Genomic DNA, 51,487 nt, shown 5'->3' with positions numbered 1-51,487 from the left:
ACAGTCTGTCATATGGCTTTTCCGCCACTGGGAGTGGTGGTATGGAAATTGAAATATAAATAAATAAATGTCCTCAAGCCATAGAAACACATTCCCCTGTTCTTCCTCTTGGCTCATGGTAGGAAAAGAAGCACCCATCGGCAAATTGCACCAGAAGGGCTATCGCATAAGAGGTGGTGCAGGCCACAGGCTGCATACATTATCTCAGCAGGGCAACACATGCCAAAGGCCTGCTTCAAAGTTATTCTGCAGAAAGAAACAGACTCACCCACCCAGCTGCACTGTTTTCAGGAATTATATACTTTTAAGGCTCATAGTGAAGAACTTTAAATTGTTCAAGAGTTTCCATTCCTTGGCTCAGCCACCAACCAAAAGGGACAGGGCACCCAAGAAATGAGAAAAGGATTGAGACTGGGAAGGCAGCCATGAAGGAACTAAAAAAGATCCTGAAGTGGCACTGGCAAGTAAAATCAAGTTACTTCATGCCATAACATTCTCCACTCTACTGTGTATGGGTGTGAAAGTTGGACAGTAAAGCAGGCTGACAGGAAGAAAGTGGATTCCTTTGAAATGTGGTGGGAGGAGAGTTTTACGGACACTGGGGACCGCCAAAAAGACAAATAGGTTCTAGACCAGGGGTAGTCAAACTGCGGCCCTCCAGATGTCCATGGACTACAATTCCCATGAGCCCCCAGTGGCAGGAGCTCATGGGAATTGTAGTCCATGGACATCTGGAGGGCCGCAGTTTGACTACCCCTGTCCTAGACCGAATCATGCCTGAACTCTCCCTAGAAGCTAAAATGACAACCCGAGATAATAATATTTTGGCCACATTAGGAGAAGGGAAAGAGTCACTGGAAACGACAGATTCAAGCGGGCAGCCGTGTTGGTCTGAGGCAGCAAAACAAAAACTGAGTCCAGCAGCGCCTTTAAGACCAGCCAAGATGAGCCGTCGAAAAGACGACAATGCCAGGGACAGAGGAAGGCCCAACGCGAAAGGGACGGGCTCCGCCAAGGATGCCAAGGCCTCAGCAAGCCAGCGCACGACAGGTGATTAATGCGTCTGGTCGCCGTAGTGCTGCAAGCGAGCTGTCCGCCCTTAGCGCCGCACTGCCAGGCGCTTCTGTAAGGGGGCGGCCACGCGTGTGACCCGTGGGGAGGAAGAGGAAGGTCTCGCGCCCTTTCCTCGGGCTCCGCTCGCGCTGCCTTACGGGTTCCGTTTAGAACGCGCCAGGCGCCGCTGACGTCACGGGCGGGAGGGGCGGGCCGGGGACACACCCCGCTCGATCCCGAGTGGGTCACGTGACACGCCCTCGCGGCTGCGTCAGCTGATCCCTGCTGAGCTGCGGCGGCGATGGAGTTTCTCTTGGGCAACCCTTTCACCTCTCCCGTGGGCCAGCGGATCGGTAAGGCCGCCAGACTTGCTCGTCCTCCCCGCTTCCCGCTTTTCCTCCCCCCCCCCGCGCTTCCGCAACTTGAGCGTCTATCTCGGGCGAAGGGGGGACTCGGTTGGGCGGGGCTGCTATTCCTTCGGGGCGGGGGTAAGGATGGCTGGAGCCAACCAGGACGCCGAACTATTTTGACTGACTGGTCGCGGTAGCCAATGGGAAGTAGGAAGGAGGCGGGCTGTTGGGGGCTGCCCTCCTAAGCCAATCCTGGTGTGGGAAGGGGTCTTAAAGCGAGGAGAAAGTTTGCTTATTTAAAGGGGCCGCTCCCCCCTTGAACTACTGCCACGCCCCCCAGGAATGGGAGTGGCAAATGCTATTCCGTGAGGTCCTGATTCAGTAGAGAATTTGTGCACGGGTGACTGTCTAAGCACCACTGTTCCCTCGGTTCTTCCAGGGATGCCAATCCCCTGGTGGGACCTGGGGATCTCCAGGATTTACAGTTGATCTCCAGGTGACAGATATCAGTTCCCCTGGAGAAAATGGCTGCTTTGGAGGGTGGACTCCATAGCATTATACTCCACTGAGGTCCCTCCTTGCCCCAAATCCCACCTTCTCCCAGCTGCACCCCCAAAGACTCCAGGTATTCTCAAACTCAAAGCGGGCAACCCTAACTGCATGTAGTAGTGGCGTGGAGGAAGTAAATACGTGTTGCACCGGAATTTGTTCATAGGCCAGTTTCGGTGGCTGCTTCACCATTCCTTGACCACCTTCTCAGAGCAGTTTTCCAGGAAAATTAATTGACGATCAGAATCATATAAAAGTAACACAGCTAATCCTTAAAAGACTGCTGTAATATTTGATATAGAAAAATAGATTTCTGGTAATAATTAGTGGCCCACCAAATCTATACTTGTAATGGGAAAGGTTAGTTGATTCCAGATGCAACCTGTGGGTTTCTTCTGACCAGAGCCAGTACTGCTTGGTGCTTTTTAAACATGAAGGCACAATGAATGTTGTTGTTTTCTGATCTTGGATTTTTAATCTCAAGAATTATATGGGTAGAAAGGAGGCCGTATGTTCACTTGGGAGCCACTCATGGCTTCCAAAGAGAATGCTGAGTTCTCTTACAATACAATACAAGCGTGCTTGTATTGGTGGCTTAATAGACAAAAGCAGGCCCTGAGTGACTCACTCATTGCTTCAGTAGATCAACTCCTTCCTCGTTTCATCATGCCCTGGCTCAAACAAGACCTTGCCATATGATATTAAAACATGTTGAGTAGAGTCACTGGAAATTCCTGGCAATCCACAACTAGCTCATTTAACAACTGGGCAGTAATGGAATAATGCTGTCATTCACTTCCCTCCTTTGGCAATCAGGGATTAATTCATAGTACTTTGTCCCATTATATACAAGACAAGAATGGTAGTCTGCTAATTACTATGTGAATCTGGTAATAATGCAGCCAAGAAGAGTGGTGTGTGTGTGTGTGGGGGGGGGGGGTTACTACTTTTACCTTCCCAAAGGAGTCTCGAAGCAGCTTACTATTGCCTTCCCTTCTTCTCCCTACAACGACACCATGTAAAGTAGGTAGGTCTCAAAAAGAACTCTGACTAGCTCAAGGTCACCCAGCTAGCTGCATGTGGAAGAGTGGAGAATCAACCTGGTTCTCCAGATTAGAAGCTGCCATTCTTAACCACTATACCACACTGGCTCTTGAATCAGTGTCACTGAATGGATTAATGATCTTGTATTGTTGAAAACATCCTATGGGTGCTGATTCGTTAAAAGACTGCACTCTCTATTCACCATATATTTTATTTAAACAGTGAGCAGCCATTGGATAGTGATGGATCAAGAAAAGACAGTTCAGGGCTTGGAAGCTGGAGCAAGGGAGGGAATGTGTCATGTCATTTCTCTTCTACCTATAGTGGACCTTATGATTTGGGTTGCCTGGGTCACATTCAGGCCTATGCAGGAAGTGCAGCTCTCTGCATGTTCATTCACAGGTGGCCCACTTTGTTTATCAAGATCTACTTCTAAACACCTGTTCATAGGATTGCAGTCTGGAAAAGATCTCTAATCCCCATACTGCAAAACTGGCAAGAGATGAACCCTTGTTCCTTTCCAAATCAGTGTAGTTTTGCTGAAGTCATTACCCAGTTGTATTTGATGATTAATCGACTGAATGAAACATTGTTGTCTTTTTCTATAAGATGGGGTTCTGAGACCAACCTCTGTACATAAACCAGTTGCTGTGGTTTGCAAAGCCAGTATAAAAGTACTGCATAATTCAGGGGAGGCGCATAAATTGCTTGTATCTACATCCTTCAGTTTAGCACTTGATATGCAGTCCTTACCTTGAAATGCTATTAGTGGCACTGAAAATCTGCACTGACTCCTTCCATGTCACTTTCCTTTTGAAAGCCTAGCATAAACACTTCCATTTCAGACTGTACCAGAACCTCTTGAAATAACCTGTATAATGTAATGCTTTAATATTATGTTACCAATTGCTGGTCTCATCATCACACACTGGAGCCAGTCCTGCCTCACCAACCTTTTGGAGTTCTTTGAGAAAGTGAACAAGCATCGAGACAACAGTGACCTGATAAACATTATATACCTGGACTTTCAAATGGCTTTTGAAAAGATACCTCACCAAAGACTCCTGAGTACAATTAGCAGTTATGGGGTAAGAGGACAGGTTCTCTTATGGTTTTAAGAATAGTTAAATGACAAGAAACAAAGCGTAGGAATCAATGGACAGTACTCACAATGGAGAGAAACAGGCAATGGAGAGAAATAGGGGTCCCACAATGATCGGTATTGGGACTGGTACTATTTGATTTATTCATAAATTATCTGGAACTATGGATGAACAGAGTAGCGTACAAGCTTGCAGATGACACTGAGTTATTTAGGATGGTGAAACCCAGGGCAGACTGTGAAAAACTCCAAGAGGACCTCCATAAACTGCGTGAACAATGTGGCAAATGAAGTTCAGTGTTGGTAAGTATAAGGTGATGCACACTGGGACAAACAATCCCAACTTCAAGTATAAGCTAATGGGATCTGAACTTGCTGAGGCTGAGAAGGGAAAAGATCTTGGGGGTAATAGTGAATCACTCTGTGAAAAAAAACAGCCAGTGTGCTGCAGAAGTGAAAAGGGCAAACACTCTTTTAGGGATCATTAGAGATTTAGAATAAAACAGCCGATATTGTAATGCCCCTGTACAGAGAAGTGGTGCAGCCTCATTTGGAATACTGTGTCCTACTTTGGAATACTATGTTACTGTATTGCAAAAAGGATGTTGCAGAACTGGAATGTTGAAGAGCATGTCCCATGTTCAGAGTCACTAATCCTTTGAATCCCAGAGCCAAAAGAAAACATCAGGGGGAGGCTTTGGTCTCTGTGCCCTGTTGTTGTCCATCCAGAGGAACTGGTTGGATACTGTTTGAGACACGATGCTGAACTAGATGGATTATTGGTCTGATTGAGCAAGACTCACGTTCTTTGAGGTTTGCCAGAGATGCTCACACATGTTGTCAGCTTGGAATTTTCAGGTCGCCGACTTGGTTAGCCCTTACTATTTGGAATGTTTGTTGTCCAGTAAGAGTCACACTTCTGTGCCCGCTGTTGAAGTCAGCCTTCTATGCAGAAGTCATGTGGAGCTGGCTTAGATTTCTGGAGGTGTGGATGGTTCTAATGGCCGCTTCCATCGTTGAGCTCAGCATCTAGATCTTTCATGTGACCAATGAATAGCCTTTGTGTTCCTGAAAAGCTTAAAGGAGTAAAGTCCAGGATCCCACCCCACCCACTTTTTAATGAAACGTATTAAAACAGCACTAACTCAAAATCCATTCCATGGGTTTATAAAAGTAAGGAGCATTTTTTAGGTAGTCGAGAGGTTATCAAAGTCTAGCCCCTTGAAGTAACAGTCTACACGTATGGGGGGAGGGTTAGTCACAGTTCACTAGAGGCCTGTAGAACAAACTAGAGTGACACCTGTGGCTTTCACAGTGTGGTACACTTTCTAAAGTGGTGATGCAAGGAATTGCTGAGTCAAACAACCTCTCTCCTTGACCTCCCTCTCCCACTATTCTGCAGTGCTGGGGACTGGGAAGCAGAATGGTCCCCTCAGAGCCCTCTCCATAGCTATGTGGCCTGTATTATTTATGGGTAGTGAGGAGGGAGTTCATGAATTTCCTTTAGGGCTTCTGCAAGTAATCCCAGGTAGCAGTGCTTTCCTACTGACCCACCAATTCCTTTTGGGGGGCTTCATCAGTTTGTTATCCATCAAGAACAGGAACAAGGGCTGTGAAATGACCAAACTGTAGTTGAGTTTAATGTTGCAGGGTTTTCAGTTTATTTATCCAGGTGGGCTCTATTTTCAAGCCCTGAAAAACCTTGATCTAGTCTCATACCACATTATCAAGCTGTGTGTCATGTGATCCACACATGCACGTCTTCCACAGCCGCATCCACTTAAGCTTGGAAGGTCTTTTGGGAGGTGTGCCAATATTTTGCCTATCAATTGACAGTTTTCAAAGGAAGGTGGAAAGTGAAATTAGAAAGCATGATAAGATGCCATCTGCTTGGATCTGGAAGAGTGGTTATATAGTTATACAGTTTTTTAACAAAAACTTCATCATTATTGCAAAATTATGTACCTTAAATTTGATGTAGAGCCAGTTTGGTGTAGTGGTTAGGAGTGCGGACTTCTAATCTGGCATGCCAGGTTTGATTCTGCGCTCCCCCACATGCAACCAGCTGGGTGACCTTGGGCTCGCCACGGCACTGATAAAGCTGTTCTGACCAAGCAGTGATATCAGAGCTCTCTCAGCCTCACCCACCCCACAGGGTGTCTGTTGTGGGGAGAGGAATGGGAAGGCGACTGTAAGCCGCTTTGAGCCATCTAGTCCAACCCCCTGCTCAACGCTGGATCAGACCAAATAAGAACCTACTCTTCTTCTTCTAGCTTAAATTTTGTTTTATGAATTAGTTTAAGTTAAATCATTTATGGGGAATGACAGACCTATATAATTGTCCCTTAGGCCAGTGGTCCCCAGCCTTTTTATCACCAGGGACCAGTCAATGCTTGACAATTTTACTGAGGCCCGGGGGGGGGTAGTCTTTTGTCGAGGGACGTTGCCGCCGCCTCTGAGCCCCTGCTCCACTCCGACTGATCTACGGACCAGTACCGGTCTCCGGACCGGGGGTTGGGGACCATTGCCTTAGGAAATGTGTTTCTCCTTACCTACTGAAGAGGAGACAAATAGTTACTCAGCTCCTAGAAATCTGATAGAGGCCTTCACAGACTGGCCAATGAGCTCAGTTCCAGGTTGTACTGACTTCTCTGCACTTTTGGCGGCACAGATTCCATCCAGATAACCTAGTTTCTTCTAGCTCATTCTAATCCATACACTTTGACTCCAAGTGTTGCTCTTGTTTCTGTACTGCCTCCTCTTCATTACACAAATGCACACAATTTATTCTGAAGGCAGAATTTAGGTTTTACTTTGGGTGGGTGTAGATCACATGTCAGCCCCCGCTTATACTCTTTTCCTTCCTTTGGCATTCTTTCTTATTTCTTTGGCGTTCTTAATCGCACTCATGGCTCACTATGTTCTCTCTTCCCTTGCTCTCCGTTGTGGCTTGTGTGTCCACTTACCATGCAGCAAAGTACTAGGAACCTTTCATTGTTGATAGTCAAAGTGAAATTGGATTCCACTCCAGTGGCTTAAGAGTCTCTGCCTAGAATTATAGCCATTTGGCTGAGGCTGCGTTGGGATTTTCCCTTATATGTGAGTTTCTTTCTCAGCCAGCCAGATGAGTATATGTGTCTGGTTTGCATTCCTGTCTGCAAAGTAAATATTCTGGAGAATCCCTTTGCATTGGGGAAAGGCTTAGCAAAAATGCTATAAAACCTGGACTCTTGGAGGTGCCACTGGGCTCAAACTTCAGTCCCCACATCTGTTTGTTAACTCTTATATTTGTATGCCCAATTATTGCCTTTCTCAGATCTTATTAACTGCCTTAATCCAATCCAATCCAATCCGAGCTATAATTACGCAGTTACTTATGTATCTTGACTCTAATGAGTTCTTCCTGGCAACCCCCTCCCTTGACCATAGATCATGGTGAAGGAAATTCTGTTTCACTGTATCTGAAGAAATGTGCTTGCACACCAAAGCTTATCTCTTGAATAAAATTTAAGCCAGTCTTAGAGGTGCCACTGGACTCTAACTTTGTTCCCAAGCTATGGAATTCTGTCGGTCCTAAAAGTCTTGCTTCGCACGATTCAGCTAAGAGTCATCTATTCCAAAGGGATTTTATGAGTTTGAGCACTGATATTTCTGTTTTTTCGTGTTGCCAATTGGTTATTGTTCTTGCTGCTTCAAGGGGTGTTTGCTCTGTTGATTGGGACGTTTGAAAACATTCTTCACATGGTCTATGTCCCATCTCTTAACTCCTGTAAACATGTGTTTTGGCTGCTTTTACTTGATTCAAGATTCTTGATTGTCATAGCTAGTGCTGTTGTAGGCCAGACAAGGATAGTCATGCTGGGCTTCTTCAGGATTCAGAGACCAGGTTTGGGGGCTGAAATAACAGCATAGAATCATAGAGTTGGAAGGTACCTCCAGGATCATCTAGTCCAACCCCCTGCACAATGCATGTGGCACAGAATTGTGATACTCCTACGTAGATTCCAGTCTAACATTTCTTTTCATACAAAAATGGTGTCTATCTCTTACTGGTAATGGGGGGGTGGGGGAGTCAAAGATGGAATAGATCTTTGAGGACTGTAAGTCAATGACTAGTTGGTCATTGTGTGAGACAGGATGCAGGACTGCATGGACTGGCAGAACTCTTCTTACATACTTAAGACCAGGGGTAATCAACCTGTGGTCCTTCAGATTCCATGGACTACAATTCCCATAAGCCCCTGCCAGCATTCGCTGGCAGGGGCTCATGGGAATTGTAGTCCATGGATATCTGGAGGACCACAGGTTGACTACCCCTGCTTAAGACTGAAGAGGTTTCAAAGATGTTGTTTTCATGAAGAAAAGCAAGCATTTGGGAGTCTTCCTGTAGTTCAAGGTGTGTCTGCTTGGAGTTTCATAACTCGGAATGTTTTGTTTATGTAGAATAGTATTTCCATAATCTCCGTTGAATGCAGTATGCAGTGAGGGCAGAATTCACTTTGGCTCTAAGATTGCCGGCTTCTGACCCACAGAGAGTTCCAGCGACTTTGATAGCTGTGGCATTTTACCAGCTGGATATTTTCTCTTGCTAGACATTTAAAGGGCAAGGGCCACCCATCTGGGCCCATTGCTACTAAACTCTTTGGTACTGAGTAAATCCATAACTTGAGTTAGCCTCCTTGGCTGTTCTTTCAAGGTGGGTGAAGAAAGAGGAGCTGAAGAAATCCCTCTCCCCAACTCTTGTACCGACCGCAGGAATTAGAGGAAGTTTTTCATGCCATCCACATGTGGTGATAGGAAAAAGCAGGAAGTCTCCCATTTTGGCTTGTGCAGCTATGAAAAGTATAGGAGCATTGCCAAGTAAAATAGTTAGCAACCCTATCCTGTACTTCCAGATTAAATCTTTGGCAATCACCCCCTCTCTCTTAGCTGCTGCAAGTCTTGCAAATGCTGCCATGAACCATGGATTGAGTTGCTCACCCACCCATTTCTCTTTCTTTCATTTGTTATTTCATTTGCTCCCTGCTGGCTTGCTGTCCACTTTTCCTTTGAAGGTTGACTGTCATCCTGCCTGGACTGACTCGGCCCAGTTGCCAATGGGCCTTGAGGCTGAGCTGATTGCTGGGTGGGGACATTGGTAAAGCTAGAAATAACAGCATGTTGCTCACTGCTTTTGCCATGAGTAACAGTCCTGGCTAGCGCAAGAGCTGCTAACGGAATTGGGGGGGGGGGGAGGCATTTACAGATAAGGGCTGAATTGGCCCTTGCATGATTCTGCTACCCTTTCCGTAAATGAAAATGTCACTTCTGCCAGTCTCTCTGAAGAACCTTCTAAAAATGAAATGGCTACTGTTCCCTGAGTCAAAACATGCAGCTCCCCCACCCCCAGCTTGCCCAATAACAATCCAAGCCACTGACAGTCTGTTGTATTTTAATAGTATCCCAAAATACGGCTCTGTATTGGGCTGTCCCATTTTGTATCCTGGCAGGGCAGTCACAGGGCAGGAGTTATTCTAATAACAAAGGGGTGACTCATTTCTGTGCTTTCTTATGCATGCATCTACTTTTGCTCCGAGTTTGGTTTAACGGACAGGACTGCTATGGAAGTGATCGTAAAAACATAAAGAAGGGTTGGCTAGTTTAGCATGCTGTCAGCATCTGGGAATTTATTTGTTTGTTTGTATTTATCTCACTTATGCCCTATCTCTCTTGCCAGTGGGGACCCAAGCAGCTTGCCTCCTTCTCTTCTTATACATTTTCAGCCTCACGGTGGCCCTTCGAGGTAAATTAGGCTGTGTGTGTGTGACTGGCCCAAGGTCACCCCAGAAATTCAGAAGCATGGTGTCGAGAGAGATGAGCCAACGTGGTATAGTGTCAGGTCTGGACTCAGGTACAAATTCCACTCAACCACGAAGTTCAGTTGGCGCTCTTGGGTTAGTCATTCTTTCAGCCTCATTTACCTCAGGCAGTTGTTGTGAGGGAAGAGGGATGTATACAGCCCTGATCTCCTTGGAAGAGAGGTTCAATACAAGTGCATTAAACTTTAAACAAAATATCGGGGATGACTATCCTTAGCGTCTGCTTTCTCTTTTTTTTTGTAGGTTACGCTCCTAGTCATCCTGGCAAAGTGGCTCATGGATACAATATAGAGAGGAATTACAAAATCTTCCGTGTTCCTCAGAGGCATGGAAAGAGAGCTGGCGTGGGGTGGACCGGCCGGCAGGAACACCTGCCAGAGTCAGCAGCTGCTACAGGCAGCCACACTGTTTTGACCACATAGTGCTGCTTTCTTGGGCCGACTGTGTGAACTAGTCCTAAGATTCTTAGGGAGCGGGTTTATATTTATACATTTCCTTCATTCAGTGTTGTAAGCAAACATCTTAACAGCAGGGAAAGGCACCTCACTCTGTTTCAAAGGGACATCCAGGGCTAGTTAGCTGTTTCATTTTTAATTATTTTCTTTTTTTTTCCCAGAGAAAGCTACTGATGGCTCCCTGCAAAATGAAGACTGGGCCCTCAACATGGAGATCTGCGACATCATTAATGAGACAGAGGAAGGGTAAGGGAGCTGATACTGCTAGGACAGGTGAAGTTACCTGTGTGCTTGGACATGTACCCTGACACACTTTTGAGCCCAACTTATTACGTATTGCCTATGCTAATGACTGGAAAATCCTCTGACTGTATCCGATTCCGGCTGGGTTTCTGTTCTTCGGAACATTAAGAATACAGTCAAATTACAAAGCTGAACCTGGAAAGAAAGTGACATTTCCCCTGATCTTCTGTGCCCCCATGCCACGTATGCCAGGCAGCACAGCGCTGACATTTCAAGAAACCTGGGGAATGCCAACCCCATTGATGCTGAATCCTATAAATAATTTGCAGTGGGCTCACTGGTGACCTCAGCAAAGAAAAGAACAGCATGTGCTGGAAATGGTGCTCCGTGGAATGCAAAGCTGTGATTACATGGCTGCAACTGCTCTGCCACAGAGGAAAATAAGGAAGGCCTTTAAGTTCATTTCATTCATGCAAAATCCAAAGCCGGGTTACCTGTTTCTTGAAAAAAAATACATCACCTTCACTTTGCAGCCCTCCTGCTTCTGTTCCAGCCCCACGTGTGCTCAATTTGGCTCCTTAGCACAGGGGTAGTCAACCTGTGGTCCTCCAGATGTCCATGGACTACAATTCCCATGAGCCCCTGCCATCATTTGCTGGCAGGGGCTCATGGGAATTGTAGTCCATGGACATCTGGAGGACCACAGGTTGACTACCCCTGCCCTAGCATATTTCTCTCCCCACCACCACCACCAATTTCTTGGCTGCATCTGATTCCATTCTTACACATCTGGTTCATTGCTCATGTATTTTACTTGGATCCAAGAGAAAGTGGATTCCCGTCCTAAATTAGCCCTCGATTCCGTGACTCCCCTAAGGCCACTTGGAATCTTCTAAGCCTAAATTTATTGTGCGATGGATGAGAGGAGTGTCGGGAAACACTTTGAAGCTTGCAAGGGCCATGGATGTTCTTGTGCCTGGCAGTCATAATTCACATCTGCCCTTCATCTTGCTGTTTGCTGAGCCAAGACTGGAAAAAACTGACATGCTAAATAAAGTAGAGCAAAATCTGCATGTACACAACACACACATTCTCTTTTCCAAGCCTCATAGAGTGAGTGAAAGCTGTTCAAGAACCTTGTTCTGCACTGTTTCTCTTCACTTGTGAGCTTTTCCTAATTGGATCCTGTCCCATGGGTCGCATCTGCCCCCTCTCCAGTGTCCTTAGTGGCACCTGAGGTCTCCTCTGTCTTTGTTGTTACAACTTTGGTCCCCATTTCCATCACCATATTAAAAGTAATACAGAGTTGTTAACTTCCTACCTGTAATTTCACAGAATCACAGAATCATAGAGTTGGAAGGGGCCATACAGGCCATCTACAGGCCTAGTCCAGGCCCCTGCTCAACACAGGATCAGCCCAAAGTATCCTAAAATTTCTTGACAAGGCCTCAAGCACTGAGAGCATTCCAAAAGGGCCAAGAAATTGTTATGGTTGTTACATTCTAGTTCCATTTTCTGTAGCAGACAATAGATAGCGCATGTCCGATTCTACCTGCAAATATAACAGTGGGGCATATCTCAGTATTATAGAACCTTTGAAAAGGGCCATTCTTCTGTGGATAAGCTGTTTTACATTCTGCTCTCTCCTTGCCCAAACAACATGCTCCTTGTCCCTTTCTGGCATGCGGTGGATGTTAATCTTTCCTTGCACCAACCAGCATGATAAGACTTTGCCCTGTTAGGTTACATTCAACAATAATGCTTTTTTTTTTTGCCTGTAGAACAATGTTTGAGTCCAGTGACACCATTAACACCAACTAAGTTTTATTCAAGTTATAAACCTTTGTGTGAATGCACACTGTCAGTCATCTGGCAAAGTACGCATGCATGTGGAAGCTTGTACGTTGAATAAAACTTGGTTGGTCTTAAAGATACCTCTGGGCTCAAACTTTGTTCTGCTGCTTCAGTCCAAGACAGCTAATCATATGAGTCTGTTTTCTTCCCTGTGTCCTCTGCTTCTGTCTCTCTTCCGTTTCCTTACTGGTTACATTCAAATGGGTAGCCGTGTTGGTCTGAAGTAGCACACTAAAACCAGAGTCCAGTAGCACCTTTGAGACCAACAAAGATTTATTCAGGGTGTGAGCTTTTGAGTGCTGAATAAATCTTTGTTGGTCTTAAAGGTCTTACTGGTTACAGTCATGGATACTGTGGGATGTGTGCACTCATGTCCCTAGTTAAAGAAAATTAACTTTGTGGATGTGGAAACATTTCTTTTTGGCTTTGAGGGAGAAGGCAATCTTAGCTTGTTTGGTTAGTTGTAAGATTCCAAAGGTTAGTGACTGAGGATTTCAAGTTGACTACCCATAGTTAAATTGCTGTGCTATGTTTTGCCTCTGGGCTAATACTGATGCTTTTGTAATCTGCCCACAGGCCTAAAGATGCCTTTCGGGCGATAAAGAAAAGGATCGTAGGAAATAAGAACTTCCACGAGGTGATGCTGGCTTTGACAGTAAGTCATGTGGGCCCTTTCTTGGCGACAGAGAGCCCTAGGAACATCACTTTTCCCAGTCTTCTTTGTTTCTTACCAGGTGGTCGATGGGAGTGGGCTTCATTAGAACCCTGCTTGCTTGAGTTCTGTAGCTGGGCATAGAATCATAGAATCATAGAGTTGGAAGGGGCCATACAGGCCATCTAGTCCAACCCGCTGCTCAACGCAGGATCAGCCCTAAGCATCCTAAAGCATCCAAGAAAAGTGTGTATCCAACCTTTGCTTGAAGACTGCCATTGCTGTGATGTACCCCTGGATTGGACGGTGTAAAAAGAAAAGACATTCTAGAACTTAGTTAGAACTTCCTGGACAGAAGGGTGCAGTCTTCAAGATTTATTTATCTAATTATACTTATATACCACCCTCCCCGAAGGCTCAGGGCAGTACACAGAAAACGGAAACTATACAGATAACTTAGTTTAACAATAATACAGTGATAACAACAAGCAACATAGAACAATAGAAAAATAAGGAGAACATTAAATGAACGCATACTGATAGCCCAGTGGGTTGGGTGGATTGTAGTTGGTGCCATAGGAGGAGCTCCCTTTTGCAGGCCCTGCGGAAGTGTTCAAGCTCCGCCAGGGCCCTGATTTCCTCAGGGAGCTCATTCCACCAGGTGGGGGCCAGGATGGTGAAAGCTCTGGCCCTGGTTGAGGCCAAGCGAGCTTCCCTGGGGCCAGGGATCACCAGAAAGTCAGAAGTGCTGGAGCATAAGGCTCTTTGGGGGGTGAAAGCAGAGAGGCGATCCCTCAGGTACACTAGGCCCAGACCACGTATGGCCTTAAAGGTGATAACCAGAAACTTAAGTCTGATCTGGAATTCAACCGGAAGATGGAATGCTAATCTTGGATTAACTAGTGGGAAAGCACCAAAGTTTGTAAGAAATATGTAATGTGCGGAAAGGAAGCAGGAATATAGCAGATGGCAAAGGCCCAAGTTTGATGGGCTCTAAACTTGCCTGCATTAACAACCTTACGTAAGAACATAGATCACTAGTCCATCTTTCTCAGCACTCTGTTCAGAATGGCAGCATCTTGCCATTGTCTGAGGCACAGAAAGTTCTCTCCCACCATCTACTGCCCGATTCGCTGTAACCGGGATTTTGAGATTTTCTGGGTGCTCACAGCCTCTGCCCCTCTCCTCTGTCATCTCGTTTGCCTCCACAGGTCCTTGAAACATGCGTCAAGAACTGTGGCCACCGTTTCCACGTGCTGGTCTCTAGCCAGGACTTTGTAGAAGGTGTGCTGGTCCGAACCATCCTCCCGAAAAACAATCCACCTGCCATTGTGCATGACAAAGTGCTGACGCTCATACAGGTGAGTGAACTTAAAACTTCCAGCAACTAGTTCTCCTTTTACTGGCAAATAATCAAATTCAGCTATTCCAAAGATATGGCTTTGTGCCTCTCACATTATGTGCCTTATTAATCTTGGAGGGCCAGTGATGAAGCTCTGACCCTCACTATTAACTGTTTTGATCCTGAATCTGTGCTGTGATGTACCCCTGGATTAGACAGTGTACTCCTTGCTAAAAATAATGTAATATTCTGTCTCCAGAAGCACTGGATTTTGTGACTAGTGTATATATTATGCATGTTTGCATGGTTTGCATAATATATATCCTGTTTTGCATACCATGTCCTGCAGTTTTTTTTCCATTTTGCATAATTCATTCTAGGGTTGCTTGTCCTGGGGAAAAGCAAGAAAGGAAATCTTTTTTTGCCCCTGTGGGTTTTAAGATTTCCGTTGGCACTGTTCATACGTTTAAGTATATTTCATCATTTAGAAAGACTTGAACCTTGCTTTTAAAATATATATATATATATATATATAGAATTATATATATATAGAATTATATATATATAGAATTATATATATATATATATATATATATATATATATATATATATAGAATTATATATATATTATATATATGGGATAATAGAATTGAATAGTGGATTGTGATATTACACAAATAATGTAGAACATAATGTAATTTAGAATGCGAGATTGAAATTTAATTTGTGGGTCTGAAGACAGAACTCTGCCGGGCCGGTCACTTGTGAGGATGCCTCCGTATTTGCATGGAGACGAACAAAGCATAGTGACAGGCTCTCTCTTCATTTCTCTTAGGTTTGGAATGAATTTTTGGAATGAATCTTGACATTTCTATTTCCTTAATATGTTTTCCCCCTGGCATTGAACCCCAATGAATTGATGACCTTATAAACTTAGCTTGTTATTTCTGTAGCCTTGTATCTTCATTATGCTATGTACTAACCCTTGACCCACTCTCTTGTAGCTCTCGTTTCATTGTCTGGTGAAGTGTGCTGTGTACACAAATGCTTACACCTTGAATAGGTCTTAGTTGGTCTTAAAGGTGCCATTGGACTCAAACAGTGTATACTCCACCAGGCATTTGCTTGAGGCCGACCGACTCGGAACATCTGCTGGTCCCCGTCCTCACCCCCTCCCCGACACCCTGCCATGATTGAACAATTTGATCTCCCTTGCGTTGTTGTTATTCATGTTGTGTTAGATTCAAATGAGTAGCCGTGTTGGTCTGAAGTAGCACAATAAAATCAGAGTCCTGTAGCACCTTTATGACCAACAAAGATTTATTCAATAAATACATTTATTGAATAAATCTTTGTTGGTCTTAAAGGTGCTACTGGACTCTGATTTTATCATGTTGTGTTGTAATTGTTACTGATAGATTGTGATGTTCTATTGAAAATTGTATGTTATAGATTGTTATAATGTCCCATGTAAATTTATGCAGTGCTCCATGTAAACCGCCCAGAGCCGTAAAGAATGGGTGGTATAAAAATCCAAGTAAACAAACAAACAAATAAATACTGTAACACTTGGAGGTGACACCTTTTCCTGTTTCCCTCAGTCCTGGGCAGACGCATTCCGCAGCTCACCCGACCTGACAGGAGTAGTAGCTGTGTATGAGGACCTGAGGAGGAAAGGTCTAGAGTTTCCCATGACTGACCTCGATATGCTGTCCCCCATCCATACACCACAGAGGGTAAGGTTAATGTCTCCTCTGCAGGGGGACCTGTTAAGGCGTGCGGCTTTTAGACAGATGTAATGACAACGAATAGGGGACAGAATTAGTTAGCTGCACACTCAGGAAATCAGATGGGACTCCAGGTTCTACGTTACCAAACAAATTATTCTTGCTTCCAACGTGCTGAACAGTGATGCATCCAATGTTCTTGATTTCAAAGGTAATGTTCAGTTTTTTTTTCCTGCGCTAACTCATAAAATGTGGCAGGATTAGGACTCATGGGAAAACGTAAACGTTTTCTTGGATGAAATGTTTAGAGCTTTGTTAAAATTAAAATATGACCTAGTTCTTTATTTCTGTTCAGTTCCAAACAGATATTTATTTCCTATAAGTTCTAAACACTACGAGGGAAAGTTTATTAGACGTAATGCATAAAGGGAAAGCGGCTTGCGTAAGGAGATCAGCGTTAAAGCGCCTTTTCAAAGAGGATGGATTAAAATCTAATGCTGTCTGTTAACAAAGACTCTGCAGGTCAGGATTCTTGCCTCCTACCCACCATAAGCTGCAATTAAGGCTCCTTCTTTATTGAGCTGGGATGATATCAGTTCTTTTTCTCCACAAGGACTAGCAGCATGCTGCTTACTTTTCAAACTGAAATGGGGATTCTCTTCTTGCCAGTTTCCTTGCAGCCCATGGAGAGAGGCATGGGCTAGGTGTGTCTATCACTAATGTTTGGGACATATAGCTGTGAGTGCAGCTTCCTTTAGAAATCACAGAAAAGCATAGAGATCATGAGAGTTTACAGGCCAGGGAAGCAACAAATGGGCATATAAAAGCCATGACGGCTAAGAGGAAGAAATTTTACCAAAGTCACTCCTAGATGGATGCTCTGAGTAGGAATGAGTGAAGATTCTCTGTGCCTTTTTCACCCATTGCTAAGCCATTTCCTTCCCTTCTGTGAACTCCCCTTTAGACTGTATATACCTCAGATTCCGTACCAGGGCAGAACTCACCAGCAGTGGATGCCCCTCAGACAATAGAATCTATCCTGCACCCCGTGTCCCTGCCAGGAGCTCCAGGACCTTCAGCCGAGGCTCCCATCACTCCTACTCCAGAGCAGGTAAGAGAAACACAGAACCATGGAGTTGGAAGGGACCTCCAAGGTCATCTAGTCCCTATCCCCTGCAGAATGCAGGAAATTCACAACTACATGCCAAACCACAGTGACTCCAGTTCCATGCCCAGATGATGCCGCCGCCCAAAACCCAGAATCCCTGGAAGAAATTAACCTCCTGCCCCCAGAGTGGCAATCAGCATTTCCCTGGGCATGCAAGGAAAGGCCACATCTTGTCTAACAATATTCTTGCAATAGAGTCTACCTGATCCATTCAGCTCTGCACATGTGAAAGATCCTTTCCCAGTTCTTTCCTGGTTTATTGGGCTTGGGCCTTGAACTAACTGGGCAAGCCTCTGGTGGGCTGCTGATCTGGAGAGTCGCGGCTGGCCAGGAGCAAGCCAGGCTCCAGTGTGCTGCCAGCGGACTCAGCCAGCAGTGGCAGCAACGAAAGGCATCCTGTGCCCACCGAAAGATACAATTTCCTTGCAGAAGTTCACCAGTTCAATCCCTACCATGGTTGGGAAAGGATCTCATTTTTCAGGCAAGAAAGAGGGACTTCTCTTTGAGTGCCCTGTAGATCCGCCCACAGACCAAGCAGGCAACAATGGGCAAGCTGTAGCACTAGTCGAACAGCCCAAGGCCGTGTTATGCGTTCTTGCATCCCAGCCTTTGGTGTCCACCGATCGTCTTTTGTAGCCGAGAGAAAGCCCAGCAGGGTTTAACACACGCTTGTTTGGGCTTTCAGATCGGGAAGCTACGCAGCGAGCTAGAAGTAGTGAACGGGAACGTGAAGGTGATGTCCGAGATGCTGACGGAGCTGGTGCCGGGACAGACCGAAACCTCCGACCTTGAACTGCTCCAGGTAGGAAACAATTGGAGCCTCGGTCTGCTAGCCATCTCTCTTGGTCTTGTCCCTTGATTTGGGTCACCTCTGTGAGGGGTGAGGACCAGCTGGGCTGAAGCCAGCAAGCTTCATTGCACCGTGCCCTTAGCCAGTGCGATAGGGATGGACGTTGAGCCCTGGGTGGCTACTCACTGCCATTTCTGAATTTAATTTCCTTGGCTCAGTGTTCATGATTGACATTCTCTTGCCGCGGGCAGGAACTCAACCGGACGTGTAAAGCGATGCAGCAGCGTGTGCTGGAGCTGATCCCCTGTATCCTCAATGAACAGCTAACAGAGGAGCTGCTCATTGTCAATGACAACCTCAACAACGTTTTCCTGCGCCATGAACGGTACTCCAGAGCCCTCTCCCTCCCCGCTGCCCCTACTCTTTCCCCACCCCCCACCCCCCACACACAAGCAGAGCAGCCCACCTTCTTCCACTCAAGCTCCTTCTCTTTTTCTTGTGTTTGTAGGTTCGAACGGCTCCGATCTGGACACCCGGCTAAGGTGATTCAGCGCTCCTTCCCACCGAAACGGGCTAATTGCATCTTGTCACTCATGTACTTTCAGATGAGATAGATTACCGCAGTGCTGTTATGGCATTTTAAAGTCCTAGAGGAGAGTTCTTAATGGGTTGGTTTCAAGTGTTTTCACGTCCTGCGCACTCACAGAGAGAGAATTTGCTCCTGTTACTCCGAAATAGCTAAAGAGGTTTAAGAATTTAATGTTGATCTGGTCAAATTACCTCCTGGTTGGGCACCTTGCAGCCGTGCTCTCCTGGTGTCTGGCTGCAGTTGTGCTTTGGATTCTGTCAGATGTTGAGCATATTGAAGCTTTTGTTCCCATCCTGTTGCCTTTAATGGAAAGGGGAAAAGCTACAGGGACCTTGCTTGTTCCAGAAATGCCTGGTCCATGAGTTTTCTTTACACCAGTAGCCACGTTGGACCGTCTTTCCTTAACCTCTGCCATGTTTCCACGACATTCCACTGTAGTGTGATGTGGCATAAGTTTCACAGTGTTCCAAAGAGCTGAAGGCAGCAGGTACTTCATGGAGCGACCCCAGGGAGAGACTCCTCCTTGTTCGAGGTCACCGGGTCCCGTGTGGGGACTCCTTTGTTGCTTATCCCACCACCTCTCTTGCAGAATAAAAAGAAATTATAAGGCACAATCCGGAGGAAATGGCTTCTGGGTTGTATTTCACTGAACCCATGTGAGTTAAAGCATTTACTGCCCAGTGACCTCAGGCCAGGAAAAGCAGGCCTTCCTTTCTTGGGAATGTGCTCACACTGCTTATGGCCCTCTAATTAATATCGAGCGCTGGAAGAACACCCTTCAGGACAAATGGCACTCGGCCTATGTGAGGTCAGGTTTACTGGCTGCCTCTTGGACAGGCTTCAGGGACATGCTTCTCAGAAGCTGTGGGGTAGCAGGAGGTATTTGTAGGTTCCCTGTTTGTATGACATATCAGACCCCCCCAAACACAATAGAACCTGACCAGAAATAATGTGGGAATGGCAAGTAATTTTTTTCTGTCTTCCAAAGCAACACAACAATACAGAAGACGTGAACAACTTGACTGATGCGGAGCCTGGGGCTGCGTCAGCAGGGAATGAGTCCGAAGCCCCCAATCTCTCTTCTCAACTGGCAGGAATGAGTGAGTAACCTGACTGAGTCCCACCTGCCGTATAGCTTTCCATCTTTTCCCACCAGCAGCACAGCTTTCTTTTCTGGCCCCCAGCCCCTTGTGTGCGGTCTCTGCATTTTCTCCTTCCTTCTGTTAAAATCCCAAACACTTTGCATTTGGGCTACTAGAGATGAAGAAGCAGACAATTTGATTTCCCTTGTTGATTATCTACATTTGGATTGGGGATGGCTTTTGAGGCAGAGACAGCCATCCGTGAAGATCTTCTTGGCTAAGAGTAGGCAAAACAAAATCTGATCCCTGTGTTTGGCCTGTCGGCCACAAGCCATTTAACCTGTCTGTTTTGCTCCCCATCATTTGCAAGAGGGGCAAAGTGAAACAGATCAGAGAAATGTCTCATAGCCATTTCAGCCTAACAGCTAACAGGTTATGGCGAAATGGCTGCCAGCATTTTAGCCTAACAGCTTGGCAGGTTGACCCATCAGCTGTCAGCTAAGAGCCATTTCACCCCTGTGGGTGATTCCCCTTCCCCTTTCTCACATCTAGGAGAAAGGGAGGGGCAATTTGCCCAGTTCAGGGAAATTCCAGTTTGGTTCAGGGTTCGATTCAGCTGGGCAGGTTGACCCATCAGCTGTTAGTGAGCCATTTCACACTTCCGGGTTGTTCCCCTTCCTCTGTCTCTCATCTAGGAAATCTGGCCAGTTCAGGGAAATTCTGGTTTGTTTCAGGGTTTAATTCGGGGGCTGCCCCAAACATCAAACCAGAATTTTTAGTTTCATGCCCATTGTACCTCCAAGCCAATATCTTGGTCTGTCTCCATTGCGATTTGTTTAGCTTGTTCCTCCTCTGTTTGATTCCCCTGCAGATCTGGGTTCCGGCAGCGTCAGTGCAGGGCTGCAATCCCTTGAGCACTCTGGCAAACTGGAAGAAGAGTTTGACATGTTTGCACTGACCCGTGGGAGCTCCTTGGCTGAGCAACGCAAAGAGTGAGTGGCAGAGCCTGCTCTGATCCCTCAAGCAAAATGGACAATGTTGCAAAATAACCTAAGTGTGGCTGGGCACTGAAACCTGGCCGTGTTCGAGAGAGAGTTGTGGCTCTCGGTCTCCTGGTGTGTTTTCCAGGTGGCTGGGCAAAATTCTAGCCTACCACAAGCATAGAAAAGGAAAAGACAAAAAAAAATGAAACAGTGGGCTCCTTGAAGAGCAGAGAATAAGGGTACAGTCCTGAGCCTGAGCAGGGACACTCAGAAGTCTGATTGTATTTAGTGGGGCCAATTCCAGGAAACCGAAACAGAAGGAGGGAAACCCAACCCAAAGGAACAACCAAGTTGGATACCTGAAGGTTGGGTCAGAGAAAAATATAAGAAAAGTGTGTGTGTGTGTGTGTGTGTGTTCCAAAATGCACTAAAACTCTGCTTCTAAAACTTAAGCACATTTCATCTTCGAGGCAGCAGATATTTGGACTGAAAAGTCCTGAATCTGTGTAACAGGATTCAAGGAAGTACCTCTAGGTTGACAACCTTGAACCTCATTAAAACAGGACCGACGGCATTGGTCGGGTTTTTGCATACATGCAAACTAGGACGTATAAACATGTGCTAATGCCAAGGCAGGTGGATTATAAGGCCTGAAAATGAATAAAGAATATAATTATGCAGTAATTTTAAGATGGAAAAGATATACAAATTGTTTTAAATTATTACTCACGTCCCAAATATGCCGTACAACGAAAGAATTTTCTTGTAGGAAAAGCTTTCTTAGACAGCACACATGCTCAGGTAATAGAGATTTAATAACTCATTCTTTAAGAAATGTATGAGACAAGGCTATTTTAATGGGGATAAAATAAGTTATTTTAACTAAGGATACAACAGATTGCAATAAAATGATATAAACTTGCATGCTGACCATGGCTATCAAAACTCTCAAGAGTTCTGTGCTGGCCTTTAACAGACAGTAACTTCCTTCTGATTTTCTCTCACCCATCCTTTGGGTCACTTACTTCTAGACAAACCCCCTTGGGATTGGCAGCCCAAGCTTAATAAGGGATAACATTGACTTAAGCAGCTGGCTACCTCCCCTGCTGCAGGTGAAGCTGAAGCATGGTTTTCAGCCAAGAACATATGGGACAAAGCAGGGTTTGTTAGTTTTTGTAAATGTTGCTTAATAGAAATAAATGTGGAAAGGTTGCTTTAAAGTAAAGAACAGTAAAATAGAAACTTTCTTATGGGACACACACACACACAAAATAGCCAAAACTATTCTCTACTCTTTTGAGATATACCACTTGCTTTTATGGTGTTTTTATTTTCCTAGTTGTTTTGGCTGGGGCAGGGGGGAGAGAGCAGAATTTATGCCCACAGAGTTGCAGGCGTGGGATAGTATGATAAGGGCTTTGAGGATTTCATCACTGTAAGCACCTTTAAGTTTCCTAATACAAGTCATCTTTTGGGGTGTCCTCTAAATTTCAAGAGGAGATGGTGTGTACGTTCAAGGTAAAGAGTCCCTGATCAGTTTTGAGTTGTATCTCCATGGAACTAATGAAGGCAGATGCAAGCCTTCATTAGCTTTCACAGCCCCCTCCCCTCCTGGCCCAGTCTCACTCCTTGATGGCCTCTGGGGACTGAGGCAGTTGTGAAATGTGTAGTTTATTTTTAACAGCTCAGGCCAAATGGAGAGCAGACTTCTGTGCCGTGCGATGCAGCATACTGGGTAGTTCAGATGGACCACCAGTCCAAGATTAATGCTTCAGCTCAAGTCTCACCATGCACCCTGTTTATATTACAGAGAGGGCAGACTGCCTCTAAATTTTTTGCAGTGTCCTTCCTCCCAGCTTTTTTGGGCGGGAGGGGGGAGGGGGAATCATGCTTATATCTGAATAAGTTGCCATGAGTGTGCAGACCTAACTATATTTTCATCTGGGGAAGCATTTTTCTACAGGGAGGGGATGTTTACGTTTCCCTGCATCACACGGCATTGCTTACACTTTAAGTCATTCACCTTCCTTGCTCCTACTTTCTTGGCACAGGGAGATCAGTGTGGTGGGAGGGTTGGCGGAGTAACTCAGCCAAGAAGTCCCAGGTTCAAATTTCTTGGCTCCAACTCAGCTCTGCAATAGGGAGAGGATAGTATTGACCTACTTTACAACATGGCGATGAGTATGGATTACTGGGAGAATTATGTGGAGCGCCTCGAATGCTCCAAATAACACTACGTTTAAATGTCAAGCACTGTGAGTCTGCGCAGGGCTGATTCGCTGGAGGATCCTGCCATGCAGTTGTTCTTGGTTAGCCTTTTGGGTCCTCCCAGGGCTGCAAGTCCAAAATACACCTCTGTGGTTCTGAGAAGCCCCAGCCTGCAGAAAGCCATGGAGAGACCTCTGCTGATGCTAGAAACAGATGTTTGTTGTGGGCATGGACAGCTGTCTTTGAAACACGCCTGCCTGCTCAGCACTTAGCAGACTAGGCTAGATGCCAGCGTGCTTCTAGTCCAAACTGGCACCGTGCTCCCTGCTGCTGGGAGGCTTATGTTTGACTTGGAAATTGCCTTCCCTAAAGAACCTGGCTGATTCACCCACGGGAAGGAAACAGACCAGGCAGAAGAACACGGAGCAGACCACAGGCAGGGTACTCTGAGCAGGCTCTTTGCCCACAGTAGTGGATGGGATGAAGATGGAAAAGCAGCCTGAAGCAGCTGATCTTGTGCTAAAACCCAACCTCTAGGAGTGCAGTCCGGGCACTTCCCCTCACTTGGGGCAGCAGCAGAGGATCTGGGAAGCGTATTTTCTCCTTCACAACCTGATTCTCCTACAACGGAGGTGCCCACGATCTGCTCTGTAGGAAGTGGCATTTTCTATTGATTCCTCCTCCTCCTCCAACGGGACTAGCTGCCCCCTGTTCTCTTGCCATCAAGCCAACTTGGGACAGTCTGTGCCTTGGCATACTCCTATGCCTTTTCTCTCTTTGTTTCCTTTGGCTTGGCTGCCGTATCCGGACTTTCGTGGGCAGCTGTGAGCTGGGCTTGGCTGTCTTCTGAGCACTCCATGAATACCTGCTTGCAGAGTTTTTGGCAACACCTCAAACCTTTCCTGCCGTTCTGCTTCATCAGCTTCATGGTGGTGGCACTCTACTTCATCCTGGATGCCATTGTGCACAGCGGGCCGTTCACAGATGAACACTTTTTTGAAAAATTTGAGCAGAAGTGGCCCCAGCCCATGCCCCAGAAGGGGAACCGTTCCCATTGATCGTGGGAGTGGCAGAAACACGGCTGGGGGGAGTGCAGTGCTGGGCCATCCCTGGACAAGGTAATTCTGGCCTTCTTGTGTAAGAAGTAATCAGCATAGATCTGTGGAGGAAAACAAAGGTGAATGGCCTTGAATTTTTTGGAAGGGAGCGTTCTAAAGCAGAAAATGGAACCATTGATTCCTATTGAGGGAGTTAACGCTGTATAGGAGATAGATGGGTAGCCGTGTTAGTCTGCCTAACAAGAGTCCAGTTGCATCTTAAAGACTAACAGAACTTGTGGCCGGGTATGCGCATTTGTGTCACTGCTCATTTCTTCAGATGTGCCGGAGGGTTTCTTTGAGATGCTTTTTGAATGCAGAGGTATCACTGCTGCTGGGCATGCTCTGGAACTCTACCCGTGCTTGACTGCAATCTGTAGGGCTTCATGCAACAAATTCGAAATGTGAAAGGATGCAGATTTTGTGTTGAGATCGTGTTCTTAGGTGAATTTATGTACATGCTACCACCCTGAAGGAGTGCAGAAGATGGTTGCATGTGGATGTCAGCCTTTTCAAAATCTTGGCGCCTTTTTCAAAGGCCTTGTGAGTACAAATACTTGAAAGTTTGTGGATGATGCTAGCAGAAATCTCAGAAGCTAGAGTGAGCGGCTTCTCCTTGTTGAGCACAGGGCTCTGGTATCTTCTATCGTTCCCCTCTCAGTGATTAGAGTATAGTATAAAAATTCAGGATATTGTAGAATAAAAATTGCATACATAATACAGATTGTAGAAATCCTGTTTTCTTGGTGCAGGATAGCGCTCTCTCTCTCTCTCTCTCTCTCTCTCTCTCTCTCTCTCTCTCTCTCTCTCTCTCTCTCTCTCTCCCTCTCCCTCTCCCTCTCCCTCTCCCACTCTCACTCTCTCACTCTCTCACTCTCTCCCCTTCCTCTCCCTCCCCTACTCTTCTTGATGCAGCCTTGGGTAGATTATGCATTTAGGCAATGAAGTATGAGTTGATTTAATAACTTTTAATTTTAATTTAATAACTTAGCTATGTAACCCTTTCCTAAGGGTCAGGGCAGATAAGCAGATCTACTTACCTGCCCTGACACTGAGGAAAGGGCTACATAACTAAGCTGCTAGCTAAGATTAATAGACCTGCTTATCTGATTTGTATCTTACACCAAGCCTCAGTTTTCAGTCATTCTTATGTCATGGGGTGGAGAACTGGAGGTGAAGGGAAAAGCCTTGCCATTCATTGCTTGGTGTATGGCTGAGCTTGTATCTGAACCCAGGAAAAAGGCCAATGCATGAGCCCACAATCCTACTGGTAAAATTCATAATGAATTCCGCACATAGTGGGCTCTCAGGAGTGTTGTACACTTTACATCTCTTCAAAACACCTGTGTTTCTGTGCTAAAGGTAAAGGTATCCCCTGTGCAAGCACCGAGTCATGTCTGACCCTTGGGGTGACGCTCTCTAGCATTTTCATAGCAGACTCAATACGGGGTGGTTTGCCAGTGCCTCCCCCAGTCATTACCATTTACCCCCCAGCAAGCTGGGTACTCATTTTACCGACCTCGGAAGAATGGAAGGCTGAGTAAACCTTGAGCCGGCTGCTGGGATTGAACCCCCAGCCTCATGGGCAAAGCTTTCAGATGGCTGCCTTACCACTCTGCGCCACAAGAGGCTCTTGAGGTTTCTGTGCTGGGACATAGCAAAATGTTTTTGGTCAGGGACGTCCTTAAACACCACGTTGACCTCTCCTCACTGTTATTGTGGGAGGGGGCTGGTTCTGCTGGGCCACGTGCAGTGTACTTCTCCCCATATGGAGTTTTTCTCTTCAATTTGGTTCTCTTGTTCAGGGTGAAGTATGAAGATCCTCTAGCAACCAAAGGACTAGCTGGAGCCTTGGATGCCCGGCAGCAGAATACAGGAGCGGTGAGTCAATACCTCTAAGGTACTGGATGAGTCCTACATGTAGATCACTTCTCCTTGAACGCTCAAGGTCAAGTGTTGCTCATTCAGCTTCCCAGTGCATTGATCACCAAATAGAGGGCTGTGTTGAGATGGCTGCTCTTGTTGGTGTCCAGTTTATGGCCCTCTGACTGAAGAGAGGTCAGAGGATCTGATGTCCTAGCCAAAGGACATTCATGTTTGATTTTTAAATACAACATTTTTAAAAAACCTAATAATTCTTGAAGTAAGTTTGAAAGAATCACTGGAACCAGATATACCTGGATTAGGGGCCAAGCCCATTGCATTCAGGAACACAACGGACGCTAGATTGAGGGGGGTGGAAGAACTCTGTAGATGGCCTCTCCCCCCACCCCAGGAAAGGCGGCAGTCTGGTGTCCCCCAGAGCAGGAAACTCACCAGCAGGTACAGCTCTCATGCAGCAGGGATCTGCAGCCTCTGAGCCTTGGAGGGAAGTGGAAGGAGGAGGGGGTGGTCAGGGGGTGGTCAGGGGTGGAGGACGGAAGGCTGGCTGCTGGACAGACAGGCAAGCCAGTTGAAGGAGGCGGAATTCAGGGGTGGGGCAGCTGCCCTGAGTGGGTGTTACGTACTGAATGGCACTTATGCCATAAGACATGCTCCTCCTCCAAGGCCTTACCAGAAATATATCGTGTAACAGATAGGCAAATGAAATCAGAAACAGGAATAATATTCTTTATCCTTGCTGAAGATACAAATACGATTTCTGAGTTACCAAAGCACTTTCAAAAAGGTTAGAAAGTCTCACACAACCCACATCTGAGAGATTCAGGGGTGTTTTGAGGTGCTAGCTTCCTGATATGCAGAAAGTGTAAGGGCATACCCTTTTCTGTATTTCCAGAAATCCTTAGCTTCAGAAGTGGCGCTCGTCTGTCCCCCTTGAGTGCTGTCCCTCTAATAGCGACTCAGGCAATTCCTCACTCATTTGTACTTCCTGGATTTGCAAGTATCCATATGAAGATACTTTTAGGAACTTCCTGTGAACTGTTAGTCACAATTGCAATCAGTGGCCAACTCTTTTTATGTATACCCAACGAGCAGAATGCTGCTGTTCATACAACTTATTTTTTAATTGCAGCATTCATTCTAATTTTTGTATCATTTAAGATAGAACCTTGGAAGGGAAGAATTTGTGCCTGCAGGACTCCTTCTAGCTTTTGACCCACTGAACCATGGTTAAGAGACTAGTGGTGCTGCATCTGCGCCAGCCCAGGTTTTGCCTGGAAGGAGAAAGTTGGACCCTGTGCAGATTTTCCTATTGTGGTTCTGTAGTTATGGGAGAAGTACACCTAACTGACGTCTAAAGGTCAAGCTCTAGCACCTCTAGACCAACTCCCTAAGAAACCTCCTGCAGAAGTAACTATTGAAGTGATACTCTAGTTGTGCTCACATGAATGGTGACTTTGCAGGATGGAAACTGTAACACACTAAATGTATCATCTGGAGATTGGGTATTAGAAGAAGAAGACGAAGAAACGTTGACTCTTACATGCTGCTTTTCTCTACCAGGAGTCTTAAAGCAGCTTACAATCACCTTCCCTTCCTCTCCCCACAACAGACACCCTGTGGGGTGGGTGAGGCTGAGAGAGCCCTGATATTCCTGCTCAGTCAGAGTTGTTTTATCAATGCCATGGCGAGCCCAAAGTCACCCAGCTGGCTGCATGTGGGGGAGCGCAGAATCAAACCCGGTTCGCCAGTTTAGAAGGCCGCACTCCTAACCACTACACCAAGCTGGTGTACTTTCTGAGGTCACAGCCATGCTTCCTTTCAGGGCTGGGTTAGCAAGCTAGCACACCATTCTTCTGTCCAGAGCTTCCATTCCACAGAAAGAGCAAAAATGAGTTACGCATTTCCTTTCTCCCTGTTGTTGGCTTAGTTCAGGCTTCTCCTTCATCCCATTAGACTCCTCAAACTGGTAGAAAGAAAATATTATCAACCTGTCAGTCATTTGTAGAAGAAAGTGGTGCTCTTCTTTCCAGGCATCATAAACCAGGGGTAGTCAAACTTCGGCCCTCCAGATGTCCATGGACTACAATTCCCAGGAGCCCTTGCCAGCATTCGCTGGCGAATGCTGGCAAGGGCTCCTGGGAATTGTAGTCCATGGACATCTGGAGGGCCGCAGTTTGACTACCCCTGTCATAAACATTAGAGACCTTATAAATGTTAACATTTTGGAGGATACCTGTGTTTGGGTTTTTGTTTTTGTTTTTACCACTCCTACCTTTTCTAGCACCTTTTTAAAGTAAACTCTCTCTTAACTAGCTGGAGCCAGAGCACCCGATTTCAGATTGGATGATGCAGCAAGGAATGGTGAGAACGTATTGCTGCTAATCAGGGGGAGAGAGCCAAATAGATTTCAGAGACTGCTAAGCAAGGGTATGGTGCTAAAGGAAGAGTGTATGGGGATACCCCACGGCAGAGGGACTCGAGGCTGGAGAGTCCTTGCCAATACATCCATGTTTTGGAAGGATCCTTGAAATCACGATAGAAAAAAAAAAGAGCAGGGAGTACTTAAATCCTTTATCCTCTGTATCCTGTTGGGATTAGAAACTACAATATCCAGATCCAATAACATATGCCTTTGATGTTTCATCCAGCTCATGGCCTTTGCACTAGAATTGCATTGCCATCCAGAAACATTTTACAAACTACATCAGTGATTCTGCGCTGACCTGTCCCTCTGTACTACAGATAATTTTGGTTCTTCTTTTTTTTTATAATACAGGTCTTCCCCTCATAGGGCAAAAATCACCCATGAGGTGAGATGTGTCAAGCAGTGGCCAGTCATGATGCTCCCATGCTGCAGGAGGAAATTTGTACTCCCCAAGTGGCCAACCGTTCCCCCGGTTGTCTTCCACATCAGCACCCTGATAGCAGCCCCATGACTCCCATATCTTAGCTGATTCTGCCTCTCCTTTGCAGCAGGCTGCTGTGTTAAATAGCAGTGCTCTCCACATCACTGTTTTGAACAGGTAGCAACCCCTCCCAGTCGGATGCCATGTGGCAAGTCCTTTCATGCACCAGCCTCCTCTTTTAACAAGCCTGTTAATGCTGGCTCAGGCAAGCAGGTTGGTCAGGGTTCAGCTGCTGGCTATTTTGATCCAGAGATTCTAAGTTCAGTATGGACTATAGAACCAGTCAGGGGAATCACCCCAAGAATGGGAAATCCTCACTGTGATTCCTCATCCAGGGTATCCTCATGCACTTTTCCAGCTTCTTGGGTGAATCCCGGCTTCCTTTTTCTGAAAACGTCATTTGAGGACAAGGCACTCTTGCTGGTATCTTCTTATTTCTCTCTGAATAAATACCTTCCCTGCTCAGGGGAGCTTTACCTTTGCAGAGGAAAGTCAGCATGACAGGGGTAGCTCAGGTGCTGCGTTATCGGTTTGGAAAAGATGGATTCTCCTGCTTTGGTTTTGGTACATTCTAATGTTTGGTACATTCTAATGTTTGAGTGCAGTACACTCGGTACATTCTAATGTTTGAGTGCAGTAAATGCTTTTCATCTCTACTTAGGGCAATTTATGGGAGTGCCAACTTTCTCCTGTCCTTTGCTGCTCCAAGCTTATTTTGAGAATTTCCCATTGCAGTTTTGGGTCTGTGGATTTGGTCTGCTCTTGGTTCCTTTAGCATTCTTTCTGCACTGACCAGTTCCTTTGTGAAAGGGGAATATCCTCACTGTCTTAAAAAGACAGTTCTGGCTATGGGAGTAAAGGTCTACTTTCTCTACCTCCAGCATTTTCCCCGCACCTGGGATTGGGCATGGGGCCAGTTTTGTGAGACCATAGACCTTTCTTCATAACACGTCTGCTGCGTCTTCATTTCCTGGAATGCCACTGTGTTTTCCAAATAATCTTTTGTTGAGCATGGAGAGAAAATCTTTTTAGGTTACATACCCCTTTTAGGTTCAGCAGAATATACATGGCTGTTTACCTGAAATATCAGCCTGTCTTTGCAGTCTTATGGGAGTTACATGATATGCATCAAGCGTTCAGCTTCATTGTATAACATTACATTATATTATATGAAAGCTTCTCACTGTGTAGACCAAGGTTTTGGGAAACCCTGGGGCTACTTGAGGGCCCCGGAAGGGTTTCCCAAATGGGCGGGAGTTAATTAATTTTTATATATATATATATATATATATATATATATATATATATATATATATATATATATATATATATATATATATATATATATATATATATATATATATATATATATATATATATATATACACACACATATATATATATATACATATATATATATATATATACATATATATATATATATATATATATATATATATATATATATATATATATATATATATATATATATATATATATATATATATATATATATATATATTTGCTAAACATTTTTCAGTGATATGACCATATATGAGCATGTCAACCTGCTCCTTCCCCCCAAAATGGCCAGTGATGGGCCTGGAGGGGTGGGAAGGGGAGGGGCCCCGGATGGGCATGTACACAGCTGTGCTTCCCAACCATATTCTGCATGGTTGCACCACTTCTGAGGTTTCTCAAAGCCTGAAGAATGTTTCTGGGGTTTCTGAATGATAAAAAGGTTGAAAAAGGCTGGTATAGGCAATCTCATGGTTGTATAGATATGCTTCTCACACACTCTAGCCCAGGGGTAGTCAGCTGGTGGCCCTCCAGATGTTCATGGATGACAATTCCCATGAGCCCCTGCCAGCAAACTCTGGCAGGGGCTCATGGGAATTGTAGTCTATGAACATCTGGAGGACCACAGGTTGACTATCCCTGCTCTAGCCACAGAAATGCTCTGTCTCAATACACATCTCCCCCCTCTCCCAAACACACACTGCTGTGAGAATGTTTGTTGCTAAAAATCCACTTACTAACATAACATGGGGGGGAATGCCTTCAAACTCACGCTCCATTTCCCATGAAGACCTTGGAGCCAAACCATTTGTCATCTCTGGGAATCACTTCCGAAGCTGCGAGTTAATGGTACAGAACGCAGGGCTCAGTTGTCGCGATTTGAGAATGACTCTGTCAGTACGGAGTGAAACAGATGAACATGTAACCTCTCAAAGGATATTTTTCCGAGCTTAAGAGGAAGGGGTCCAGGAACAGGGCCAATTTTTAAAGTAGCCTTGGGTGTTGCCCTCTGTTAAAAGACAATAAGGGCAAGGATTATTTCTCCAAGTATGGATTCAGCTGGTGCTCCTCTGCCTTATTATGCCTCGTTCTTCCCTTTTTTTCTCCTCTCTTGCCAGATTCCTGTCCCTCAACCCTCCCTCATGGAAGATATCGAGCAGTGGCTCTCCACTGATGTCGTAAGTAATAGAACCGAGGCATTTGCTCGTTACTTAGGGCCGATTAGGAACTTCCCACCAAGTCCTTGGGGAACATTAATTGATACTGGGATGACATAAAGCCAAGCTTTGAGTGTTCTTGTTTGAGTCCCTAATGGTGCCCTCATCCATCCTTCCTTCCCGCTGGGCTGTTATGCCACTTGTAGTGTGTGAGGCTAAAGGCTGCTTTGCACCTTAATGTGGATCGTTCCAATTTTTTTTCCACCTGGAGGTACGTCATTTCAGCCCTCTGTTGTGGCCTGAGCCTTGTGACCTCACACCGCTATTTTGCTCTGGACAATATGCAAAGATGGAAGCTGCCCCTTGTAGACAGTACGGCTGTACAAATCAGCTTCCTTCTGTATTAACTCAAATCACTGGCCCACAAACGTCTGTCTTTGCCGATACGGATGCAGAAGGGGAGCCTGTCTGTGGTTCATCACTTGCAGGAGCTCTTCAAGAGCTCTCCTGCAGCCATGTCCAGTACATGACCTCTCTGCAGTGCTGCTGGTGTCTGCTGATAGGAGAGATGTAAAGTGAGGCAGGAAGGACACCTCCTCTCCATGGTCTGGGTGCCACAATCTCTGTCTCAGTAAGAACGGAATTCTCTGTCCATTTGATACATTCCATAACTTTTGATGGTATCTTTCTTTCCGTGTTGCCTTTTGTGTTCCCTTCTCCGGAAAACAAGGCCGAGGATCCAAAAGGGGTCACCAGTGAAGGTGAGCTGCTCTTTATTACCCTGTCTAGGCTTCTTCTGATTCTTATAGCATCAGATGCCCTCTGCCTCTTGTCCCATTGTCTACATGCATTAGAAGAGACGCCATGCATGAATGAGTAGCATATGCAGTTGCCCCTTTCCCCTAGCTAGTTTGACAGCGAATTTCCAGAGCTCCATAATAGGGCTGTTGGGGATGCATTACTCCCATGCCCCCCTATGTAGAAAGGTCCTTCTTGCACTGGACTCCCCCAGTCATGCATGCACTGGACACCCCCAGCACCTCAGCCCTCAGACTCTTCCTGCTCTGGTGAGGTTCTTCCATCTCTGTTAAAACTCTCCCTTGTGGCCTTCCTTTCCAGAGTTTGACAAGTTCCTGGAAGAGCGGGCCAAGGTGGCGGATCGACTGCCTGCACTTCCCAGTCCCCCCGCTGGGGTCCCTTCCCTGCCAACCAGCTCCGGCCATCCCCAGAAGAAAGAGAAGGAAGACAACGCCATGTTTGCTTTATGAGCCGTCCTACAGACTGGTGTGCTGTGGCTCCAAGAGGACCTGTGTGCTGCACTGCTCTCCTCCTACGCGGGGGGAGGGGAGCAAGAGAGGAGCGGGCAGGGGCAGGGGCCCCTCCCTCTCTCCTTTCCTCCTGCCTCCCGTACTAGGCTGCTTTCGGGTTAAGTTAATCATTACTGCATCTGGGGACATGAGAGAAAGAGAGAAAAAGAGAAAAGGAATTGGTGGGAAGTGTTTGCAAAGATGCCAAATGCCTTGTCGAGAGGATTGGAGTGGATTTGGGATTTCTCCTGTGTAGTTGAATTATTTTTCTCCCTCTCCCTCTCCCCCCCCCCACCCCCATGAAGTGACTGTAAAAGCAATGGTAGCTTCCTATCAGCCCCGCAAGCTGCTGCATTTTGTTGTAAAACTCAGCAGTTCCCCTTTCACCGGCTCTTCTGTGCCCTCTGTCCTTTGCCCTCCTGTGGCTGAACAGGAATCATGAACGCTGTTTACACACAATGACAAGAAAGCAGGTTTGTAAGTAGGGCGGTGATGCCTGCAAGTTTCTGCTAATCCTCTCCTCTCCCCGCCCCCCCCCCCCTCTTGGGCAAGAACCTCCTGAGTGCACCTGCTAGCATTGAGCATACTGCCTACAGGCCATACTAATCAACCATAGCTAGCAGAGGTTCTCATGGCCAGGAGGGGGCACCAGTGGTACCAGAGCCTTCCAAATCAAGTCTTGCAAGCTAGAACCATCTAGGACAGGGGTAGTCAACCTGTGGTCCTCCAGATGTCCATGGACTACAATTCCCATGAGCCCCTGCCAGCTGGCAGGGGCTCATGGGAATTGTAGTCCATGGACATCTGGAGGACCACAGGTTGACTACCCCTGATCTAGGAGACAGGCTCTCTTTGGAAATGACTTCATAAGACCCCTCGATCATGGCTTCCCTTCCCTGTCGATAGCCATCCGCTAATGCTCCGCTCTATAACCTGCCCCTCTTCGAACAGAGAGTTGATTTTCTTTTTTCTTTCTTTCTATTTTTCCTGCTGTATTGGAACACTATAAGGAAAGAGCATTCACTGTGTTCAAGCTTAGGAGGTGAGCAGTTTGTCGGAGGTGAAATGCTGAATAGTTCCTGTACCTGGGAGACTTGCCTTTTATATTACACATTAAATAAAACACCTATGGACCTCACCAGAGCATGTGTGGCTTCTCTGCAGCCTGGCATAATGAGCTAAAATGCAGTCATGCCAGCTCGGGAAGAAGAGAAAACACCACACTGCTGAGGGGGAGACGGGGGGCTTCTAGGGGTGGATCACAGCAAAGGCCTTACTTGATGGGGTCTGTCTTTGGAGCCTGGGAAGGGTGGGAGGAAATACAAGACCTCTACCACTGAGAACAGGTTCTGTTTATACCGAATCAGCTCCTGCTGTACTTAACAGTATCCCCATCAAATCCAAACCACACACACTGAGGAAGTGAGGAGATCAGTGCTAAAATTCAGTTATGCATAAGCCATTTAATTTGAGTAATTGCTCTGATTGCAAAATGCTAGATTTGTCTTTTTCCTTCTTCACCTGTGCCAGGTGGGGAAATACAAGACAGTAGGTTAGTAAGGCTCGACCCGCTGGTACGTGTCACGGGAACTTCCGCAACATACCGACACCAATTGTTTCAAACTGGTCCTGCAAGAGGAGGGGATGGCAGGGTTTATATATGTATAATATCAGTGCTAGTGATAGATGTTGGGCATGGTGAAATGAATTAGCAGCTAGAAAGGAAGGGGCAAGAGAGTGACTGGGAGAGAACACAAGGCTCTTTCGTGTGGCCCCTCACACACAATAAGGGGAAACGGGGTTCCGGGGCTTACTGGCGTGTGGCGCTTTCCCATTGGCTCCCACATCAGTGTTCTGTAATGAGATCGTCTGAGAGAGGAGGAGTCTTGCACACCGGTCACACCAGCTTTAGAAAGCAAAACAGCCTCCCCGTTATGCATTCAGTTGTAACTGAGTGAGGCCATTCATCTGTCCAGCACAGCATTGCCAATTCTGACTGACTGCTGCTCTTGGGTCTCAAGCCAAGATGAGGCGTCTCCAAGACTGGATGCCTGAGAGCCTTTCACTGGGGACTGAAAAGGAGACCGGCCTGAGAAGCAGGTGTCCTACCCCCTTCTGCGCATTCGGAAAGCATCAGGGGAAATAATTACGGGGGCTTCCTCACAACTAGGTTTGCCAATTTCTGGCGCTCTCTTGGAATTATAGTCATTCTCCAGGGAGCAAGAAGCCGCTTTGACAGGCTGACTCTGTGGTATCACATCCCTGCTCAGCATCCTCCCCAGGAATCACCCCCAAATCTCTTGGAATTGCCCGTGCTGGAGGTAGCAAGCAACCCTGTGCTCACAACCCATCTCAGCTATGGGGGGAGGGGATGATGCTTGCAGAGAAAGCCTTTCATGAAGGGGCAGAAAGGAGGAGGGCTGCTTTAAGAATCTCTGTTTTGGACCAGACCAAATTCTGTTTCCCTCCCTTGCTGTTTTCCCCTAGCCAGCTGCATCCATCAAAGTTACATTTCGCTAACAGGGCGAATTTTGCTTTGAGCCCGTCTGTTCCTACCGAAAAGTGGCTTCAACCCTTTCATCTGGAAAGCAAAGCAAACGCAGGGGATTACAGTGCATTGCCTGGGAACAAATTGAAAGGGAAGAGTCTGTGAAATGGCTACAGAGTGTTGCTTCAGGTGTGGGGCTGATGGGATTAGCCTTATCTCCTTCCCCACCCCCCCAAAGACCCTAGTTGGGAATTGCTCAGCCCAGCAATGTGTAGAATAATTAAAAATCATCTGGTTCAAAATCTGGGAGGAGTCCGGTTAGGCGTTTGTAGTGATGTCACAAACGCTAATCCACTGCAGTAGTCGTTCCCCCCCCCACACACACACACACATGCAATCCTCATGTTTCAAGAAACAATTACACAAGTGACGGATGCAAGTAGCTGGGTGTTAAATCGCATTTTCCAGCCTCGATATTGCTGTTTGCTGGTAGGGAAAAACCGCTGGGAGGAGTGCAGTACATTAAGAGGAGATGCGTGGACATTTGCATACATATAGAACGTCCTTACAAATCAGTAGAAGCGACTCATGGGGAAAACTAACTGCACCTAACTGAGAATTAAGGCTTTGCTGCACTCAGGGGGATTTGTTTGTGAGTCAACATGAACAGCATGTCAAACAACCTTTGCTGGCTTTGACTGTCCATCAGAAAATAGGTGCCATCTCATTCACTCTGCCCTCTTGCCTTGGTGCTGGAGCAATCGCGTCCTACTACCTGAACAGCACACCTGTGAAGCTCAGGAGACTTTCCAGAGCAGTGGTGTTCACTTTCCTCGTTGCCTCCTTGGAGACTAATTATAACCAAAGCCTTCAGCTGAAGGCTACAGCTTGCGCAAAGAAGCTCTCTCAAACAGCTTCGGAACAGAGGCATTGTTTTCCCAGCTGCATGATGCCAGCCTCCAGGTGGGACCTGGAGATCCCTGGAGTTGCAGATCCTCTCCAGGCTACAGAGATCAGTTCCCCTGGAAAATAATGGAAGCTCTGGAGGATAGGCTGTATGGCCTTGTGCCCCACTGGGATCCCTGTCCTCCCCAAGCTCTGTCTCCCAAATCTCCAAGAATTTCTTAACCTGGATGTAGCATCTCAACCCTCCGTATCCCCTGCCAGTGACCAAGGGAAACTTGGCATCCCTGAAGGCAGTTAATACCAAGTGACTGATTTCTGGGGAAGTTTGACAGAAATCAAGAGGTTTGGCTTATTTACCAGAATGGTTGCCCACTTCCAGATGGTGTATGGAGCCAGCTTGGTGAAGTGGTTAGGAGTCCTGATTTCTAATCTGGCAAGCCGGGTTTGATTCCCTGCTCCTCCCCCACATGCAACCAGCTGGGTGACCTTGGGATCGCCATGGCACTGATAAAGCTATTCTGACTGAGCAGTGATATCAGGGCTCTCTCAGCCTCACCCACCCCACAGGGTGCCTGTTGTGGGGAGCGGAAAGGGAAGGTGAATAATGTAAGCCACTTTGAGACTCCTTCAAGTAGAGAAAAGCAGGATATAAGAACCAATTCTTCTTCTTCTCCCAGAATTACAGTTTATCTCCAGATGACTGAGATGACTTACTCAGGAAGATAATGGCAGCTTCAAAGGGGGGACTCTTATGAAATTGCAGCCCTCCCCAAGCTCTGCCCACCCCATGCAAAGCCCTGAATTTAAACTCCACACACTTTCCATGCCAGAGTTGCTGGCCCTGGTACTAACCAAAAACAGACCGTGCCTCATTAAAATGACTGCCTTGATGATGAGACAAGGATCGATTGAGGGGGTGCCTCCAGCACGGACCCTCAAAAGAAGGGAAGGAAGGCCTCCCTAGCCCACCCCAAGTGGGAGGGGCCCATGCAAACTTGGGGAGGGTAGCTCTGGGTTGGGAAAATCTTAGAGATATGGGGTGGGGGGCCTTGGGAGGACAGAGCTTGAGGAGGAGAAGGATCTCAACAGGACATAATAGAGGCTACCCTCCAGAGCAGCAGTTTTCTACAGGGCAACTGATCTAGGTCATTGAGTGATGAGCTGTAACAGTAAGGTCTCCAGGTGCCCCTTAGATCAGTGGTCCCCAACCCCCAGTCTGGGTGTCAATGGGCTTAGACAAAGGAGTTAATGGGTCTAAGAAATTGAACCATCATGTCTCTTGAGGAAGAGGTTTCCCCCTGGCAGAGGGGCCAAGGAGCTTGTTCAGAAGCCCCTGGACAAACAGGTTTCTGCCAGAGCACTGAATCAGCAATGCAACTGAGTAGGGGAGAAGGAAGAGACCAATACATGTTTCAGGCGGGTTCTGTCATTCCTGAGATGTAGTGAAGGACAAGCTGAAGAGGAGGTTTTCCAATATGGAATCAGTCCCAACAGCTAACAGTATCTGGCTTTAACACAAGCCTTGATTATGAACAGTGTTTGTGGCTGTGGAAAAACAGTGTGCCAGCGTGTGAGGCAGGGGTCCTGCCATACATAACAGGTGAGGGCCTGAGTGTACGGTTAGGATTTCAGTGCCTGGGTCACACAGAATCTGTGCGCTGTGTACATGCATGAGAGAGACAGCATCATGGCTGGGGATGGGGAGGCCACAACCCTTCCTTGGGTTTTTCTCTGGCCCTTCAGCCAAGCAACGAGAGTTCCAGGAGCATTCTTCCTCGGGCTGCCCACTACACATTTCCAAATCATTTCTGTGTAGGAAAAACCAGTAACCTTGAACATGGATGGTTAAACATGATCTTAAGGGTCTGTCATTTGCTGCACACTCACACACACAAGCACAAACACACAGAGTACATGTGCTATGGAGCAGCAACCAATTGCAGCATTCCAGCATGTTTATGTGCAGTGAAAATCACCTGGGCGAAGTTGCCATGAATTTCAACAGAGGACAGTGTTTCATGTCCCCTGCCTCCCCCAGTACCGATGTCCTGTCCAAGAGCATGCCTCCAAACAGCCAGCAGGGGGCAGCAGCATCCTGCCACACACAAATCAGCAGAGAGTCTCTTTTTTTGTGGTCTTGGTTCAAAGACAAACACTCTTGTCGTCCTTGCGGATTATCTTGCGCATGATGGATGATACTTGGCTTCTAATAAAATGAGCTGTAGCCCCTGGAAGCGTTTGCAACAATAAATCCATTTGTCATTAAAGTGCTGCAAGGGTTCTTATTGTTTTTGCTGCACTGAGGTGCATCTGTCCTTTTTTCCCTTTATCTGTTCCTAGTAAATTTTGTCTTACGATTTCATAGTGCTACAGGAGCAATGGCTTGCCTAAAACCTGAGGCCTCCCCTGCAGAAACACAGCAAGTACTTCTCTTCTGGCAGCATGTTTTGTTGACTCTTTCCCTGGCAAAAATGGGTGCTGCTTTTGAAGAAGTTGTGCTCGTGAGGCACCGTGTCGACCTCTCCCCCACCTGTATACTTATGGATCTGTTCGTAAAGGTACAGTTGAATAGATATTTGGCAAGGTGAAGAAAAGGTCCTTCACTGCATGAACATTCATTATTTTATTAATAATGTAAACTGTGCTTCATTTTTACATTTTTATCCCACCTTCCTTGCAAGAATCTCAGGGCAGCATACATTCCTCCCCCCCCCCCCCTTGGATTTTATGTATTTTGTGCATTTTCTAAATCTTGTCCTTTCTTCAAGAAGTTCAGGACAATACTAAGGTGACCAGATTTCAACATTGGTAAAGCAGGACACCATTGACCGGGGGGGTTCTTGATTAAAAATTTGGTCTATATGGAGCAACAAAAAGTTTCATGGAACGCATAGGAGGCAAAAATAGTATTGTAATATATATTTTTAAATTTCAACATAAGTACAATTTGCCAGGTGCCGTATCCTAGATCCACCATGAGTCCCAGTGAGATAGACTGTAAATTGTGTAATTGAGGAAATCGGCGGGCACCTGTACCGCTACACCATGCTGTGAACTCCATGACTGAGGAGGAATCTAACTAAAAGGTGGAAAAGTATAAAGCTACCGCAGTTTGGTGTAGTGGTTATGATGTGCCCCAGGTACACCCATCACTGTGCAAGGAGGAATGCAGCTGCAGGCTTCCATCTTTAGTTCTGATTCACTGTGAGCAAGAATGTGGTTATGCCAAGAGAAGCCTAACCAGAAAGCTTTGCATGTCAGAAGTAAGTCAAAAAGCTGGCTCAGAAGTCTCACCCAAGGGGCTTTCTGGCTGCCACAGGGACAAACCATTTCTGTTCTTGTGTTTAGTACTTTCTTGCATGATGAAACGCAGCTTGCAGGATGGGCTGCTGTTCCTTCTGGATTCTTTTCTACAGGTCAAAAAGCATTATAACTCTCTTTGACCCAAACTTAACCACCTTTCCCACTCAGTCACATCACTGATCTTCATCTGTGTGTATGCATTTAGGCTGTGTACTTTTATGTTAGAGATCTTTTTATTTGTTTTATTTTTTAAAATCCTTTTTATTCATTTTTAAGAACTGTCTCCGCCTAAAGATTTTTGCCCAGATATTCTCTTCTTATGCATTGGTTGAGTTTTCTCGCTTGTTGCCCCTCTCACATAGCATGTTGTCTCCCAGAATTGCTAATCCCCCCATCATAAATTCAGGAGACAGGTCTGTTTGAGGTAACAGTTAAGAGTGGTAACCTCTAATCCAAAGAGCTGGGTTTGATTCCCCACTCCTCCACATGCAGCGAGCTGAGTAACCTTGGGTTAGTCACAGTTCTGTTAGGGCTGTTCACACAGAGCAGTTCTGACAGAGCTCTCTCAGCACTACCTACCTCATAAGGTGTCTGTTGTGGGAAGAGGAAGGGAAGGCAATTATAAGCCACTTTGAGACTACCTTGGATAGTGAAAAGTGGGGTAAGAATATCTATCTTTTTCATTGTGTTACCCGCCTTTTGAAGGATGTAAACTCCCTCCTCCACATGACTGACACAGGCATTTTTCATACCCCCCTTTTAAAAGACTCACAACAGGCTTGTCTCCTTATAGAAGTCTTTTCTCTACCCTCCTTTACCTCTGCCATTTTTGAGTGAGCATCTGTTAAAGTGCTCTTACAGTAGAGCTGCCAGCCTCCAGGTGGGACCTGGAAATCTCCCATAGTTAGTTCATCTCCAAATTGCAGAGATCAGCTCCTGTGGAATCAATGGAGAAACTGTAGGGTGGAGTCTGTAGCATTGTAGCCCTTTGCGTTCCCCATCCCTAAATCTCCAGGAGCCTTTGAACCTGTATCTGCAACCCTACCCCCCCCCCATCCCCACCAATGTCCTAGCAACCCTGTCTTACGGAAATAGAACCAGCATGACTGTAATTTTCTCTCTTGGCTTCTGAGCCCCAATGACTACAACCTGTTTTTCTACAGTTGTTGAGCTTCTAATTCTCCTAGTTGATGGTGCTTTTTCTTCACTCAGCATCTGGACTTTGTCTCGGGTTCCATTCTAGATCTTCTTACATGCTTTGAATCAGGAATGTTTGGGAATCTTTAGCAGTATCTGCTGCATTCCTATAAATAAAGCACTCCAGATGTTTTGCACATGATACAGTTTTAGAATATCAGTGCCACTTTCCATAAGATTTATAAGAGTATTTTCTCATGCTTTACGAAACTTTTTGACACATTACAAAAGTACTGACCCATTGCAATCGTATTGGCCGCAATATCATAAAGGATAAACTGCACCTTTTTCAAAATTCCTCCCTGTATTACTTCAGTTTAAACCTGGCCGTCACTTTGGGAAGCACATTTAAAATACATCTAAGTTTTTGTTATGATCCTCTCCCTTTCGGATGAAATTGTGGGTGCCTCCCTTCCCATCATATTAATGAAATTTAATGCAAATATTACTGTTGATCCCTATTTTTGATCCCTATTTTTTGTGACAAGTATATGTAAATGGCATAACAGTGCAATAAAAAAATTAAAAGTAGGAAACTGCCAAGGAAAATGATTTTCCTGCCTATGCTCAAAAATTAACTGAAAAACATTCATTCAACCATACTCTAAACCAGGGGTAGTCAAACTGCGGCCCTCCAGATGTCCATGAACTACAATTCCCAGGAGCCCCTGCCAGCGAATGCTGGCAGGGGCTCCTGGGAATTGTAGTCCATGGACATCTGGAGGGCCGCAGTTTGACTACCCCTGCTCTAAACATAAGAACCCAGTGTTTGTGCAAGATCCAGGCACAGGAAGCCCATGTAGAGGCTGACCAATTCAGCCATAGATGATCATAAAAAACAGTAGTTTCTAAAAGCACTGAATAATCTGAATCCAACTTCAATCTTTTGTTGTCTACTGAGAACCTGACAGAACAAAATGTGTTAATGTACAAATGAAGGCAATGACCTCCCATTTTTAAAAAGCCTGAGAAATTAAGCCTTTGGAGATTTGATAGAATTATTCGATTGCAGTCATTGGGCTAAAAAGAATCCGCATCTTGATCCAAAGTATGACGCATGGACGAGTGAGAATTTTAAATTTATCAAAGGATTTAACTTTGTCTTTTAAAAAAAAATCTAGCCTCCTGCATCACAGATGTCATCACACTTTCAGCCTTCTCCCCTGCTTTTATGAAAGCTATGAAATTATCTTAAATGAATGGAAACTTTCATGATCTTAAGATCAAAACAGAAAGTTATCAGGGGCTTTGTTTAGTGCACCTTCTTTGTCAGATGAGAAGAGAAATCAGTGGCTTTACATCATGATCCGGAATGTGCCTGTTTCAAAATGCCCTTTTGTGTCCATACAAACGCAGGGGGCAAGGATGATCTTCTATTGTGCAAAGCCATTTCCTCAGATCCGTTTCCTTTGATGACTCGGTGCCTTTTTGTCACAGAATGTTAGCATCTGTAGGGGAATGACTAGAAGGAACACATTGTGATGCCTTCCCTTTCCCCTTCTCTCTGCAGCTACTGACGAGCTGGAAAAGATGATGCAAAGGGTTATGGGGTAGCAGACACAGACATCCCTATCGCTCATCTACGGTAACCTGCCCACCCCTTTGCCTTCACAGAATCAGCCTCTCCGTCAGATGGCTATCTAGCCTCTGTTTAAAAATCTCCAAAGATGGAGAACCCACCACCTCCCGAGGAAGCCTGTTCCACTGAGAAACCGCTCTAACTGTCAGGAACTTCTTCCGGATGTTTGGATGAAATTTCTTTTGAATTAATTTCATCCCATTTGTTCTGGTCTGTCCCTCTGGGGAAAGAGAGAACAATTCTGCTCCATCCTATATGGCACCCTTTTAAATACTTGAAAATGGTTATCAGATCCCCTCTCAGTTGTCTCCTCTGTAGGCTAAACAGACCAAGCTCCCCCAACCTTTCTTCATATGTCTTGGTCTCCAAACCCTTCACCATCTTTGTTGCCCTCCTCTGGACATGTTCGAGTTTGTCAACATCCCTCTTCAACTGGGGTGCCCAAAATTGAGCTGGGTAGAGGCAATTTACCTCAAGAAGACAGTATGGTGAAAAGGGACGCCACATGCTCTGTCCTCCTTAGGGATCAGCACGGATCAGGAAAACGCAGTTCACATCAGTGTTGTGGTTTGTGGCTGGTTTGATGTTGACATTTTATTCAGTCTGTGCTGAACAGGAGAAAACCAGCTAAAAGTGCTTACTTTTTTATATCAGGGGAGCAACTCTGGTAAATATCTGAGCTCCCCCACCCACACACACACACCAAAAATTAAAATGTTGCAAGTTTCTAGGGTGGATCCACTCTTGCTGTGTAGAATGGCCCTTTAACACCTCCACCTAATGATCTGCCCATGCGTCCGAATGAAACTGAAATGAAGTGGTAGACTCTTGAGGAGACGGTATTGACTGTACTAGTCTGGCAGCTCTTCAGCATCCCTGATGTCCCAAGTGGAACGTTCTACTCTTCCGCCTCAGGAGTCCCCCATCTTGTTTTCTCCAGGGTATAGCTTGGGAGCTCACAGCACCACAACTTTGCTAAAGTTCTGGGCCTGAGAGATCTCCTGAGAACTCCAAGCATATTACCTTGGAGTCCATCGTGGAAGAAAGAAAGAAATGCAATTATAGACCTCGCCTTCAATCCTCTGTCCTTGTCTTTTGCTTTTCAGAAGTGCTGAGCAAGCAAACCTGCTGCTAAAAGTTCCTGTGAATGAAATGGTGATATATAATATTTTTATGACACCTCACCTCACTTTCCTGCAAGAAAAGAGAAGTTCCAGGAACTGGTGCTTATGTAGGCTGTAAGAGAGAGAGGGAGGGAGGCTTCCAGTGTCTTTACAGTATTTGCTTTATTTTAGGGTTAACAAGAAAATAAAGAGCCTTACCAGAGACAGGATGTAAAAATCAAAGCTGCTGCAAAATCGCATACAAATATTTTATTATGCAGTTTAAGTCTTCAAAAATATCATATTCCAGTATACTTACTAACCTTTCACTCCTCCTTGAGGAACTACGTAAAAACAATCAGATCCCCCTGATGAAGCCTTTCTTCCAAAATATGTAAGGAGTTTTTGGACATTTAAACTGCATAATAAAACATTTGATTCTGCACCAGCTGCCTTGGCCCTGTTTTCTTTATGTATTTGAGGTTGCCCACAGTCTGGAGAGGGATGGGAGAGTCTTGCTTCTCCATCAGTAGAGGCTGCAGGAGATGTCATTTACCAGCTGTTGTGACTTGCCACCACGCCACAAAGAGCTTCACCTGCCCATTTGTACATATTAAGCTTCTATTAAAGGGAGGGAAGGAGGCATGATACAAGCTGGTCATGTCAGATCTTGAAAGCTTATCAGGGTTGGTATGTGGATGGGAAACCTCTATGGAAGTCAATGACAAACCACCACTGCTTGTCACTTGCCTTGAAAGCACCTTGCTGGGATCACCATAAGTTGGTTGTAACTTGAGTAGGATTGTGCGCTTCGGCCACCGAAACAGCCGTTCATGCCTGAAGTGGCCAGCGATGCAGCACTACAGCTCTGGGCATGAACGGCCGCTTTGGCCACCAAAGCACACAACCCTACATATGTAAAGGAAGAAGGCATTTCCCCCCCTACAGCCCAACTGTCAACCGTACTTGATATGTAAGAGCCTCTTGTGGCGCAGAGTGGTAAGGCAGCAGACATGCAGTCTGAAAGCTCTGCCCATGAGGTTGGGAGTTCAATCCCAGCAGCCGGCTCAAGGTTGACTCAGCCTTCCATCCTTCCAAGGTCGGTAAAACGAGTACCCAGCTTGCTGGGGGGTAAACGGTCATGACTGGGGAAGGCACTGGCAAACCACCCTGTATTGAGTCTGCCATGAAAACGGTAGAGGGTGTCACCCCAAGGGTCAGACATGACTCGGTGCTTGCACAGGGGATACCTTTACCTTTACTTGATATACAAATATGCAAGTAGAATCGATAGAGGCACCCTAAATCAGAATCCCAGAGAGAGAGAGAGAGAAAGCTCTTGTCATAGAATAGAATCATCGAATAATAGAGTTGGAAGGGACCTCATGGGTCATCTAGTCCAACCCCCTGCACTATGCAGGACACTCACAACCCTATCGCTCATCCGCTGTAGCCTGCCACCTCCTTAAGCCTTCACAGAATCAGCCTCTCTGCCAGATGGCTATCCAGCCTCTGTTTAAAAATTTCCAAAGATGTATCTCCCCATGTGCTGGTGCTTCAACCCACTCCAGCAGGATCTGTTTGCTCACCAAGGAACACATAAAACTTTTTCCCCTGCCAGCATCTGAATGTTGTGCTTCCTTTTCAGAGAGACGGGCACACCGTTCTCCACCAGCTCTTCCAAACCCTGATGAGCCCGTGAACAAAACCATGGAGAAGCATGACCGTTCCGTTTCGATTCCTGCAGGCATGCTATTTTAGGACATGCCTGCAGAGGAGAGCCATTCATCCTAAACTCGTGACAGCTTGACCATCAGTACACTTCTTGTTATGTTCATCGCTAAAACGGCTGTCTGTTCTCTCAATGACGTTTAAAAAAAAATACTTAGGAGCTAATTCACATGACCCATTTTTAAAATCTAGATTAATGTTGTTTCCCCCCTCCACATTACTGTATTCAGATAATGGGTGACAAAGGGGAAATGGGGAGGGGGGATTATAAATTCAGGGAAAGGGACGGCAGCCCAGGCCCTAACTAAGGGGTAGTCGACCTGTGATCCTCCAGATGTCCATGGACTACAATTCCCATGAGCCCCTGCCAGTGAAGTAGTTTCAGCAATTTACTGGTCCAAGGTAGCATTGCCAACCTCCTGGTGGGGCCTGAAGATCTCCTGGAATTACAGCTGTTCTCCAGATAACGTAGATTGGTTCCTCTGAAGAAAATGGCTGCTTCCCTGCTGAGTTCCATCCCATTCCCAAACTCCACCCTCCTTAGGCTTCACTCAAAGACTCCAGGAATCGCCCAACCTGGAAATGACAATCCTTGCCCAAGGTCACACTAGTGTGTCATCATAGCTGAATGGGAATTCGAACCTGGGTCTCCCCACTCCTAACCCAACACTCTAAGCACAACACCACACTGGTCTTTCTGTGGAAAACCTACTGAATGGGCTCTTGTCCCACTTCAATTCATTTCAGCAGGTAGAGGTATCAGCCTCTTGGTTGCATCCAGATTTCTCCTGGAATTACAACTGATCTCCAGACTATGGAGATCACTGCCTGGGAAGAAAGTGGCAGATTTGTATGGCAGTCTCTCTGGTAGCACATTCCCCACCAAGCTCTCTTGCCCCCTGAGTCCACCCTCTCCAAGCACCAGCCTCAAATCTCCACGACTTTTCTGAGCTGAAGTTGTGAATCATATGAGCAGGCCTGGGACCTTCCCTCTTGGGCTATGCCATACAGTGATTAACTTCTTAATTAGCCTGCATTCATTAGCTTGTTTTTTCCAGTGGAAAGATAGAAGACCAGGTTGGTGCTCCCAAGGAATGATTTATTGAAACATTTTAATTCTCCCAGGGTTACTCAATAGTATCTTTGTGTATCTTAATAGGGAATCACCAGGTACTCATTTTTTCTGGTGAACATGAAAGCCTATTTCCCAGTTCTTTTTGATAATGCATGTAGGTTTCCTCCCAGGAAGATCACTAACTCCATAGTTTATGAGGAAAGGACAATTGTTCCAGCTAACATTTGCAGGCGCCTTCCATGGCAAGCATCCCTTTCTCCATTTTGTTGTGTCATGTTTCTGCCTCCAGCTTGCTGAGCAAAGGTTTTGGTCTTTTAGGCATCTGTCTCTCTCCAGTTTGCTGGGTCATGTTTGTGTCTCCAGATTGCTGAGTAAAGATTTCCATCTTTGGGCATCTGTTTCTCTATTTTGCTGTGTCATGTTTGTGTCTCCTGATTGCTGAGTAAAGGTTTCAGTCTTCTGGTCACATTTTTGCTGAGTCATAGCTTACCCGGTACACATGTGAGCCTGGCTTTACTCAAATGATTTCCTGTTCTTTGTGCTGAGATTGTTTGAACTGGCTCATAGCCCAGTTAGGGGGAAAGTCCTCACAATGGTCTGGAAATAATTCTCCTCTCAACAGTCTGTCTCCAGTACTTTAACTATTTGTGGTCCTGAATAACAACTTAGGAGAAAGGGACTGCAAATCATGCAAGCCCAAAGAAATCTCAGCAAGCCATTTGCTATTGCAAGCAGGGCCAGATTTACATGAAGAGGCCCTAGGCTATTCCACTTATGTGGCCCTTTCACCTCCCATTATTAAGTTTGTAAATTACATGCGAGATAATAAAATACATCATTACTGTGATATATATCAATATGTTAAATGAAACATGTTGTCATTGGTACTAACCTTTATAAAAAAAATATGGAATATAGGCCCCTCTTGATCTTGAGGCCCTAGTCTGAAGCCTAGTTAGCCTATAAGAAAATCTGGCCCTGATTGCAAGTGTTTTCCTGGAGAATCGTGCCCAGACAGAGGTCCTTAAACAAGAGACACCAGAACTGAACATGGAAAGTTTGTGCGCCGACTCAGAACCATACCCCACCCTGTATTTATAGTGTTTACTGAACCTGGTTTGTGTGTAAGTTCAAAGTCTCCTGTTTTCACTTGCCTTGAAAAACAGTTCCTGGAAGCCTGAGTGCTCTGTTGCCGTTATTCAGACCGAATCACCTTATCTGCCTTTTGTCACCCTTGGCCAAAAAACAAGAGGAGGACCAAAATGACTCCATTAATGGAATCCTAAACATATGAAAGTGCCTTATAAACAGTGTGAAGCCTTTGGCCCTTCTAGCAAGTTTTGCCCACTCTGATTTGGAAACATTCCTGGAGATTTGGGAGCAGAGCCTGGGGGGAATGTTGCCAACCTCCAGGTAGGGCCTGTAGACTTGCTATTACAACTTCTGTCCAAATGGCAGAGATCAGAAGAAGACTGCTTTGGAAAGTGGACTCTGTGGCTTTATACTCCCCTCCCATCCACAAGCCAAATCAACTCCAGGCCCCCCCCTTAAATTTCCAGGTATTTCCCCAACCAGAGCTGACCACCCTACTTGAGGAAGTCTAGGGTTGGGATGAAAGGCTATGGAGTCCACATCCACCCTCTAAAGCTGCCTCTGTTCTCTGGAGATGGATTTCCAGTAGCAATCTTAAGCTCAGTATTGGCTTCTCTGACAGGCCACACATTCACACATGCCATTTTAAAGGAGGAAGGAGGGCTGGTGCTGGGCACAGGGGGAATACTGGGAGGATCCAGCCCTGCCTTAAATACTGCCACCACCAGGGGGAGCATCTTCTGCTTCTCCTCTGGTTCATTTGTCAAACAGTCATGGGGCAGGTGAGCAAGTGGTGGCTGGTGGCGGCTTGTTCATCCAGTGACTAGGAACAATGGCTGCTCTTCACATGCCTCCTTCTTGGTCTGTGTCTTGGCTGTGCTTGGGGCAGCCTCCATTCCCGAACCCTCAGACCTAGAGCAGGCCCTGGGAGGAAGAACTGATTTGTCAATCTTGCCCGATTCACCCAAATTCACACCTAGGCAGCTCATATTAGAAGCAGCACTCTCACCCAATGCAACCGCCTTGTACAAAACTGTACCCTAGAATTAAGGGTGGGTGGCTTCCCTAAAGCAGGGGTAGTCAACCTGTGGTCTTCCAGATGTCCATGGACTACAATTCCCATGAGTCCCTGCCAGCGTTCGCCAATAAATGCCAGCTGAACCATTTGCATGCCTATCGGCATCCTTCTTCCAGCTGACACTCGTTAATTATGTCTAATCTGTTCCCTTCCCATTTTAGCACTGCATGTCCATACATTGGGCCAAGTAGCTATCATAAGAAGACATTGAGTCTGTGGAGACAGGGTGGAATACACATTTAATTAGATTAGACTTATTGAAATACGGCTCCAAGCCATCCAAGCCAGCTGCAAAACTCGCACCACTTACAAAATCATAATCCTGCAAGTGTACAAATGATCATAGAATCATAGAATCATAGAGTTGGAAGGGGCCATACAGGCCATCTAGTCCAACCCCCTGCTCAACGCAGGATTAGCCCTAAGCATCCTAAAGCAGCCAAGAAAAGTGTGTATCCAACCTTTGCTTGAAGACTTCCAGTGAGGGGGAGCTCACCACCTCCTTAGGCAGCCTATTCCACTGCTGAACTACTCTGACTGTGAAAAACTTTTTCCTGATATCTAGCCTATATCGTTGTACTTGAAGTTTAAACCCATTACTGCGTGTCCTCTCCTCTGCAGCCAGCAGAAACAGCGTCCTGTCCTCCTCCAAGTGACAACCTTTCAAATACTTAAAGAGGGCTATCATGTCCCCTCTCAACCTCCTTTTCTCCAGGCTGAACATTCCCAAGTCCCTCAACCTATCCTCATAGGGCTTGGTCCCTTGGCCCCAGATCATCTTCGTCGCTCTCCTCTGTACCCTTTCAATTTTATCTACATCCTTCTTGAAGTGAGGCCTCCAGAACTGCACACAGTACTCCAGGTGTGGTCTGACCAGTGCCGTATACAATGGGACTATGACATCTTGTGATTTTGATGTGATGCCCCTGTTGATACAGCCCAAAATGGCATTTGCCTTTTTTACCACTGCATCACACTGCCTGCTCATGTTTAGTTTACAGTCCACAAGTACCCCAAGGTCTTGTTCACACACAGTGTTACCTAGAAGCGTATCCCCCATCCAGTAGGCATGCTTTTCATTTTTCTGACCCAGATGCAGAACTTTACATTTATCTTTATTAAATTCCATCTTGTTCTCATTTGCCCATTTTTCCATTGTGTTCAGATCTTGTTGAACTCTGTCTCTATCTTCTGGAGTATTTGCCAGTCCTCCCAACTTGGTGTCATCTGCAAACTTGATGAGTAGTCCCTCCATCCCCTCATCTAGATCATTAATAAATATGTTAAAAAGTACCGGGCCGAGCACCGAGCCCTGAGGTACCCTGCTACTCACCTCTCTCCAGTCTGATGAAACACCATTGACAACAACTCTTTGAGTGCGGTTCTCTAACCAATTCCCTATCCACTTAACTATCTGAAAATCCAGATTGCAGTCCTTCAACTTATCCATCAGAACATCATGGGGAACCTTGTCAAAAGCTTTACTAAAATCCAAGTAAACGACATCAACCGAATTTCCATGATCCAGCAAACCTGTTACTTGGTCAAAAAAGGAAACCAGGTTGGTCTGGCAGGACCTGTTGGAGACAAATCCATGCTGACTTCCTTGGATCACCAAATTGTCCTCCAGATGTTTGCAGATCGCTCCCTTTAATATCTGCTCCATTATCTTCCCCACAACAGAGGTCAGACTCACTGGTCTGTTTCCCGGGTCATCCTTCCTCCCTTTTTTGAAGATCGGAATAACGTTTGCTCTCTTCCAGTCCTCCGGGACATCTCCAGTCCTTAAAGAGGTTCCGAAGATGATGGACAAGGGCTGTGCAAGTTCTCTGGAAAGTTCTTTGAGTACTCTCGGGTGCATTTCATCCGGACCAGGGGATTTGAACTCATCCAGTGCAGCTAAATGCCTCTCGACAACCTCTCTATCCATGTTAAACTGCCACCCAGACACTGTCTACGGCCAGCTCTAGATGTGCCTAAACACTTTGACCTGTGGGAAAAAACAGATGTAAAATAGGCACTAAGCCTTTCTGCTTTCTCTGCATCTTTCGTTAGAGTTTGTCCATCCGCACCCAACAGTGGGCCTATTGCCTCCTTTACTTTACGTTTGCTCCTCACATAACTGAAAAATCTTTTCTTGTTACAATGGGCTTCCCTGGCCAATCTTAGCTCACTCTCAGCTTTGGCCTTTCTGATGATTGATCTACAGTGCCTAGTAACCTGTAGGTACTCTTCTTTAGAGCTCTGTCCTTCCCTCCATTTCCTGAACATTTTCCTTTTCTTTCTTAGTTCCTCTTGAAGTTCTCTGTTCATCCAAATAGGCTTCTTAGAGTTCCTGCAGTGTTTTCGTCTTTCTGGGATAGTCATTGATTGAGCATGCAATAGCTCTTGTTTGAGTAGCGTCCACCCTTCACATGCTCCCTTCCCTTCCAGCATTCTCGTCCATGGTATGACACTCATCATGTCTCTGAGTTTATTAAAGTTTGCCCTACGAAAATCCAACATCCGTGTCTGGCTACAAGTTTCCTTGGCTCCCCATCTCAAAAGGAATTCTATGAGGACATGGTCACTTCCCCCTAGGGTCCCCACCTCCTTCACCTCATCCACCAACTCTTGCCTGTTGGTCAGTATTAAGTCCACTATGGCTGAACCTCTTGTGGGTTCATCTACTATTTGATAAATGATCAACCATTAAAACCCTTAAAAATCAAACATTTCGAACTTTATAAAACTAATGAATATTAATAATATTAATATTAGTTTTATAAATAAATAAATTGATTTCTCAGACTTGCCGTCTTAGGGTGGTGTACAGCAGATTCAACATTGGTTACAGGATAAAACAATAGGTAAAAATAGTATAAAATGTAAACAGTAATAATACCAGTCATCAGCACTGATAGTAATTAAGTTCTGGCCAATTGGTGTTAGGAAGATAAGGTATCTTATCTATTATGTGTTTGGGATAGACACATCCTCCCAGCCTTTCAATGTTAAAAAAATAATAATAATTCAAAGCGGCTTATGAGGATTAAATACAATGACAGCAGCATTTAGAATTGCTCTTCAGCAATCCTGTTTTGGCTGTAGGCGGAAAGGAAGAGTCATCTAAATAAGAATCGCTGGGATATTAACTGGAGGGCAATGCGCCTGTCCCTGGAAGTGTGGCATTTGTTGTTTACCCCACTGAAAGCTACAGCTCTTCTCTCCTCCAAGAGACAAGTTTACATATTACA

At 45.8% G+C, this 51,487-nt stretch overlaps 1 protein-coding gene and 1 long non-coding RNA gene across 3 annotated transcripts; one reads left to right on the top strand and one right to left on the bottom strand.

Annotated features, from left to right (window-relative positions):
- Positions 1 to 1,253: 1,253 nt before the first annotated feature.
- On the top strand, positions 1,254 to 33,837 carry TOM1 (target of myb1 membrane trafficking protein). 2 transcript variants are annotated; one of them, XM_077339661.1, is made up of 16 exons: positions 1,254 to 1,406; positions 10,573 to 10,657; positions 13,085 to 13,163; positions 14,372 to 14,521; positions 16,104 to 16,238; positions 17,194 to 17,340; positions 18,083 to 18,199; positions 18,439 to 18,572; positions 18,696 to 18,729; positions 19,765 to 19,876; positions 20,730 to 20,850; positions 25,952 to 26,027; positions 28,344 to 28,391; positions 31,354 to 31,413; positions 32,123 to 32,153; positions 32,512 to 33,837. In XM_077339661.1, exons 1-16 carry the CDS (start codon positions 1,355 to 1,357, stop codon positions 32,658 to 32,660), a joined length of 1,530 nt encoding a protein of 509 aa, XP_077195776.1. In that variant the 5' UTR covers positions 1,254 to 1,354; the 3' UTR covers positions 32,661 to 33,837. The 2 variants fall into 2 exon arrangements, with proteins under 2 accessions (XP_077195776.1, XP_077195777.1); XM_077339662.1 differs by lacking the exon at positions 28,344 to 28,391.
- A 7,822-nt stretch (positions 33,838 to 41,659) lies between these two features.
- Positions 41,660 to 42,783, bottom strand: LOC143839124 (uncharacterized). Its single transcript, XR_013231623.1, has 2 exons — positions 42,644 to 42,783; positions 41,660 to 42,114 (listed from the first exon to the last, which is right to left on the bottom strand). It is a non-coding gene; the product is annotated as an uncharacterized LOC143839124 (long non-coding RNA).
- Positions 42,784 to 51,487: the final 8,704 nt, after the last annotated feature.

The sequence above is a fragment of the Paroedura picta genome, chromosome 5 (assembly GCF_049243985.1).
Source record: "Paroedura picta isolate Pp20150507F chromosome 5, Ppicta_v3.0, whole genome shotgun sequence".
Classification (NCBI taxonomy): Eukaryota; Metazoa; Chordata; class Lepidosauria; order Squamata; family Gekkonidae; genus Paroedura; species Paroedura picta.
Note: the sequence above shows the minus strand (reverse complement) of the source record. Positions and strands in the feature narration are given on the sequence as shown.

Coding starts and splice junctions, on each gene's coding strand:
- TOM1 (XM_077339661.1), top strand. CDS start 1,355: ATGGAGTTTCTCTTGGGCAACCCTTTCACCTCTCCCGTGGGCCAGCGG. Junction 18,573..18,695: donor GTTTTCCTGCGCCATGAACG/GTACTCCAGAGC, acceptor TTGTGTTTGTAG/GTTCGAACGGCTCCGATCTG. Junction 32,154..32,511: donor AAAAGGGGTCACCAGTGAAG/GTGAGCTGCTCT, acceptor CTTCCTTTCCAG/AGTTTGACAAGTTCCTGGAA.